The sequence below is a fragment of the Populus nigra genome, chromosome 11 (genome assembly GCF_951802175.1).
Source record: "Populus nigra chromosome 11, ddPopNigr1.1, whole genome shotgun sequence".
In the NCBI taxonomy this organism is placed as follows: domain Eukaryota; kingdom Viridiplantae; phylum Streptophyta; class Magnoliopsida; order Malpighiales; family Salicaceae; genus Populus; species Populus nigra.
In genome coordinates, this window is record NC_084862.1 from 5,424,779 (window position 1) to 5,496,117 (window position 71,339).

The 71,339-nt window shown below is 34.6% G+C and overlaps 7 protein-coding genes and 1 pseudogene across 13 annotated transcripts; 3 read left to right on the forward strand and 5 right to left on the reverse strand.

Annotated features, from left to right (window-relative positions):
• Positions 1-2,703: 2,703 nt before the first annotated feature.
• LOC133668769 (protein BEARSKIN2-like) lies at positions 2,704-5,452 on the forward strand. The gene is made up of 3 exons (XM_062088763.1): positions 2,704-3,004; positions 4,248-4,525; positions 4,639-5,452. Exons 1-3 carry the CDS (start codon positions 2,836-2,838, stop codon positions 5,293-5,295), a joined length of 1,104 nt encoding a protein of 367 aa, XP_061944747.1. The 5' UTR covers positions 2,704-2,835; the 3' UTR covers positions 5,296-5,452.
• A 13,005-nt stretch (positions 5,453-18,457) lies between these two features.
• On the reverse strand, positions 18,458-21,708 carry LOC133668770 (uncharacterized). Of its 2 annotated transcripts, XR_009833794.1 has the most exons (7): positions 21,272-21,708; positions 21,068-21,176; positions 20,848-20,939; positions 20,431-20,689; positions 19,579-19,722; positions 19,161-19,316; positions 18,594-18,793 (listed from the first exon to the last, which is right to left on the reverse strand). XR_009833794.1 is itself a non-coding variant. In XM_062088764.1 (6 exons), exons 1-6 carry the CDS (start codon positions 21,628-21,630, stop codon positions 18,698-18,700), a joined length of 1,059 nt encoding a protein of 352 aa, XP_061944748.1. In that variant the 5' UTR covers positions 21,631-21,706; the 3' UTR covers positions 18,458-18,697. The 2 variants fall into 2 exon arrangements, 1 of the variants encoding a protein (XP_061944748.1); XM_062088764.1 differs by lacking the exon at positions 19,161-19,316 and having other exon boundaries at positions 18,458-18,793; positions 21,272-21,706.
• A 2,874-nt stretch (positions 21,709-24,582) lies between these two features.
• LOC133668680 (uncharacterized) lies at positions 24,583-25,885 on the forward strand (annotated as a pseudogene).
• Positions 25,886-26,279: 394 nt separating this feature from the next.
• LOC133668583 (uncharacterized) lies at positions 26,280-27,706 on the reverse strand. Its single transcript, XM_062088527.1, has 2 exons — positions 27,060-27,706; positions 26,280-26,851 (listed from the first exon to the last, which is right to left on the reverse strand). The coding sequence occupies exons 1-2, from the start codon at positions 27,508-27,510 to the stop codon at positions 26,358-26,360; spliced, it is 945 nt and encodes a 314-aa protein (XP_061944511.1). The 5' UTR covers positions 27,511-27,706; the 3' UTR covers positions 26,280-26,357.
• A 108-nt stretch (positions 27,707-27,814) lies between these two features.
• LOC133668584 (GCN5-related N-acetyltransferase 3, chloroplastic) lies at positions 27,815-30,336 on the reverse strand. Of its 6 annotated transcripts, none has more exons than XM_062088529.1 (4): positions 29,703-30,336; positions 29,209-29,267; positions 28,670-28,726; positions 27,815-28,236 (listed from the first exon to the last, which is right to left on the reverse strand). In XM_062088529.1, exons 1-4 carry the CDS (start codon positions 30,234-30,236, stop codon positions 28,143-28,145), a joined length of 744 nt encoding a protein of 247 aa, XP_061944513.1. In that variant the 5' UTR covers positions 30,237-30,336; the 3' UTR covers positions 27,815-28,142. The 6 variants fall into 6 exon arrangements, with proteins under 6 accessions (XP_061944513.1, XP_061944514.1, XP_061944512.1 ...); XM_062088530.1 differs by having other exon boundaries at positions 27,815-28,171; positions 29,703-30,335; XM_062088528.1 differs by having other exon boundaries at positions 27,815-28,175; positions 29,703-30,335.
• A 1,478-nt stretch (positions 30,337-31,814) lies between these two features.
• LOC133667857 (DEAD-box ATP-dependent RNA helicase 57) lies at positions 31,815-37,125 on the forward strand. Its single transcript, XM_062087538.1, has 12 exons — positions 31,815-32,038; positions 32,128-32,251; positions 32,359-32,471; positions 32,607-32,698; positions 33,167-33,263; positions 33,467-33,547; positions 33,618-33,856; positions 34,713-34,907; positions 34,986-35,076; positions 35,681-35,803; positions 36,022-36,172; positions 36,648-37,125. The coding sequence occupies exons 1-12, from the start codon at positions 31,958-31,960 to the stop codon at positions 36,854-36,856; spliced, it is 1,596 nt and encodes a 531-aa protein (XP_061943522.1). The 5' UTR covers positions 31,815-31,957; the 3' UTR covers positions 36,857-37,125.
• A 2,497-nt stretch (positions 37,126-39,622) lies between these two features.
• On the reverse strand, positions 39,623-41,157 carry LOC133706198 (probable aspartic proteinase GIP1). Its single transcript, XM_062131674.1, has one exon. It carries the CDS (start codon positions 41,101-41,103, stop codon positions 39,766-39,768), a length of 1,338 nt encoding a protein of 445 aa, XP_061987658.1. The 5' UTR covers positions 41,104-41,157; the 3' UTR covers positions 39,623-39,765.
• Positions 41,158-49,588: 8,431 nt separating this feature from the next.
• LOC133668346 (probable aspartic proteinase GIP1) lies at positions 49,589-51,305 on the reverse strand. Its single transcript, XM_062088124.1, has one exon. It carries the CDS (start codon positions 51,073-51,075, stop codon positions 49,741-49,743), a length of 1,335 nt encoding a protein of 444 aa, XP_061944108.1. The 5' UTR covers positions 51,076-51,305; the 3' UTR covers positions 49,589-49,740.
• Between the last annotated feature and the right edge of the window lie 20,034 nt (positions 51,306-71,339).

The window sequence follows — 71,339 nt, forward strand, 5'->3', positions numbered from 1 at the left end:
ATCAAAACGCGAGAATTCCAAGAAGGTTTAGTAGCTGTTTCCCCAATCCTTTGCTTTGATAACAATCAAATATCCCATAATTTATCATTTTATTATTTTCTCGGGATCATTTTTGCTTTAATTAATTCCATTCAACTAGAAAACCAGGTAGCATGCAGGAAGCCAAGTGCCACCTATACGCTTAGCGCGTGGAATGTAATGCTAAACAATAGCTGTCTATGTGCTTGTTCATTCTTGAGAAGTATTGTATATTTGATCAATGGATGCATTTACATTTTAATTAAATTGTTAATACAAAATCATTACGATAATTTCAGTATTTGATATGATATAAGCGTATTAATAAATTAATAAATAATCATGGTGGTGTGTTATAATGTTATATATCTTGTTCAAAATTACCAGGAGACGAATTAGACAAGAGTATATGTGTTTAGTTTATAATTATTCAATATAACAAAAATCTATCATGCTTACTAAACAAATATATATATATATATATATATAAACAAACTTGTATAAAAATTAAAATACAATCCCAGTTGTATACTAATCATACATGAAATTACATATAAGAGAATGAAACTACCTCAATTTTGTTGTTATTTTCAAATGTCTTTATCCTTAAAATTTTATTACTTTTTATTTGGTCCAAAAAAACTAATTTCAATAAATCTCACAAGATTCCAACACCATTATCTTATTAATGTACTCATAAGCAAGGTCCAACAAATTCAAAGAAATTTGTACTTAATATCTTTACAAAGATCGAATATAAGCTCAAGATTATGAAAAAAAATAAAAAATGGAGCTTAACATTGAAGACAACAAGGTGGAAAATTGGGTAAAATAAGAGTGTAAGTTTTTACAGAAATTCTATCCAAAACAATGCAGAAAAATCAACATGAAACACTCGTTTTCAGCTCCCTTTTATAGAGATTCTTAGGAACAAAAACTGATAAAATCTCTAATACTATCAGCTTTGATTAGCCTTCATGGAATATGAATTAAATTGAATGTTTTGACTTTAAATTATATATCTTTAAATTATTTAGGTTTAGAGAAAACTCTTCTAGAAAAACACTTATCAAGTTTTATCATTTATGGGTTGAATTGAACAAAACAATGGGCTGAAAAAAATTAATGCTAAACATATATTGAAAATATACTTAAGCAAAACCAATTTAAGATACTTGTTGAAATACTAAGCATATAACCAATAAGAAATTTATTGTTATTATTAAGGATCAATTATTTTTCCTTATGATTTTATTTCCCCTCACTTAGAGCAAAAAGATTAATTTCAATAAGTTTTTTAGAATTTCAACAACATCATCTTATTTATATCTTATTTATATACACTCCTAAGCAAGGTTTACTAAATTCAAATGAATTTGTACTTAATATCTTTCTATAAATATCTAACCTAAACTCTAGATTATGAGGGGAGGGGGGGTGGAGTTTAAATTGAAGAGAATAAGATGGAAATTGGGTAAAACAAAAGTCTAAATTTTTGCATAAATTATGTTCAAAATAGTGCAAAAAAACCAACCCAAAATACTCTTTGGCAACTTTCTTTTATTGGGAATTTTAGAAATTAGACTAAATATTGGAGTGGTTGGATTTGTGATGATGAAAGTTTCATTTGTGATAAAATAGAGAGAGTTGCTATTATTTATAGAAAAAAATAAAGAAAGAAGAAGAAGAAATGAGGGAGAAGAAAGGAAAGGGTCGCTTCCCATGTCATAACTTAAATATTACCAACAAATTTATTTCGTCAGTAATACCGTCTATAACAATAACATGTTCTTTTGTTTCTAATTATAATTCTCTTGATATATATTGACATAAATTTTTTGTTGATATATACTAAGGGGAATAGTAATGTAATATTTTATCAATAGTTCTATTTATATTTTCCAATTTTAAGTGTAAATATATATAGTTCATCATTCAGTTATGTAAATGTAGTAAATTTTGAAGTATATTATGGGTGAAGGAAAGGGAGAAGAAACCGTGCTTGATGAAAAGGAAGAAAAACAATCTATACCTGGCAACACAAGTTCCCGTGGTTTTCTACCCGCATACCTTTGATCCAACTAAGGAAGATGACAGCAGAATCAATTAAGCGGATTTACCAAGAGAGAGATCTAGGGATTTTAATATTAAGTGGCCCATTTTGCGAACATATGCTAAGAAAGTTTCTCTAGGCCCTGTAATATTTCTTTTGCGGAGCATATCAATTTCAGACAAAACAAGTGGTTCATGTCAGTGCTAGATGTATGGTCTTTCAGTTCGTCAGGAAAATACAACGTATGACCTTATCACTCCGAATCCTTCCTAAGCCTTCCATCTTAGGATTTCATCAGTATTATTAACTTTGTATTTTTCACAGAAAAGAAACACTATGGCCTCATTAATTTGGCAATGCATGTACGTAGTAAATCTGCATATAAAATTAAGGAAAGGTGTGACCACGCTCCACAAAAGCATGTGGAGATATGAAACCATCCTAGAGTAAAACCACAGCAAAAAAAAAAAAAACTTGGTTAAATATAAGCTATGGTCTAAGTCCTCATGCTTGCCTTTCACGATATCTTTAGCCATGCCCGCCGGCGTAGTAATTGGCCGTCAACTTTTCTCACATCACCATACAAGTAGTTCCCCGTTGACAATCATCGTCGTATTTAAGCCCCAAGGCCGAAGAAAATGATTGCTATTTACACATTTATACACCCTAACATTTAAAGAGTTAGTGTCATCTATAAAACTGCTAGTTAAAAGTAACGATTGGTATTTTTTTCAGCTCATCATCCAAACTGTTGTGCTAGTTGCATGGTGATGGCTACGTCTTCTGGTGGTGTGCCTCCAGGGTTCCGGTTCCACCCGACTGATGAAGAACTGCTCCATTACTACTTGAAAAAGAAGGTTTCGTTTCAGAAGTTTGATATGGAGGTCATTAGAGAGGTGGACTTGAACAAGATGGAGCCTTGGGAGTTGCAAGGTAAATATTATTTGAACCATAATCTAAGTTCATTGTGTGGTGTGCATATACTTGAGTTTATGGATTTCACGGGACTACGTAAGGATTTTAATTGAAGCTCTCTTCAAGATGATATGTTTTGGTTGAAACAATTCCACCCTCTTTATGCTGATTTTTGTTTTCATTCATAATGCTTCAATCTTAAAATTATTTGAAAATTACCATTTTCATTATGAAGGTTTTATTCATCCCACCAGGGAGTAAAATTTCATCTTTTTTTTATATATATTATTATTTTGCTTGACAGTTTTGTACTTAAATGGGAATTACATAAGTAAAAACCTGGAATTATTAGTTCATACCAACCGGTTACAAACAATGAGATCCACTATACCAACCAATTAAAACATTACTTTTATTTTCATCTAAGAAGTTGTAAAAATAAGTAAACATTAGAACCCGTTTAGTTGTAGAGAATATTTTTTTCTACTTTCTTTCCTTTTGTATAAAAAATGTGTTTATTTAGTGAATGTGTAAGACTGTTTTCTCACTTTGGAAATTGAAAAGAAGGTTCAAAAACATTTTTTGTCTAAATAATTTTCTAAGCTTTTTCTTTTTTTTTATATATATATATATAACTTGGATGAAAAGTTTTATTTACCCTAATCGATTTTAATATATTTTCATGTAATATATTACATGGGATGAGCAAGTGATTGTCTTGTTCATAACCTTTCAATTATTTTTTCATCAACAACATTAAAAAAATAGGTGGAAATTAATGTTTTCCACGCCATAAAATTCTCCGCTAGATAGAAGTTGGAGAATCAGAAAAACGTCCAAGGCTAAAAAAAAAAAAAAAACCGTATTTCAACATAGAGTGTTATTATTTTCTATTTTTTATGTAGATATTTTAAAAAATATAAAGTAGTTTCTGGTGTTTAATTAGCTTTTCATCATCCATCCTCAATTGTATTAATGATTCTATATGCCACTCATCTGATTATTAGTCCGTCATCTGCACGGGGATGTTGCGGCTGCAATATTATATATGTGATGCGCTATGCCTTGTAGATTTGGTTATCTGTTCCTATATATATATATATATATATATATATATATATATATATATATATATATATATATATAGTTTCTAAAATTGTATTTTACATCAAGCACATGTGCGTATAAGTTAAAGATTTATACTATCTATGATGAATTTGATGATTTTACTATATATAGTCATGCATGGATGTGTGTGCAGAGCGATGTAAAATTGGGTCAGCGCCTCAAAACGAGTGGTATTTATTCTGTCACAAGGACAGGAAATACCCGACTGGGTCACGAACCAATAGAGCAACGAATGCAGGGTTTTGGAAGGCAACAGGGAGGGATAAGTGCATCAGGAACAGCTACAAGAAGATTGGTATGAGGAAAACACTTGTTTTCTATGGAGGAAGAGCTCCTCATGGACAGAAGACTGACTGGATCATGCATGAGTATAGGCTTGAAGATGGCGATGATGCTCAAGGAAACCTTGGTGTAAGTACTCTCTCTATGATCACCTCAGCATTACAACTCAGTGAATCAACTTCATGACATGTTGATTAAGGCATGGCTTCTTGTTAAGATATTTGTTTTGTATGCATGTGCAGGAAGATGGCTGGGTGGTATGCAGGGTGTTCAAAAAGAAGAATCTATTCAAGGTCAGTGGTGAAGGAGGAACTACAAGCATGAACTCATCTGACCAGCAACTCCACTCGTCAAGCACCAATCAATCTCGAACTTTCATGCACAGAGACAGCCAATACTCCCTCCGTCAAAACCATAACCATGGAAATATTCAACAACCCTTTGTACTAAGCAAGGCTGAGCTAGAGCTTCACTATCCTCACATGGCAGCACCTCATCAATACTCTCTCTTCCAATCCCAAACCCTAATGCCAACTAATAAGTCCTTAGGTTATGACTACTCGGGTCTCCCTAAGGAATCACCGGTCATGGTTAAGCAGCTAATGTCAAGCTCTAGGGATTGCGAGAGTGGCAGTGAAAGTCTGAGGTACCACGCTTGTGAGCCAGGACTAGAGGTGTGCACCTGTGAAGCACCTCAGCAAATGGTTGCCGGAAGAGAAGATCACCAGGGCTTGAATGAATGGGCTATGCTTGATAGGATTGTCACTTCTCATTTAGGAAATGAAGATTCTGCTAAAGGGGTGAGGTTTGATGATGCAAGTAACGCACCATCTGCGCACGCAATTAATCAGCTCCCGTTACGTGGGGAGATGATGGATTTTTGGGGCTATGGAAAATAGTGTTTTGTTTTTAGTTCCTTCCATATCTCTTTTTGAATGACTACTATGAACATGGACTGAAACCGGTTCGGAAAAAATGGCTCTCCTTTATATTTATTTTTAATTGTAATTGATGATTGTTTGTGGGACATATATATAAATATATAGTTTGACTCAATTCAATTTGTTAGATTATAATGATCTCTGGTTAAGTTTAAAACAGGAAAAAAAAAACTAAGTTTAAATCAAGTTTTCCAACTTTTCCATGTTACTTTCACAAACAAAATCACCCAAAAGGTAACCAATTCTACATTTATACACACATAACAACTATTAATTAATATTCACACCACCAACCAATTAAGATGTAACCATTGAATCTTTAAACATCCAAAATCCCATTAATATCCAAACACATTATAAATATCAATTAATATTGCAATCCATAAATCAATATTCATGCCATCACATTAAATCCTTTCATTTCAATTTAATTCCCAATATATCACAAACCAATAATTAATATTCACATTATTAATTTAGGATTTTAACATAGAGATTTGAGATTTCCACAACTTCGATCCAATGCCCAACACCCAATTCCTTACATTCATACCGACAAACACAAAACAATTTGACCTAGATTTTCTCCAATTTGCTTTCTAGTTAAGCAAATTTCAACTCCATTAATTTAAATATTTATTACAAACAACTAATTATATTCAACATTCAGATTTCCCACACTTACAAATTTATGAAAGGGGTGGCTAAATTTGCTAATTACTCTGGGGGATAGAGGCCTTTGTTTTGAAAGAGAAGAAAGAAAGAAAAATGGTCGGGATAAGAGAAATTTTCATGTTTTAATTCATTTTAAATGGTCGATGAAATTTTCATTGTTGTTGCTAACAAAAATTTTAATGATTTTTTATTTTTCTATTTTGCCACCAGTTTTGTCAGAAATTACTGAAGAAAATGTTGTCATCATTTTTGTTGTAAAATTATTGATGAAATATATTTTATCAGTTCAATTGCTTTTTCCTAACTTTCTAGTTGTGAAATGCAATAAGTTTCATAACTAGTTTCTCGATGTTTGATTGAGTGAGACTGGATAGTTGTAAAATAATTGATGAAATATATTTTTATCAGTGTTTTAGTTGCTTTTTCCTAACTTTCTATTTGTGAGATGCAATAAGCTTCATAACTGGTTTATCCATGTTTGATAGGTTGAGTGAGACTGGATAGTATTAGGTGAAGCACAATAACATGAAGCATTGTAAGATCACAAATCAAAATAAGATGAAAATTAGAGCAAAAGTTTTGGATTTTGGAAAAATAGTTGAAACGAAATCTTTTTAAATTTAGAAGATAGTGGGGATTACTAAATGTATTGATTAAGTCATGCATGGGGTCTGTATTTGTTGGGGGTCATTGGAATAAATAGGTGGAGAATTAAGAAAAAAATCAATTTGATTGGTTAGATTATCTTAGTATGTGTTTAGGTCAAATGAGATTAGCCATTAGAAGTTAAAGTATATAAATTTATTTTCTATTTACTTTCAGATTCTCATTTCTATTTTTAATATTACACAACATTTTATGATTGTTTATTAAATAATTAAACCATAAGTATGGATGGTTGTTTTTTCATTTGTTTTTCCCTTCTTATCATGTTAATAGGAGAGCAATTAATTTAACCATTCATTGATGGACTCCTTGAGAGCTAGTAGAGCAAGAAAGTTACTTAAAACGAAGGAAGAATAAAACATTGTTGGTATTGATTTTCATGGTGATTATTCAGATGATTATTCTATGGTAAAGTGCAAACTAATCTAATTATGACTTGTTAAGTCTTACACTATCAAAAAATTATCAAATACAAATGAAAATACCAATAAAAAAAATATCATCAATAAATAATGGGTACGTTTCATATTTTGTCAAGTTTATTGTTAAGTTGAGAATTTAGGTAAATTTGAAAGAATTTGATTTTTTTAGAGAAAATTGATAATCATTAAAATGTACTATTAAAATATATTGAATAATTTTAAATTCAACCAATGATAGCTAATTAACTAGGTACTGATAATTTGTTTAGTTCACATTATTAATTAATATATATTGTCAGTAATATTCTATATAGATTTCATATAAGTAATGGATAATCATTCTTAGATATATTGAGTTTCACCCAATAGGTCGTATGATGAATTATTGTAATGGGGTTGGGGATTTTATTAATTATACATTATCTAATCCAAAAATATTAGTGGAGGTGGTATTATATGTTCATATAAGAGGTGTAAAAATAAAAAATTTCTCTATCCAGATGTTGTTAATATGCTTCTTCTACAAAAAAAAAGTTCATAGAAAAATATTTGTGTTGATTTGCACATAGAGAACCCTATGTTCTGTATGAGACTATGGTAGAAAGGATAATTGAATCAATTTCTAATTTTAGCAACGTGTATGGAGTTGTAGATGATAATAGTAATTGTTATAAGAGTATAGTGATGGATGCAATAAGAATGAATTAGGATTATGCAGATGAATGTTCAATTGTAGATGAAAAACCAAATACAGATATAGCTAGGTTTTTTGAAGTTTTGAAAGATTTTGATGAACCATTATGGGATGAGGGCATAAATCACAGTAAATTATTAGTCATTGTACAAGTATTCACTATCAAGTCAGAACATGAGCTGAGTAAGGCTAGTTACAATAGAATTATTGAATGACCGAGAAGCATTTTACCTGAAAGGGATAAATTGAGGCTAGTAAATCAATCTTTTGGTTGTTTTTACAACTTTATGGTAAATTGTTAATTGTGATGAATTTAATTGTTATGGTTTGGGTTATTTGATTGGAACTTGTGTTTGATAAATTTTGGATATGTTTGGAACTTTGGATGAAACAAGTGTATAAAAACATGTGTTTGGAACTTTGGATGAATTTTCTTCTAGTGTGGGGGATGACTTCTTGTGTTTTATGCGATTGAATAATTTGATATACCTCGGTAACTGACCTTTAAAAACAAAAACAAATATTGAACTGATGTCTACGAGCTGTTATTTTTTTAATTTCATGCATCTTTTGTTATTTAAGGTTCATATAGTAGTTTTATTTTTAAATTGATTTTAGCTATTTGAGAAGGGGGTTTGATGTATTAGTTGTGAAATTAGTGATGTTATTGTTGTTAATTGAGTTTCATAAGTTCTTGTTTAATTTTAATAATTTAAATATTGAAGTTACATGGGAAAAAACATTATTGGTATCATAACTCATTTCTGAGTTATTCCCTAAATGGATCTTCTTTATTTTCAAAATAAAAAATCAAAAAAATAAAATAATGATAGCAAGAGGGATAATATTTTGGCAAAACTAAATTGGGAGGATTTCACATGTAGAAAAAATCATACTGCAATTTTGAATGGAATTGAGAGTTTAATTATACCCTATTTTCCTCAAAATTAAAGAGATAATATAGATTCAAAATCAAATTAAATTATTTTGGATGAATCTGTATAAAAATTAAACCTAGGGACATAATTATATTTTTAATAGGCCAATTTGATTTAATCATGGGCAAAATTAAAGTTTTATTATGTTTAAAAATTAATTTAGGTCAAATTGAAGGATTTAATTAGGAGCAAGGACTTAATTATACTTTAAAAAGGTCAAATTAATTTTATTATGGGCTTAATTAGTGAAACATTAAATTTAGGAGCCCAATTTGAGCTTAATTAAGAAAATTAGAATTTTAGGAGACTATATTTAATTTTTATGAAGTCAATTAATTGAAATTAGGGGTAAGCCTATAAGAAAATCAAAGTCTTGGGGTCAATTAAGAGCTAAATTAAAAAAATTTACAGTCAAATACCATTTTACAAAAGTCGACAAACTATAGGAACCCAATTGATTGAAATTAGGGGTGAATTTAAAGATAATTAAAAGTTTAATGGTCAATTGAGGGTCAAATTGTATAAATCCAAGACCAAGAACTAACATGAAAAATACACTAAAATCTGGGGCTGAAATTGAAGTTTTTCAAGGGAAAAGTTGAACGAAATTGAAAGTTTGAAACCAATCAGGGGTGGAATTGAGAGAAATAAAAAAAATCAAAGGACTAAAATGAAATTTAACCAAAACAGTGTTGTTTTGACGTTGACTATTCATCTTCTTCTCTAGAGAAACTACTCGAGTGGCCTCCTTCCTGAGATGTTTTATGCTTCATCTCTCCCTCAAATTAGACACAACTTACATGAAAATGATCATCTGATACTTGGCTACACGCCAGTGTGATTTGTTCTGGTTGATTGACACCACAGTGGTTATGGCACCGCACCAAAATGGCTAACCCTACCAGCCTTTTTCCTACAACAAATTTGACGGCTCATGATAGCTATTTTGAGCTAATGGTTGAGATGTTTTTGTGTCGAATCAGGGGTCAAGATTTGGCACTAGTTGAGACGAAACGTCCCTTTTTCCACCTCCTAGTCAGGCCACCAATTGCACCGCCCCCATGCCTAGTAATCTTCCCTTCCCTCTCTTCTTTTCATCCTCCACCTACGGTGGAGTCACTGCGTCTAAAAGGATAATTTGTTCTGTATGCAATGTGAATTATAATTCACATGGTCACTGGGATGGGCTAGCAACCACGTGGACCTTAAATTGGACCTGTTTCAGCCCAGTCTAGATAGTTGGGTCGGGTTCAACTTAGCAAAAAAAAAAAAAAACAAGAGAGCTAGGTCTGTCGGGGAGCCAGTCAACCCAACTAGACCCGGTTGGGTTTGACCTAAATGACTGGACTGGGCCGAGGCTCATATATTTAATAATAATGATAATAATAATTCAAAAGTCCTTTAAAAAAAAGCAAAATTTGTGATTTTAGCACATGTTTTCTACCAGTTTTGCATAATATTAAGGTATATTTTTAAACTATAAGATATAGATCCAGTATTGAAATAGCTGGTTTTCTCTGAAACACTTCTTAAAAAGAATTTTAAAATTCAAAAAAAATCTATAAACTTTTAAATTAATATCTCCTTAAAAAAACAAAAAATTGTTTTGTTATCATCCATATGACTAGATCCTAAAAAGTTTTTCAAGCATATTTTCATTAAAAAAAATGCATCTTTCTTATGTTTTAAAAAAGCAAAAAAAAAATTAAATATCATAACCAGTTAATGATTATCTATTAGGATTTGACCAAAATATCAAAAATCCTTCACCAATCATTTTGTTCATTTTATATTAGGGTTTAGACGTAGATTTTAATATTTTAGGATGTAAAACTATACAATAGAGTACACCCTCGGGTATTAAAGATATAAAGTACAAAATAAATGTGATGCTAAAAATTGAACTTTAGAACACTTAGAATTGAAACCAATAAGGTAGATACTCTCTCAAGAAATGAGATTTGTCTTAGACCTTGAAAAAAGATCAACGGATAAGAACTTGACCTAGAAAAATAATCAAACATCAATACAGCTTATCTTAGATAGGATGCACTAGGGGTGATATGTCTTCCCCTTGCATATTCAGTCCCTTACTCAGACTCTCGTAGAGCATAGTTTTCCTAATAACCATAATATTAGGTGGCGACTCCTGAACCTTAATCATAATTTTATGATTAAACCCAAAACTCTTTCTCGTCCAATAACATACCTCTTAGGAGGCTCACACATTAAGCGCGTCAGTGCCTGACGTCGCCCCTCCTATGACATTTGGAATGTTTTTTTTTTAATTTTGATTTGCAATTTGCAATTGTCAACATAGATTTCAAAATAAATAAATTAGAAATTATAAATAAAATCAACTGGTTTTTTGCTTCATTTATTTATGTGTATATGCGGGTTTTAAAATTTTAGATAGTCTCTCATATAGAGAAGCTGATTATTTTTTTTTTATTTCATTCATATTTTGTTATTTAAGGTTCATATAATAGTTTTATTTTTACATTGATTTTAGCAATTTGAGAGGAGGGTTTGATGTATTAGTTGTGAAATTAGTGATGTTATTGTTGTTAATATGAGGTTGTGAAATTGATTTGTAGGAGTTTATAGGTTTAGGTTAAATGAGAGTATATTTTAAGGTTTCTATTGTTTTGATGGTTTAGTTGTAAAACATAGGATGTTAACATATTAATTGAGTTTCATAGGTTCTTATTTAATTTTTGTAATTTAAATATTTAGGTTACATGGGAAAAAAAAAACATTTTTGGAATGCTTTTTTTTATTTTTATTTGCAACTTGTAATTGTCAACATAGATTTCAAAATAAATTAATTAAAAATTAGTCATAAATAAAATCAACTAGTTTGTAGCTTCATTTATTGATGAGTATTTGTAGGTTTTAAAATTTTGGATTATCTCTCATACAAAGGTGTTGTCAATGTTTTTAAAAATAGAATATAGTGATAATGTTATTATTTTTTTGTCAGATTTGTTTAGATGACAAAGAGAATGTCATTAGAGAGTAATACAGATAGGAGCGCTACTGATTTATCAAGCTACGCTTCTTATGAGCATGAGTTGTTAGGTGTCGACCATGACCAAACACCTTAGGCATAGACACCCTCTCTCGACGCAAACTCGTGGAGTACAAGGGCGACTTGCAAAGAGAGTTTCCTTTCTAAGCAAGATGTATAGACTAAGAAGTATATTCCTTAGAGGAAGCCCGACCACAGCATGTAAGTTTATTTTCCTTTCTTGCATAATAAAAAAAATAAACAACAATGGATAATTTTTTAATAATTAATTTCAATGAATAAATGGAATTTTAAGTTTACAAATATAGAGACTACTCATATGATAACATCATCGATGAAAGTGTCTTTGTTTCAGTGGAGTCAAGTCTCCAAAAATCTTGAATGAAAACCTATGATTGATATTTGATTCATGAAGTTCAAGGTTAGTACATACATAAAAAAATTAATATTTAATTCGGTTAGTTTTTGATAATTAATAAATTAGTTGTTTTATGAAATTGACGTGTAAGGAAAAATTTTATTGTGAGGAGGCTAACCACGATGTTGCTAGAAGAATGTAAGAGAATCACAACACTATTTGAAGATAATGTTCAAATTGTGATATTTGAAAAAAAATGTTAAAATTTTATTTTTTATTATCTTAACCAATTTTTTTTCTTCTAACTAGGTTACGTGATTTCTGATAAGAGGCCCGGAAAAGATTAAAGAAATATGCAAAAGATAAAGGTTTTTCAAGCTAGGAAGATGTAGCCATATTGATGGATTTTAGACCTTTGCATGTCTCAGGGTATTTGGGACACTTATATCCAGTACGTGATGTTCAAGTGTTTCTTACGGCAGTTACAATCTGATTCGAAGAACCAAACCAAGAAGATTCATGGTTTCATTACCACACATATCAGTAGATTCATTTTGTTTATTTTGCATGTAAAATAAATGGTAAGATTTTGTTTTATAAGATAATTTTCTTTAAAAAACTATTGTATTATATAAAATATTTAACTAATAGTAGCTTCCTTTTGTATGCTACAGTGTTTGACATTGATCCAAGACCGATGGAGCTTTTTGTTGAAACTCACGCATGGAATGAGGGTTGTCGAAAAGGGATGCAATAGCTCGTGAATAGTCAAGCTCATAAGTTCATGGTAAGTTGGATTTCAATAAAAATAAATTAAGTTATTTTTTTTATTTGCAAACTTTTTTTTTTCAGGAAACATATAACACCTGATTGCATAGGAGATATAGGAACGATTCTTCAACCCATCCGAAACTCGATTCGGATTTGTGGTTGGAGGTTGAATTTACTGGTGGACTTGATAGAAATCAGGTTAATAATATCTCCAATACTATGGTCGAGGATATGCAAGTGGGTTGATCATAGGGACCTCGTAATCAAGATCGAGCAAGCAATCTACAGTTATCCAGACAATTGTACAAGAATAGATCAAGCTGAGATGATCTGACTTAGTGTTGAAACGAATAACTTAGGGTTGAGACATCCAAACTAAGGGATAAAATGAATATGCTCGAGTAGCTGTTGGAAACCCTTACTGGTATCTATGGTTAATTTTTGGAGAGTTAGAAAAAAATTATAGGACTTGCCACTGTTAAATTCTTCAATGGTTTAATTTTGTCAGTAACATGCATATCATCATAGATTGACTCACTAATGATCTTATAGGACTTGCCACTGTTAAATTCTTCAATGATTTAATTTTGTCAGTAACATGCATATTATCATAGATTGACTTACTAATGGTTTATTTTATTAGTAATATGTCATAATCACCTATGGATTTACAGAAGGAATTAGTATTGTTATTTTTTTGTTTGGCGTGATATTTTTGTCTGTAAATCTATCGGTGATTATATTATCAAAGGATTGACCCAAAAAATTAAAATCACTGATGATACATGTTTAAAGGACCCAAATTCATCGGGGTTTTTGATAACATGATCCCTTATGTAATTCTATTGATAAATTTATTTTGGACTAAATCAGTATTTAAACACTGAAAGAATTTTTTGTTGATGATATGCAATATTTTGTTAGTGTTAGTTCTTTAATTTACTTGCAAGTTCTTGCCACTTGGGCCTGACCTAACATTTACTTTTCTTTTTGGAGGTTACAGCGAGAAATCAGAGTTCCTCCCCTGACCTAAAATATATTCAGATGTTTGTATTTTCTTTTCCCCTTTATTTTTATTCATCAATACTTTACTTTTAATTCTTGCATTCTTTTACTTTCTGATAGTTTGCTGTCTTTTGGTAGGGTTCGTAGATGTGCAAGGCATTGCAATCGTCGCAAAGATATTCTGAAGCTATGGAGATTATTAATCTCTCCCAGAGATTGGTTTCTGATAAGCTACCTGGTGATAAGGAGGAGGAACTTCAGTCTCTCTCAGCTCGGAAGTCCTAGGCCTAGAAGACGCTCATCATGCCTTTCGACCTGTTCCCTTATACATACACCCCTCCAATTCACTCTTCATAGTTTTCTTTTTCTTTTTTCCTCTCATCCATGGTTTCTTTTCTTGGGTACCATCATGGAAATCTTATATGATTACGTTTTCATCTTGTTATTCATTCCTGGGTTTCATATCATATCATAGATTGGGAAAGAGCTACTCGAAGCATGCGAGATTTTCTACGTTATATGCGACGAAAACACAAAAAATGTGTCCAGCCTATTGTAATTTCTGCTCATCATTCTACCATGCTGATCAGCCATCATCAAGACGCTGCAAGATATTACCTGAAAGCTTATATATTGATGCAAGAATGTCGCCTAATTAATCTGTGTGTGGGTAATATTGATGCCTTCCTCTATAATAATTTACCGCTGGCAGATAACAGCCAGGTTGGGTTCGTTGTCATACGTGCTTGATTTTAGTTGCTTTATGCGATTCATGCTTCTTGTGTCTGTCAGGCACTGTTCTTGTAAGCACAATACAATAGAGTTCCTTTAACATGATCATCGCAAAATGATTAGTGTGCACATGCAACTAAACTTAATCAGTTCGATCAAATAATGGTTGGTTTTTCAAAGCTGCAGACTTTGAGTGGTTTCCAATTAAAATCATTGACAACCAAAATATAAAAGCTTTAGTCATTCGATCCCGATGCTATTTCTAATTTGACCGCCTAGAAGTTGATGGATTTCTGGCATCAGTTCCAATGTTGTCTGATGCTCATTGATTCAATTATGTATGTATTTGCATTCATTATCTTATGCTTACTGAGACATAATGATGATAGTTTTAAGTTTCCGTGCTACTTGAGGAAAGTAATTTGATGTTGGTTCCCAGTTTCCGTGCTATTTGTGGAAAGACCTGAACTTTTTAGGAAATTTGAGTTTGGAACTCTATAAATAGGACTAGTGGGAAAGAGAAAATTGATGTGCTGCTGTTTACTTTGTATTTGCTGATAATGGGTGATTTAGACAAGAAGTCATCCGAAATCTCTTCCGAGAGTAATTCTATGGCTGTTCCAAACAATGGCACTGAACAAGGCCTTGAGGAAGTCATGTCTAAGGAGAGGAATCTCAACAGAGAAGGAGGGTATGGTTCTTTTGGTTCAATGCTAGACTCTCGACCAACCCAGAGAAGAGGATTGGCAATGTCTTATAATGGGAAATGCAAGTCCTTCGCAGACCTGTCGGAAGCGAGAACAGTGAAAGATTTGGAGAAAAAAGAGCACCCATTTAACCAGAGGAGGGCATTATTGAAGGCAAGAAAGATGTGTAAGAGGTCAAAGGCACAAATTGCTTCAGCTGAAGTAGTGGGTAAGGGGAACCAGTAAGAACAATCAAAAGAAGCAGAGAACAACCTCTGTTGATGGGTCTTTTTAGATGATTCTTGTATTCTTAGCCCTTGTCTATAATCACTGTTTTGTTCAATTAAATGACGGATTTCTTCTTTATTTATATGTTGATATTCTATCAACTTATAATGCTTGCTTGATTCTAAAGTTAGCCATTTGACATGTTTCTTTGGTAATTCTTCTTTGAAGATAAAACCACCTCACACAAAACTTGAAAGAAACAAGAAAGACCTGCAAAAAGCCATGGTATTTTCTAAGAAAAGAGAAGGGCAAGGGATTAAGAAAAAGCCCTGTAAACTAATTGCCTATAGGTGGCTTATTTTCCCTTTAAACAAGCAAGACTTTACCAATAAGGGGTAAGGTAGCATCTTTTCTTTAAATGTTTTATTCATCACTGCAGAGTAGATGAGAAGCTCAGTAAAAGAATTGAATATGATTTCTGTATCCTTTTCAAAAGATTACTTGCACTTATGTGGATCATGCTTCTTTTTTTAATTTTTGCCTTGCCATATGCAATTCCTGCGATCCTTAAGTTCCCAAACTGCCACGTGAGATAATCTCAAGTCCCTACCATGCACAAATTCCCACATGGAGGAGTTGAATTTCGAACATGCGGTGTCCAATCAGAATAAGCAATAAGTCTTCAATATGCAGGATGAGTAATGGTTTGAAACATTTCGTTTCCAATATTAAACGCGAAAATAAAAACGTTACTGCGGTCAATCTTCCAGTAAGATTGAGCACCTGATTCTATTGGTAATTCCTTCGTGCCCGAAAAGGAAGTCAGACTAACCGACAGAGTATATAGTTACTGATGATTCCTTAGAACTTTTGACAAAAGGAGCAATGGGGGAATTTCTTGAAGAAGTCCTGGTGAAAGCATACGTGCCATTTAGTTTGAGTTTATTAGCACTCAAGAGATCTCACGGTGATCGCCGACGAGAGAAGTGGCGTCCGCTTACCATAAGACATAGTTTCAGTGTACTAAAAATATATCTAAATAGAAGTCTCTCATTTAGTACTTCTTTGATATAATAAGGGGTTGACTACTGCTTATGACCTTAAAAGATCTTCCAATAGGAGACCGAAGGGATGAAATCACTCGAGGAAGGAAGAAGGTGATGTACGGATAAGCTCAAAATGGAGAAATTCATTTGCGAAGGCCGGAGGACTAAACCTTTCCACTGGATGTTGGAAATCTTCCATGAATGTCCTGTTTCCCAACCGAGCACTCTGTTCTGTTTTTTGGGTGTGTTGTAGATATCGGAGAAGGAGAACCAACTGGACTCTTATGAGTCTAGCTTTCCTGTCCCGAATCCTGCAATTTTACTTCCACATACTGGCAATTCAAAAAGCTGATGAGTGCTAGGATTACACACATGAATTTGTGTTTCTGTAGCTAAGCAAAGCAAAGCAACCTGGCAATATGAGTTTAATAGGGGCATGCACCTTAAGATCAATAAAATCGTGCTTATTCCCCCTCTGTATCCACTGAAACAAATTTATAAACACATGATCTGTCTGTGGGATTTGAATGGAGCTGAAAATCAAATTCATAAAATCGAAGAAATCGAGGATTACTGCACGATCTATTGTGATGCAAGGCTTGGAAACCAGGGCTGGGAATCACGCATTATTATAACTTGCAGACCGACTTGAATCTGACGAGGGTCTTGACACTTAGTCTTGATAGATTGTCTGACACGATGCTATATAGGAATCTAGAAGCCACACCTTGTTGTATCCTTCTTCGATCTTGAGCCCTTTCAACGTTTGATGAATCCATAGAAGGGCACAAGACAGGATGTTTGCTGCGAAAGGGGAACAGCAAAACCAATACTAAAACTAAAGGAAAAGAAAAAACAGTAGCACAGAAACAGCTCACGCAACAGCATGGGGTTTATTTATATAAGAAAAGAAAGAATATTTCATGGTAGTACAATTCTATAAGACCTTCGAAAGATGTGAGTACCATGGAGGGACCTTACAATTGTAATACAATCCAACAACCAGTTGCAGTGTTCTCCATTATCAATTTTGGTTTCCATGCCTGGTGTTTCCAACTAATTTTTCTTACTTTGTTGTATAATTGGGAAGTTATTTGATGAATTCAACATGAAATCTAATAAACTATTAAGATTTCACATACAAATAACATGGTAAAAATTATTCGGGTTTATTCATATCCTAGCAATTACTTCGTTTAATTTTCCGAGCTTAGGCTTTACAGATTTTTTGTCATTGCATTCCTACTGGTGTTTCTCAAGCAAAAAGTTATAGCTATTTGCTGTTGTATGACAAAAGAAAAACAAAATCATTACTTATTTCTGATAATTATAACTCCTCATTGTGCAGCTATAAACTGGTGATCACATGTTTGCCAGTGCCTTGTAACAACCAAAGAAAAAGGAAATATACATCCTTTTCGAAACTTCAACGTTTTATCCTTTTTTGTTAGACAAGAAACAATTATTCATTCACAATAGCATTGTGATGGCCCCATGGGTACAGCAAGCAGTACAGGGAACTGCAATAGGATCGATCCAGTTGTGATTATTTCCAGCGGACTGCGTCAAAAAAGATGAATGGTCTTTACAGTTTTTGGGTTTAAAACTTCATCCGTTTTAGAAGTGTTTGATATGAAAAAACATTCAATTTTAATAATTTTTTAATGTTTTCTAATGATTATATGCTAGTACCAAAAATGAAAAAAAAATGAAAAAAAAATCATTTTAATACATTTTCGAACAAAAAATACTTTTAAAAAATACCTCACATCACATTATCAAACCCACACTTATCCTATCAAACACACACTTATCCTATGATGTGAAACACTGGATATAGTGAATATGCAGGAACAAAGCTTATGCAATTTCACCAATATTCATCTGCAATTTTTATTTTATTTTTCTTTCGGTATAATAGTTCTCTTATTTGGCATTTTTCAACGACTACTACATGATAATTACCTTATTGACAACAAGTAACATCCTCGTGGTTGCTAGCAATTGTATCAAACAGAAATGAGAAAATTGCTTGAAGGGTAACTTAAAAGGAGAGTCTGCAAAAAGGAATATATTCTGCATTCCATCCCATCTGAGTCCTGATTGACTTAAAGCTTAGATTTCACACTTCTTTCATCATCAATAGCAATCATCACCTTCCCAATTGCCTTCCTATCTTTAATAGCAGCAAACGCGAGACTGGCCTGTCAAAGGCAAAACACCAACATTGTCACTGAATACACCATTGTTTGCATGGTGGAAAATCCATGATTTATGAAGACAAGAAACCAAAACGTCTGTCCATATAATGCACATACCAAGTCTACCAATAAACTTGCCGCATTTTCAAAGCAAAGTGGAATAATAAGCTTGAACTCCTTGTTTTTATCATTTATGATTTACCCAAATAAAAGGAAAAAAGAACTTATTGCAGTGAAATAGTTCTGCTCGGTGCTTCAGAGGGTTGATTAATTTCTTTTCATCAGATCCCAAACAGGAAAAGAAGTCAAACAAGTTGTGAATTGAACCTGACAATGCATGAATCTAACACCTGCTAGACTACCAACTCACTGTTGGGTTAGACAGATGTCATCAAAGGATCTGTCCATCCATGCTTTGATTGGTAGATGACTTCTTGTTGGTAGATTCATATGTTCGACCAAACGAAGATATTATCACAAACCTAGTCCTTCATTCAGGAAATGCTGTTACATGACCATGAGTGACCTATGTACAGCAGTAGAAATTTGGTATGTAAATCCATTAGAGTTTGGCATTGATTACATGGGATATGATCAGGCGTATAGGATTTACTTGGTTCTTGGAATGCTGCTTAACCATAAGGAACTTTGGTTTGCCTTTACCAGCTCAATTTGTAGGAGAATTGAGCTCAGAATGTTTAATTTAGTTCAGTGAATCATAATGGTAAACCATCTTCAAGCTAAAATTTTGCTCAGTTAATTAGAGAGAGAAAGAGGGAGTTCTGGACCTCTGATAAACTGTAAGTATGAGAAATGTGGATGGTAATCCGGCCCTTTGCCACCCAGGAAAGCAGCTCCCGGATTGAATCTTCGAGCACAACAGGTCGATGTATTTTATAGCTGCCCCAATAAAGTCCATGCACAGTCCAGTTCTGGGAAAAAAAAGAAGAGGAGGACATTTAAAAACTCGATAATATCATCATGAATAATTTGTATTGTGCAATCATATAAACAATGGTAGAATAAAGACCTGCTGAATGGAAAATAGCCCAATTCGGAGTGCTTCAGTAGTAAAACTGCTAATTTTATTAAAATTGGTATTCAACATAGTTCTGCACCAACTAATGTCCTCCAAGCTTCTCAAATACTTTTATTTATTTTGTAAACAGTTGAGGATTTAAAGCAGGTGCTACTTGAATACATGCAACACCATTCCCTCTGTCCTCATACACCACCAATACTCCTTGAAACTAGACCTGAGTCTTATCTAGATAATACCTAGAATGATATTCTTCATGTTCAAAGAGATTCTAGAGTAAGAGGATGTAGCATACTCACAAGAAAAGAAAAGGAAAAAGAGGAATATGCGGTCAATCTTGTGACTCATGGCCATGTCTCTTGACCCACTTGAAGTGCAAAACCATGACACATTGTAAATAAACACAAGTTGGATAGTTCTTCTGAACTGTTTGGTCATGAACCAACTCTCCTTTATTGTTATCTAATCTTGTTCCTTTCTTTCAATATTAATTTTGAATCTCACAGAGCATCTTTATAGGTGATTTGGTTTACCATAAGGAGCGAAAAATTGCAAGAATTGATATTAGGTAATCCAAGTATTAGGAAAATGAAACAAGTACCTTGACAAGAGCAATATTTGCAGGGATGACAGGTACATCCCCACTAGCAAAACCAATAACCAAAATCTGAGCACCCCAATTCAACAACTTCATGCTTTCTTTAGTAAGTTTGCCTCCAACAGGATCATACAAAACATCAACCCCTTTGAGCTTCCTTGCTTTAAGGAAGTCCTTGACACTTGCAATGACACTCTCTTTGCTCGAGTCCACTACATGGTCCACTCCCAATGACTTCAAAAACTGCACCTTTTCATCTCCCCTGCCATAGTCAAAACCAGGGATGCAACCCCAAAATGGTTCTACTTCTTAAAATTAAAATATAATACTAAAAACTAAAGGCATCACCAGAACAACAACAATCAAAAGAAATGATTGTCATAAATGATATCTGAAGGAGTACAAAAGCAATGTAAGTACCTTGCAACTGCAATAACAACAGCCCCGCAAACCTTGCCAATTTGAACAGCAGAAATACCAACCCCTCCAGCTGCACCAAGAACCAACAACACCTACAAAAAATCCCATACATCGCCTTAGAAAACACTTCCAGATTGAGTACGCTAGCAATCATCGTTATAAACTCAAAACACATAGACATGGATGGAAATGAACAAAAAACAAATTGTGGAGTACCCACCTGACCAGAAGTCAATTGAGCTCGATGAACAAGTGCAACATGCGAGGTGCCAAAAGCCACAGGTAATGCACCAGCAGCAACCAAATCACACCCATCTGGCACTTTAAACCTTACAAATATCAAAATCAAACAAAACACACCTCCATTAACAACTATCAAACACAAAAATCAAAGAAATGAATGTTCAATCACTTTATAACTCACAATTCAGCCTGGTCAGCAACAATGAATTCAGCAAAGGAACCAAGCGCAGCAAAGGAACAAACACGGTCACCGACCTTTAAAAGTGAGACATCAGAACCCACAGCATCAACGATGCCAGAATAATCAGAGCCAGGAATGAAAGGAAGAGGAGGTTTCTCTTGATACTTGCCTAAAATTTGCAGGTAATTTGCATAGTTCAAGCTTGTAGCTTTAACTCTAACTCTAACTGATGTGGGTGACTTAAGTTGTGGGATAGGATGGGTTTTGCTTAGAATTATTGGGGAATCATTATCTGCCTCTGATATTGATGATTTCAATGCTGTTGGATCACCTACTTTCTTGCACACCAAAGCCTCCATTTTTTTTTTTTTCCTCTTTTAATCTTTCATCTTCGTTCTTGCTTCTCCACTCCTACCTAACTATAAGGTAAGTTTTGAATGAGTTAAACGACTTGTCGTCTGTCGAAGGTACTATTTTATGTCTTTTTGTGATGTTTTATTTGCTCACCTACAAGTCTTTTTCCCTCTTGCAAACTTATAGTAAACTAAATAATAATACTTTTTATTCGCTTGCAATATTTACACATCAATATTTATCATGTATGCAGATAATATTCACATAACAATATTTCTCATGTCTATAAATAAAATTAACATAAACATATTTTTTATGATATACAATAATACAATATATATATATATATATATATATGTATGTATTACATTCGAGCATTAAAAGAATTTAAACAATTAAAAAATTAGGGTGGTACTACCTTGAGCTCTTGTTATACAAGATCCAGAGAAGTTAGTCCCTATTTTAACCTCTTCTCCTACAATCTTCCCAAACAATAATAATGAACACTTGCAATGCTAATGTAAGTTTAATTATAGAAATCTACATATATCTCAAATTATCAATTAATATCCATACATAATGATCATCAATTTATATTACAATCATTAGGATAATTTCATGCCATCAATTTAAGCCTTTTCTTAGGACTCTTACACTTTCATATCTCAATTTCATGTTTAATGCATCACAAATCAACAACTAATATTTATCTTATCTATTTATTTAGTATTTTATGAAAGAAATTTCCATTATTTCCATAACTTCAATCAAATGCTCAAAAACACTTTTTTATTTATATTATCCCTTGTCTTTATCATTTCCTCTTTCAAAACAAGAATAGAATGTAAAGTTGATAGAAGATGAATTATTCATCTTAGCTAACACTACTCAATTTAATGAGTTCATGGTAATTTTCCTGGAATTCTCCTCTTTCTTCTTCAAACTCAAAGCTTTTTCTTTCTATTATTTTTTCCTCTCAAACCCATTTCCTCTCAAGGATTTCCATATTGAATTGGCCTTCTTTCATAGAAATCACTCTTACATATTTTCTAAGCCTAACATTTTAGAAGATTAGACACTAATTTGAAAAAGAAAATGAGCAAAGTCAAATCCCCTATGCTCTCTTAAGGATCATCTACTGAAACAATAGGGAAGATTTGGATTTAGACAAAATTATAAAAATTCCATTAACGAGTACATGTGTTATTTTATGTGTTTTTATCCGACCATCATCAATATTGCAAGGTCTTCCAAAAATCTAATTGCATTAAAATTATAACCCAAGATAAAACAATAAGTCAAAAAACTACTCGAAAAATCTCAACCTGATCCAACGGTTGGATTAAAATATATTATTAATATTGTAAAACTAAATAATAAATAATTTTACATCAAAAATTCAAATTTTATATACCATTTTATTTACTTACATTGTCATTATTTTTAAAGTAATTTATTGATGACTCTCATCCATAATCATCATCAAATGCTTTATAAAGTTTTCACTACTTTTGATCAAAATAGTGCTATTTTACAAAGAACTTATACCGGCAATCAATATTTTTTGCGTGTAAAAATCATATATTATTTTTTTTAGAATGCCACTCTATTATTAGTAGTAGTACTACTACTACTATTACCACTACTAACTTTCAGTCAAAATAATGTTATTTTACAAAGAGCTTATATTGGTGATCAATATTTTTCAATCATAAAAATCATACATTATTTCTTAGAATGTCATTCTATTATTATTACTACTACTACTATTATTACTACTACTATTATTCTATTATTATTATTATTATTACGACTATTACCGCTACCACCACCACCATTATCACCACCACCATTATTATTATTATTATTATTATTATTATTATTATTATTATTATTATTATTATATCGATGTTTTTCTATCGAATTTATATATAAAAAAATTCCTTAGATAATTATTATATCTAATTTAGGAATTTACGCGATTCATCATTGTTTTGAGATTTTACATATCAATTTATTATTTTATTTCCTCTAAAACTTAAGTTAAATTATCAAAAGTTTTCATCCCCATCATTAACAATTTTTCTTCTATTTTGAGCATTGATTTACTTGTTTTAAGCCAAGGGGTTACAACATAAATCAATGTTTTTTAGTTAAACATATTTCATGTACTCTTTTCACTCAACCCTAACTTACCAATAATATCATTATTGTTATTATTTATGTTATAATTAAACATTATAATCATCATTAAAATAAAAAATCATAATTAATTCCAATCTAAAAAGAACTAGAATTATCAAAAATTTTAATTTTACATCAGATCCATCCTCACAGAAGACTAGCTCCTTACTCTCTCTAAAACACATTTTCAAAGTTAGTTATAGGCTCATAATCACTCCCTTCACAAATCCCCAAGTTCCTCACCTCTATGAACTAACATGGTTAATTTTAAATATATCTCTATATATCATCAATTCTTAAATGTTTTTTTTTTCAAAGGAACTTCTTATTCCCAAATCCATAATGTCTTGTTTTATGTTCTTTTCCATAACATTAACTATTATGAATCATATCATTGTCATTATGTCAGCACATAATATTAAACATTGAGAATTTTTAGACTTTGATACTAATTAATATAGAAAACAGCATAATAACAATAACAAACACAAGAAATATAAAATTTTTCTAAATAGTATCACTATATAAAAATTTTAATTCATAATTTTATTAATGAATATTTTTTTCAATTAATTTAACGAAATACAAGCTAAGTACTAAGGAATTAGAAATTTCTAAGTTAAATAGAAAAAATAAAACTATCAAAATTTATTAAATTAAATAAATAATAAAAACATTGTTCCTAAATTAAATAAAAATAATTACAAAAACAAATGATTTTTCTTAGAATCATTTTGTCAGCTATGTTCCAGGAATTCAATTCGTTTAGAAATATGGTTACGGTTGCTTTTTAAAGTGTTTTTCATTCGGAAATATATTAAAATGATTTTTTTTATTTTTTAAAAATTATTTTTGATATCAGTGCATCAAAATGATCTGAAAATACCAAAAAATATTAATTTAAAATAAAAAACTTTAAAATTTTTTAAAAATACTTTTAAAATAAAAAACAAAAATCACCTCGTACCTTAGAATTTCTGCCTCTTCCTCTTGCACACCTCACAACACAACTCTTGTTTTTTGAGATGTTCGGCTAGTTGTGAGTCATCTTTTCTTTTTTTCATTCGGTATCCAGAGCAGTGTTTGAATGCTAGAACAAAGCAGAAAAAGGAGAAAATATCTGGTATAGATCAAGATGAATTATTATACCCTTCAATTTTAGCTGATCCAGATAGTTGTTTCTGTGAGTTTAGACTTTAAAGGGTTGCAGATACACCATAAGATATATGATGCAGAATCACAGGCAAATGATTCATCACAAAGCCACACTCTTTCTCAAGTTCCTCATAATAATTCTTGGAAGCTTGGTCTTCCTATGATCTTGTTACATGGATTTGGAGCTTCTGTCTACTCTTGGAGTCGGGTTATGAAGCCTTTGGCTGAGGTCACTGGTTCCAAAGTTAATGCCTTCGACAGACCAGCTTTTGGATTGACGTCAAGGGTGGATGTTTCCACACATTTATCAACTCATGTCCCGGTACTTGCACTAATTTTACGTCTATCCTTCCAAAGCTGTGTAACTTTGGGTAACTGCATATCTTGAAAAATATATATTAAGAAGAAATGAGTGAGAAATGAAGACAGTGAGATGAAAGGCAATTGGATGGATTGGCCATTTTTTGGTTCACAGCATCCCTACTAGTCAAACTAGCGAGGCTCCTTCATCTCTAATCTGAATTGCTTAGGAAGAGCTGGCCGAGGGATGGAGCATGGAAGATTAATAAATGGGTCTATGGGGGACTTTTTCTCAATGAGGATCTCTCTACTTAAAATTTCTTGGTGTCTTCTTGTTGATTGCCATTGAGTCCAGTTGTATAGCATCATTTTTTGAGTCGTGAAAGTACTTTCAGCTTTGTCACATTAATTATTGATTTTAAAACGTTGAATGAAATGCTGATCCTTGTGTCTTTGCTGACGGATAATGGACTCCCAGTTTTGATCATCACGGGTAACAATGATCGAATTGTTCCATCCTGGAACGCCAAGGGACTTTCACGAGCTATACCTGGTTCTTGTCTCGAAGTAATTAAGAATTGTGGCATTCTTCTCATAGCTTGTATGTATTTGAGAAGCTGAAGGTAGATTCAGATGAGAACACCTTGTGAGCTAGGTAAAAGTAGCATTCAGATTCGACTTGGACAAAATATTCAATTCCTCAACTCAGAGAAACAATTAAGAGTGATATTCTTACCACAACCTGGTCATTCCATGCTTTTATTCTTTTTGCCTCTCTTGGTGACTTGAAATTCTTGCTTGGATTTCTTTTCAATGATATTCAGGAGCATGTTATTTACACTGGATAACTGCAGCTATTGTCTCATGAGGCGCATTTAATCAAAAGTGGGAACGTATCAGAAGATTTTAGTGATGTGGATGGCTAGAACAGGCTATCATCATTAGTTCTCCTAGAATTGAATGAAAACTTTTTTGTTCTCTGTATCAGGATCAAAATGAAATGAACACTCACAAATAAAGCAGAAAATAAGGGACAACCAATTCAAATTCGATAGCATTGTAGCACAATTACAGGAAACTGGAACCCCTTTTATCAAAAAGGAGGATTTGTTGTTATTGTAAGACTAGGATCATGTAAGCCAGTCAGAATATCAAATCCTGACATAAAGTCATCACCAAATATGACAGCACCAGCGGCCAAAGCTCCAGCACCAACTCCCATCGCCAAACCAGGTCGTGGACCTCGGGGTCCAGCTGCTGCTACTGAAGATGGCATATTTATATAATCTGTATTTGGAAGAAAAGTTGGCATGTAACCAACATTAGATGGTGGAGGTGGTGGTGGAGGAGTTCGAGATGGTTGATAGCTTGGACCAGCTGCTGGTGGGTAACTTGGGCCACCTACTGATGGATTGGAATAATTTGCAGGGTATGGCAGTGGATGATTGTATGCAACACTTGATGAATGGTTTTCCGGTTGTCGGAGTGGACCTAGAGGCAGTTCTGAAGGGAAGGCTTTCCCTGACCCTTCAGTAGGTAGTGTAATCTTGTTGTTGTGGTCCATGAGCATAATCCCTCCTTCGTTGCCTGTAACGCAATTTAATTCAACAAGTGCATGCCAAAATTCAATCACAAGATTGTAGACGATAATCCAAGCTCTATATCAATATTCAGGTTGTAATATGCTCCCTCAAAATAAAAATGTAAAAAAGACAGACATTGGGCCTTAGAGCACAATCTGAAGTTAGCAATTCAGTTGGGTGAGTTTAAGAAAGACTTCTCCCAAGAGTATTACCTGGGTATGAACTTGGCTGTTCCGTTTCCTCGGAGATAAGAATTGAAACGTCAACAAATCCTTGAGGTTTACTGGAATTTCTTTTGCGTAGCTGATAGCTCCCTACTTCTTCAGTTCCTGGCCTTGAGGCCTCATTGCTGTTGCTATACTTTGCCAGGAATTCTTTGAGGACTACAGTCGCCGTCCCTTCAAGTCTTTCTCTCAGAAAAATGGGCTCCCTGCTGTATACCTCAACGTGCAGTGCCATATCTTGAAAGTCTGAATCATCATGCAAGGTAGCAAACTTGGTTTTCCATGTGGGATTCGCATTTCCAGAGGCATCGATCTTGGTACAATATTTGTTCTTAGGATCAATCCAGCCAACAGCAAACCATTGAAGCTTCCAAAGTGAGGAAGTGCGCCGGAGTCCCCGAGCAGAGATCAAGCAAACTTCAACCCAAATTTTACCCATGCCAAGCAAGTGCAGAAGACGACTAACGGTTAGAGAACTTTTCCTGTATCAAGGCCTTATTTCGATAAAGTTGCTTTCGAAAGGAGAAAGGGAAACCGTTGGGCATTATCTTTTAGGCTACTTTACTTTGCAAGAGAGAATTCTTATCCCTAAGCATAATTAAGGGGTAATCTTTTGCACCTTTTTCTCCTACAAAGTGCAACACAGCTAAGCGAGAATCTGAGTCTGACAAGAAACCGCATGCAAAGTGGTCCCGGGGGGTGAAAATCAACAAGTCTCATGACTGAAATATGCTCATAGTCAATGAATCAACAGTGCCTCATTAAATAAATAATAGCATACATGAACGGCTGGAGTAAAGGTTCTCGTTTGTACACAGTACAGACATCATCGACTGAACGATATTGGCACATCGCCATTCTTTCAATGAAATCACTCGGGTCCAAACCCTCTTGACACTTGGTCCGCCTGACTGTTTGATGCTCGAGAATTTGGCCTTCTTCAAGGACTAGGAAGACTGACGTAGCGGCGGAACCAGCAAAAGTTTTCGACCAGCATATTTAACCATCTGATCACCTTCAATGTGAGTTGAAAGAGTCCTTGTATACATCATTGTAGTTGACCCCATTATGTCATCTCCAAATCCACAGGCTTTGAAGAACTGCCTGACAATGGTTAGGTAAACCATTGTTAATGGCTAAGTTTTCATGCACATGTTCAAAGTATCTGAACACAATAGAAGGAAAATAATAAATCATGCTTTTATCCTCAAACAGGAATTCTACAAGTTCATATATATCCACTGTGCCAAAAGAACTGACTGCATAAATTGAGTCTGGGATTATTTTTTCTCCCAATTCCATTTCTCAAAACCACATTTGAGCCGTGGGTAACTAGTTGGATTTGCCTATGACCTTCAAGGGCTTAATCTTGTCATGGTGAGTGAGTGAATCCTATCTCTGTCTCTGCAACCCATTTCCCTTCTCCATTTGCTGATTTTTTATTTGACGTCAAAAGGAAAATAATTGGACATTTTTTAAAATATATTTGTAGATACACGAGCCTTTGAGAGATAATTTATATGAACACGCAGTACCATAAAGATCTTTCTCACACTCATTGCAAGTATGTGGCTAATATGGGACTTCCATGCAATTACCTCTCATTGGCCGAGCAAAGGGCTGCAATGTCATAAATATCTCTACTTGTGAGTATTCTGGAAGACAAAAAGGTAAATGTTAGGCTCCAGATCGAGGGAAAACATGATAGAAAAGCTGCTACATTTAAGTTTTAAAGCTGAGGTGCTTTTGATGTTCCAGAGAACTGATATGCAGGTAATTGCATCAACAGGTCTTTTCCACTCTAAAGAGAATAATTTCTCGATTCCTGAATCTGAAACTCTTGTTATCGAACATTAAGGGCCAACAAAAAAAAATCAGATTATCCTGGAGAGGCCAATAGAACTTGATGCCAGAGACTAGAATATTGTCATTTCAACAGGAGCAGTGTATTGCTAAATGTAACAAACAAGCAACATTGCCACTGATGGAAGCAGCACATCAACAAACTTTCAAGCAGCAGCCCCTTATAGATTTCCTTGAGATTGGTAAGAATTAATGAACTGGCTAATCTTTATGGAAGTGCAGATCAATCATTGAAACTTTATACGTAAATATGGAGAGAAAGTTTTAGACTAACCTAATGATCCTTTTAACTATCATCGTCCCAATTCCCATCCCCCGTAATGAAGGAATAACCTGGGAGGCAATGAAACTCAATTATATGAATACAAGTGAAGTTAACTATCCGGCTTTCGCCGATGATATTTATGCAAACTGGAATAATTTATGGACTATGATATAATGTATATTTAATTTGTCGATATTCCCTTATAAATTGGTTTCTAGGCACCAAGTTGAATGACTATATATTTGCAAAACAAATGGAGACTTCACAAGGCTTCAAGATTTCAATCCAGCAATAAATAGTTCAAAGATTGTGGAAAGATAATTATCAAGAACAGGAATTCAGCTTTGGACCAGAATTACCCAAATTCAGACATAACAGACAAATTACTGGACCACGGCCCTTGGAAACAATGGATTGCGTCCTCTACCATAAATAGCAACTTAAAAAGAATCTCAATTGGGATTGATAAACAGTGAGGAAAAAGTGTAATCACACACACATACCATGACATCAAAGATGGAAGCAGTCAATCCATGATCAGAAACAGCACGGCCAAATCCCACTAACATGCCAGTGGAAGGTGAAAACACAGGCAAAGGCACCACCCTGTGCAACAAATCTCCCAAACCCAGCACGGGAGGAGTCTCTCCTTTACTGGGTTCACGCTCATTTCCACAATCATCATCACTAGCCAAAACATCTTCTTTATTGCAAAAGACAGAGACGAGGAGAGCACTGTGAGAAAGAGCAACGCTTAGTCTCTTGATGTCAACAGGCTCAACTAGTTTTCCCATCTTGTCCATCTTTGGAAACCTGTGGCAGGAGTGGTTACAGCTGCCGTAGAGGTCTCTCAGTTCTTGAGGGTTTATGTGCGAAGGGTTTGTGGATATGAAAATGGGTATTCTTGGTTTTAACGTCGTTGAAACTTTGTTGCTGTATTCCTTCCTAGTTGCCCATCTTATTTCCATGGCCATGATGCCACCATAACCACAACAAGCCTTCATCTTTATGGTCATTGGAGCAGCAGCAGCATCCATCCTCCACCACTCTCACTCTAAACCACGATAAACACATCCATCAAGGTATTCAGAGTATGAGGATCGGGAATTTTGGATGGGGGGCTGACATTTCCAGTAGGTCAAGCGTTTAATCTTTTATTTCGTTCCTTCTCATGGTCCCTTTTTCCTACGTGTCTTTTATATATAATATAAAAAAAATTAAAGTAAAGAAAAACATTTTTTTAAAATCACTTATAAAACACAAAACAAATAAGTTATTAGTCTCTAGATATGAAGGAAGTTGAGCACACTTTCTCTTTGCATGTTTTGAATTTTTCTCTAATTTCTAGACATGGTATTTAATCAATGGATATAAAATTTGTTAATTGTTTTTCTAACTCTAGAATTCCATTATGATTTTCAATACTTTGAAGATAAAGATAAAAAATAATATAAATTTATTTATTTTTTATTTAAAATTTATTAATTTACTAAAAGATCACTTTCAAGCGTACGAGTCACCTATTTAGTTCTAAGTATTAAAGTTGAAAAATTAATAAGTTAATTACATGATAAATTGATACTTTTATTTTAGGGATATTTTAGATATTCCAAATAGTTTGAACACTTTAGCCCTTGTACTTCTTTTTTGTTTCATTTTATTCCCTAGATCTAGTAACAAAAACAAAAATAGAAGAACTAGTGAGGAGAAAGAAAAACACTAAAATTTTTGTCAACATGGTAAAATTGAGCTTTTCTTGATAATGCTCTGTTTATTTTTGCGTTTTAAAAACGTTTTTGAAAAAAATTAAATTTATTTTATTTTTTTCTTTGTTTTAAATTAATTTTTTTAAAAAAATTTCAAATCATTTTGATGCTCTGATATCAAAAGAAATTTTAAGAAATAAAAAAACATCATTTTAATATATTTTCAAGTGAAAAATATTTTGAAAAGCAATCATACCTAACAAGCCAATCTAGAATTAGATTGATAATTTATATTTGTATTTTGATTTGATAGTTTTAAGCTTTCAAGTGAACTAAAATGGATTTTACAATTTCAATTAGGTTTTTAAGGTTTTTAGGACATGTTTAAGGTTTTTTTAAGGAAAATATCCAAAAACTTGAATTTAGGGAAGCCAAAACCGGCAGTGATAAATGACACATCACCTCCCAAGACCACATATTATCTGCTCTTATTTCTATTTTTTTTAATTTTAAAGTTTGACCTATAGTTTAAGCAAAAATAATTAATTAGTCCTCATGGTTTAAAAAATTATTATTTAGTCTCTATATTTTTATATTTATTTGTGACTTAATCATTCTGTCTATTTCATGTTCTTTTTAAGTTTATTTTGGGTTTTTTTTAATTATTATTAGCAATGGTAAGAAAATAAATAGTTATGATGGAAATTTGATGAGAAAAATACTATTAAATGAAGCATGATCAACACTTATAAAAGGACTATTTAATCATTTTTGATACTACAGGGATGGATTTATTTATTTTGATAAACTATAAGGATTAAATTATAATTAACTCAATAAAAATTAATTTGATACATATTTTAAGACAAAAAAAACTTAGGGTTTTTAAACAACGTTGCCGTTTAAGGCGATTACAAAATAGCCATAGCCACAGCCACAGGTACAGTCTGAGAAATAAACCCTAAACCCCTAAAACTAGCAAAAACCTCTCTCCGCTGCTATTTGCCTGCTCTTTCTCAATCTTAAAATTCAGCGTAATAAAGGTTGAAAAAATGGAGAAAGACACCTCCTTTTTACTCACTGGCATCAAATTCAATAAGAAGAGGTTTGCCGGTGATTTTTCCCGCTTCAAGGTAACACCTTTATTTATTTTTATTCTGCTTTTGGTTTTGGGGATTTAACCTTTAATGTTTCTTTTGTGATCCAATTTTAATTTATTTAGAAGAGAAAACAAAGAAATGATGATGGTCCAGTGGATGATTTGAGCTACTTCAAAAGAGAAGATACTGAAGCAGAGAAAGTGGTAGTTTCTGTCAATAAGAAGAGGAAGAGGAAAACTAAAGCAGGTTATTGATTTTTCTTTGTGGGTTTCGGATTGTGAATTGAAAGGGAAAGGTTTTGACTTTTTCTGATTTTGGGCTTTGTTGGTTGTTTATTGATTTGGTGGATATAGAAAGGGTGGAGGGGTTCAGTGTGTTTAAGGGTTCAGATTCGGTGCCGGTGGTGACCGATGAAGGAAGTGAGCAGGAGGAAAATAATCAGAAGGAATTAAATAGGCAAAATGAGGTTGGTTTGTCCTTTTTTTTTAAAAAAAAATTATAGTTCTTGTCATTGTATGTCATTATTACTAGTATTATAATTATGTTTATTATGAAATCTGTGTTTGTGATTTTCCTTTTCTTTAATTCTTGTTGAGGTTAGCGGGATTTACGTTTAAGGAAGAAGTATGGCATCCATGTCTCTGGAAACAACGTTCCATCCCCTCTGCAAAGTTTTGCAGAGTTAAGCACAAGGTGGTATTGTAGCTTTATTTTGTACTCATAATGTAGATAGATGTATAAACAATGATTTTGATTTCATGTTGCCACGGATTAGCTACTTTGGTAAATTACACTGGTGTAGTGTATTTTGTGTTCCACTACACCTTTTTTTTTTTTGGAATTTATTCGTAAAAGCAATTCTTTTCTTCTTCAATTGTTGCCTTCCAATATCTGACGTGAGATAATAGTGCTATTGGTAGACTGAATATTGTCATCGTTGTAGTTGTTAATGACATTCTAGGGTGTTGTGTTTATCATACATTTGTTGTGTGGTCCATCATCTTAGACGTCTTATTGTCTCTCAGAGGACACCTTGCTCCCCTTTATTAGCTCTCAATAGTACCACGAACATGTCTGCCTCTCTGCCCTTTTTGTCACTTTTGAATATATTTGTTGCTATTCTCTAACTGTAGATGAAAATTTACTTTGATTCACTTGCAGATATGGATGTGAGTCATATTTATTGCACAATTTGGTAAAACTTGGATTCAAGGAGCCAACACCAATTCAAAGGCAGGCTATTCCAGTCCTCCTATCTGTATGGACTTCTGTTTGACTATCTTATGGTGACCAATGATTTTTTCATTTATGTTTTTTCCCATTTGAATTTAGTTAAAATGAATATGACAGGTGTCTGTTAGAACTGTGCTAATTTCCTTTAGAACTTTGAAATGTGTTCTTGAGAGATCTTTTAGTATCATTGCCTATCCTTTTGACTGTTTTCTCATCACTATTTTCCAGGGTCGGGAATGCTTTGCAAAAGCACCAACTGGATCTGGGAAAACTTTGGCTTTTGTGTATCCCATGCTCATGAAATTGAAGGTGCTACTTATTTCTTTTTACTGGGAGAAATCTGATCCTTGAGCTTTTCTGATCAAAGTTCTTTATGCAGCAACCATCAAAGGATGGGATCAGAACTGTTATCTTGTGTCATACACGAGAGTTAGCAGCTCAGACAACCAGGGAGTGCAAGAAAATGGCTAAAGGAAGTAAATTCCGTATTAAGCTAATGACCAAAGAGCTTTTGAGAAATACTGATTTCACAAAGCTACCTTGTGATATCCTTATATCAACACCTCGGCGTTTACAGTTATGTATCTGCAAGAAGAAGAAGAAGATAGACTTAAGCAGGTGACTGCTCTTTCTTTTCACATTTCTCGAAGAAATATTTCTCTTAGCAATATTAATACTATCTAAGAATCTTAGTTTATTTTTTGAAATTAGAATATTAAGATTACTTACTTAATGCTCTTAGCATTGACTGTTCTTTCTTTCCACATTTCTCTAAGCAATATTTTCTCTCTCGCTACGATGATATTGGTTACTATTCAATGGCTACAGTACATATTATAATTGCTTCCGAAATCCCTATTTATTCAAACCTAGCTTGCTGCAATCCTCCACGGAACACAAATCTAAAGTTGGCCTGCATCACTATTACTTTTATTGTATAGATAAATAGCTGTTCAGTATGTTGGACAAGAGATTGTCCAACGTAGAAGGACCTTGATAGGAATAAGAAATAACCCCTCCATTCCATGAGCAAGTCTGATTGGCACACCCCTGCAAGATGTATTACTCCATATAGAGCCTCAAAGCACTTCTATCGTATACTAATTGGTTGGGGAGAGTATAGCTTACATGGTTATAGATTCTTGCATTTTTACGTTTTCTTTTAAGAAATTAGTGTGGACTTTTGTTTTTGGTGGGTAAGGTTGGTCCAGATGGATTGGGATGCTGAGAACATGCTCCGGATATTTGAACTGGGTTTAAGAAACAAAGATGAGCTTTTCTTTTGTTTTCATTGGAATTGCACATCTATGATTGTGTCAACCAGATATAAATGTTACTCAGATTCTAGGTTATTTTAAGAAAGAAAGATGTATTGGCAACTTTAACCTTAATTTGTAAGCACTGTCAATTCTAGCAACATCTTAACAAATATGTTAGCATCGAGGCACTTTACCACATAAATGTTGCTTTGCAGGGTTGAGTATCTTGTTCTCGATGAATCTGATAAGCTATTTGAGCGCAGCTTGTTAGAGCAGACTGATTCTGTGGTGAAAGCATGCTCTAACCCAGCGATAATACGTTCTCTGTTTAGTGCTACCCTACCTGGTTTTGTCGAGGATGTTGCACGCACTGTTATGCATGATGCTGTTAGAGTTATTGTTGGTGACAAGTAAGTATGATGATTTCCTCTTATTAAAGAGTAAATCAAATTCCTTTGACAAGCATCGTGTATTTGAAATTTGAATAGGAATGCAGCTTCTGAATCTATCAAACAAAAATTGATCTTCGCTGGAAGTGAAGAAGGAAAACTTCTTGCACTCCGTCAAAGCTTCGCAGAGGTATGCTATGCTGCTGATATCCATGCGGTTGAATTTTCCCCCCTTGGTATTGAATTTGTTGAGTCAATATTAGGATGGAGCTATGGAGTCAGAGCTAACACCATCTAGTCATAAAAGTGGGAGGGATTGCATTTGTTTGTGTATTCTGGAGTTATTCATTACATAATCCAAGTTTCGTTGTGTGTTTGTTTCTGTCTTCAGAGGGGATTTCCTATTTGGGTTCAAAATTTGAACTGAATCTAGCATACTATCTCACATATTATTGAGATGGACATTATCTCTGTTCTTTTGTTTGATAAAAGATGAGAAATGTCTTTAAGTTTTGGTTAATTGTGAACTAAATATTAATGAGTTTGAGATTGTTTAGATTTGTAAGCATATTGCTTGTCAGAAAAATGCAGGTTTTACTGTATCTCATGTAGTTTGAATTTTCAGTGAAAAATGCCATATAGTATTTAAACCTAGCATTGTACCTGGCCAGATTATTGTTGAGTATTTTATACTGTGCCTTATCTTTATTAAGCTATTTCTTCCAAGTGTTATAATAGATTTTTATTTTCTTGATCAATTCATCATTTTTGCTGCATCTCATGCTTGGCAGTAGAGTCTGAATCCACCAATGTTGATCTTTGTTCAAAGCATTGAGCGAGCAGAAGAACTATATGGAGAGCTGAAATTTGACAGCATTAGAGTTGGTGTTATTCATTCGAATCTATCACAGGAGCAGGTAGGAGTTCCATTTATATGGTCAAGCTTGCATTCTTTGGTAATCAATAATGTGAAGAAGGAAAACCAAGGAAGATCCTGGTGCCCACTCTTGCAGGGCCTTCCAGAACTCTGCTGAATCTGTTTCATTGTTTGTGGCATTTAATATTATAGATTCCTGTTACTTAGATATCCTAGCAGCTATAGTACTTTACACTAGTCTTTTTCACTTGAACTCAGCGAGAGAGTGTAATCGATGACTTCAGAGCTGGAAAGACATGGGTTTTGATTGCAACTGATGTGCTTGGTCGGGGTATGGATTTCAAAGGTGTCAAGTGTGTGATTAATTATGATTTCCCAGATTGTGCTGCTTCATACATTCACAGGATTGGTATGTTTCTGAACCTCTGGATACACTCCTATGTCTATATGTGAGGTGATTGCATATAATTTCATTAAAGTCTGACAAAAATGGAAGAAGCCATAACCATGTTGTGAGCACCAATAATAGTGGAAGACATTTCGATCCAATTTATCAATCTGTTAGCCTTAGGCATTGAACTGTCATTTATTTTAAGAAGATTCCTTAATTTCCTCGCTTCACTGTGCCTTGAGTGTCTTTAATTCTGATTTTGTATGATTTTCAGCTGATAGTCCCTTACATCTGTTTCAAGTAATTGTTTTTAATTATAGTATGGAATTAAATTGCCTCTGATTTCTGAGTCCTGTGGATTTCTGGCATTCAAAGAGTTCTCAACACATAATTGTAGAAAAGCAATAATAATTGTTGATTCATTTACAAGGATTGTGTTTTTGTTGACAAATAGAAAACTAATGCTGCTAAACTTTCTTGATTTATCGAATAGGTCGGTCGGGCAGAGCAGGGAGGATTGGTGAAGCTATTACTTTCTACACGGAACATGATATTCCATATTTGCGAAACATAGCTAATGTGATGACTGCTTCAGGCTGTGAGGTTCCATCTTGGCTCACGGATATGCCCAAAAAGAAGTGGAAGAAGCACTGTCCACGAAGAGAATCAATCTCAACAAAACCAAAAGATGAGGAAGAATGAAACAGTATTGAAGCAAACTTAAGAGAATTTTGTGTTTTGTTTTTCGGAGACAGGGTAGCAATCAGCTGCTTTGAATCTCTGCCTCCCATGGTTCGCACCTATAGCTTGTTGTCAATCTTAAAGAATTAAAAGTTGTGTTTACTTTCAGAAAATAGTATTTCAATTTACATCTCTAGTTTTTCTATTTATTCTAAACATGTTTTTCCTTGGAGAATTAAGGAAACATGTTTATTAAATACATTTTTAATATCCTAGATGGTGTTTTTCAAGTTGAGACCCCCCCAGTAACTTGAACTAGTTCAAGGGAAGTTTGATGAATGGGTTGATTTAATAAATAAATGTGTACGTGTGGCAAATGAAAGTTGTACCATCAATCATGTTTATATCTAATTGCATGTTATCATTGTGACATGTTGACTTTGAGGAATTTATGGAATTTTTATTTTCCAACACTTGTTATAAAAATTCATATGGTTTTTATTGTAAATGTTTTTTTGTATTATAATTAAATGTATTAAAATTAAAAATAGTATTGTTTGTGTAATAAATATTATTATTTTTAATTAAAAGTATTAATATAAAAAATAGTATTATTAATATCATAAATATTATTATTATTATTATTAAAAAGCAATAATAGATTTGATTTAAAGGGTAGAATTACAAATTATTATTATTATTATTACCATAAAAAAACCATAATTTTTTTTTTAAATAATTAAAAGATATAAGAACTTAGACAGACAAGTTAAATATTACTATTAATATTAAGTTAAATATTAATATTAATATTATAAATATTTATGCTTGGTTCATCATTGTGCAAGATCCAAAATAACAGGTCCTGTCCAGATAAGACTCAAAATAGCCTTGTGTCTCGGCCTCTGCAGGACCCAAATTAACATTGGATCCTACCGGAGTCAATACCCAATTTTTTTATGAACATAAAAAGTAAGCTTGCAGCATAGCGCGAACCTCCTTACTAGTTTAAATAAACAATGTCACTCTAAAAAATATCCACAATCTTAAGACTAAATGAGTTTGCATGCATTCATTATATGCTTGTTTGCCAAATCTAATTATATTATCTAATTATTTAGTTTATTTAAATTTTTGATAACATTGTTTATAAAAACTAAATTATAAACTTGATACTTGTTACATTTTTTATGCTAAATATTGTTTATTAATTTGTATGTTGAAATTTTAATTTGTCTACTATATTTTTTTGTGTTTTGAAAGTTTGTAGCTAATTTTTAATTATAAATATTTGAATGTTATCTTAGAAAATTATCATGACTTCAATACAAAAGAAGGTTAATGTAACCAATCTTACTTCGATAAATACTACTTTAGTAGAGAGGATTTCATCATTATTTTTTATGGTGTATAGTAAGAAACTTGAAAAATTCAAAAGATTAAACTTTAAGAGATAGAAAAAAAAGATGTAATTTTATATGACCACCTTGAATTTGATAAAATTCTTCTATGTAGAAGCACCAAATCTTTCAAATAATGAATCTCTAATCTCACCATTTTGACAGCTTGGATGCATGGAATCTTAGAGATTACATCTTGAATAGATTGAAAAACATACTGTATAATATGTATAGTTCAATAAAAAATATAAAAATATTCTGAAAAGTTTTGAAAAAAAAATATAAAGTTGAAGATGTTGGTATGAAAGAATTCATAATTGATAAATTTCCAGTTAAACAATGTCCATTTATAGGGAAAATTGTTAAGAATTTGTTTATAAACTTTTGAGATTAAATTTAAGGTGCAGTCCATTCACTTCTACAATTAAGATTCTATTGAAAATTATTCTTTATCAAAAATACTTTAATATATAATATTAACTTATTTAAAATAAATTACGAGTGAATTCATATTGATTTTAAAGAATCAATCCTTGGTTGACATATTTTATAAACTTAAAAGCTATTAATCCAACATTAAAAGATTATAAGATTTTCTAGTAATTAAAGATTCAAAATGAGACCCATAGAGCACCACAACGTTCATGGTCACTTGAAATAACATGGCATGGAAAGGGTACGAGCTGAGGCTCAAACCCGAGGTTGGGGTTTAAGATTTAGCTTTGGTTTGGGTTTGAGTTTAATATAAAGTAACTTTTTAGTTTACAAGAAATTCTTTTTTTTTCTAGCTAATGAATAAATAGTTTGAACAGTAACCTTCCTCTTCCTATATAATTTATTTTTAAAGGAAAAACATCTGATTTTTTAAGATAAAAAACCATCATGTTTTTTTTTTTTTACAATTTTTATGAAAAAATAATTAAGGGAAAACAGCGAGAACAACAAGAATTTACTCAATAGTAATTACCATAATTTATTTCTCAATAGTAATTGTTCCAAAAATCAGTATAAAAAAGGTTGAACAGGAGATGTTCCATACATTTTTGTCTTTTAATTTTTAAAACATAGATGATTTTCACCAATTAAGACATGGAAAAGATATGAAGGAGAAGACAATTTGTCTGTAATTTACATTTGTTTCCTCCTTCGCTACCATCTATCTAAAATTATTGAAATAACTCTTAATTATCAGAAACATGAATATTTTAGAATCGACAGCCAAATATTTGAATTTTTAGGAATTCTCTCTAGAAATTCTAAGAATTGTGTGCTAAAGTTGTAACTTATACATCATCTATAAGCTACGCACACCTTGTACATCTATATTGATGCTGGTGTAGCTATATACAAACTTTTTTTTCCCTCTAATTTCTTTTAATATATGCATCCTTTTATTCATTTATTTGAGAGCACGAACTCTTATTACAAAGCTAGATAGGCCTGTCTTTGCCCCTTAGCTTAACGAAGGTAGAAAAACTCAACGAAAGCATGCATACAGTACATGATGGATGGTATAAATACATCATCTTTTTATACTTTTCTCGTAGGAAATTTGTAGTCGGCGCAATTGGTCCCCTTGGACAAAATTGATGAACTGAAACCCAGTTTCTTTGACTGTAGATCGAATTGTAGCAAATTGTCCTCCAACTGGAGACCACCAATCATAATCGATGGGCCATCAATGGCCCCACCATCCACAACACCCAAGCACCAAAGATCAACACTCTTCTTTGTAACCCTCACCATAGAGTTCGATCCAAACATCTTCCAAACCACATCTTGTCTATCCAACACAAGTTCGATTATTGGTACAGCCGGTCCCATTTGTGTAGTCTTCACAGCACTCGCAGGGTAGCAGACACTGAATGGCTTAACAGGCTTTGTTGTAGTAAGATTGAAAGCAGAGGAAGCTGCTTCCCTCAAGAAAGCCAGAGTAAAAGCCTTGTAAATAGAACTCTGTAACTTTGTGTATGGCACAACAGTGCTGATCCTGGTCCCCCCAGAACCAGACTGACCATCAATGGCCAACAGTGTTTTGTTAAAAGCCACCATCTTTCCGTTCACTTTTATGGCAGTCAGCCCCAAATAATACTCAGGAGAGAGAGTGTGGGTATTTGGAACAGCATCCCTTCCAAGCGGGTTAAAAATAAGAGGAGTGTAAAGAAGTGATTTTGAGAGGTCAATTCCATGCAAGAAATTATAAGGCCCTTTGCTACCGAAAAGAGCCACACCAGGTTGAGAGATGGATCCTGACAGGCACATAGCAAAACAATTTGGAGAGGAAGAGAAGGCTTTATTGATCTGTACTGGGATTGAGAGGTTTGAGTTGCCCAGGGAGGCTAAGCCAGTTACACCCTTAGCCAGGCCTTTCAGAAAACCAGCTCGGGCACAGGAAAAGATGAAATTATCGATCGAGGAAAGAGAGCCTAGGTTATTGAGCAAGGCGAGATAGTCAACAAGGGCATCGTTGAGGCCATTAACTTTTTTGTAGTCAACAGGTTTGATGGGGTTATCGGGGAGGAAGAGGAAAGAGTTGTTTGCACAATTTGGACCCGGTGGACCGTCGCAAATGTCCACGCAACCATAAGAACCAAGAGAATTAGCGATGGAACTGTTACAGGGGACATGTTGGTAAGTAGAGGAAATGTAGTCGTCGCAATTTACCCAGCTGTATGTAGCACCAAGATCCAAGAGCAATTTGGTGGGCATGAGAGGGGTTTTTAGGTATGCAGTGATGATATATTGGCTGGTTGAATGGTCCTTCTGGATTGGCGTTTGGAGGGGCGTTTGGAGGGGAGGAGCTGCTTGAGAAAGGATACACGATAAGAGGAAGAAAAAAATCAGAAGAGGGACTGCTAGCTTTGCCATTGATAATTGTTTCGAGTGTTGTTGAGAGCAGGATTAATTATGATCTAGATAATGATGTGAGAGTCATTTATAGTGTTCGCATAGAGTCCTGTGTTCCATGGGAAGTACGTGCATGTTCTGTTCTGCCGGCGATGAATCTCAAGATCTCTCTGTGTGCTGCACATGACGGCATGCCGCTTAGGAATTTTGCCAACTGTAATTGATTTGACTCGGATAAAGAAGCAACTTGTAGCATTCTGTGAGTGCGTGTCTTCATGGATAACAAAACATGGTTTCCTAAAAGTTGATATAAATGATTAATAAAAAATATATATTGGAGAAACGTATTTGACTTTTCGTCAATGCATATATATTCCCTAATTTTGCAAATTTGTATTTTTTTGGTAATTTATATATTCTTTAATTAAAACTAGGTTTGCATATAAAAAAATAACTGTTCATGCCATGGTGGTGTATTTATTAGTTTAACCCACTAATCTACCTATACGAAGGTGAACAACAAAATCATTGAGATTTAGTTAGTGTTTCGCAAAGTTGCTGGTTGCATGTTTGTCAATTTTTTTTTTAATTATATTTGGTGTAATGCTGACAAAATCATGAGTTGACTCATAAAATCGTACAAGATAAAGCTTCAACATACACTTTGTTTTTAATATTTTTTTTAAGGTTGAATAAGTACTTGCATGAAATTAAATAAATATTTTTAATTAACAATAAACAATGAAATACATTTTTAATTACAATGCATGTATAATCTCTAACATTTCGAATGGATACATTCATCTATGTTGGACTAAACCTCTAAATTTTGCCTCATATAGTAAATGTATGGGTATATGCTCCATTGAGTTAAAAAACGATGGAGGGAATATCATCTCAAGTTTTCAATTGTTTATAATAGGAATGCTACATGTTCTGCACTTGGTCAGCTTAACATTTTCAAGGGAGTACAATATACAGAAGTTTAGACACATGTTAATTTTCTAGTAGCTTAAACCGAGGGGTTTCATTATGGACTTAATAACATAGAAGTTTTCTTTCAGTCCATTCAACAATTCTGTCATAACCGGCCTCACTTAATCCATAATCTGACTTGATGGTAGAGCACCTGTGCAACGACTGATAATTTACTATAATTTGTGTAGCCATCCCATAATGGTTCATCAGAATCTTTCAAAAGATAAAAAAAACCTAGCCATGTCTGTATTAGGTTCTTCATTTCTGATTGGACATTAAGTGACATGACTTTGATTTATTCTCATCGCATCCATAACCATAGTCCTATAAGGATTACTGTCGTCATTTACAACTCCATGCATGTTGTTAACATTAGGGATGTTCACGGTTCGGTTCTGTTCGGTTTAGACTAAAAAACCAACCGAACCGAATTACATTAATTTTGTGAAATATTAACCGAACTGGACTGAAAACTGGTTCAAACTGAACCGGTCCAGTTCGGTTAAATCCGGTTTTTTTGGCAAAAAACCGGGAAACCTAATCCCATCATTTAGACTCATTTGTTTAGCAGAGTGAAGAAGATCTGTTTCGATTTCAATTCCTTGATCGAAACTGCCAAAAAGACACGATACGGGGAGCCATACTCTACGATCTGGTCTAACTGATGTTCCCCAACACTTCAGCAAGATAAAGAAATATAATAGCTAGTAGATGAGTGAGGCATTAGTTCTGTTAGCTTGAAGTTTGCTATGGCCCCCTCACTGAACTAATTCATGTAGCGAATCCAAAAAATTGATGATGTCAGCCTATTCTTGCTTTACTGACTAGATCACTGTTTCTTGAGCTTGTAGAAGCATTTGATGAGGAGGTAGATGTTCCGCTTCCATCACGACTATCGGCTGATTTAGACGACTTTTGTGGGAGCCTATTGACTCAAGTCCATAGAATGCTTTGAGAGGAAACTGAGAAAGGAAGATTGGGAATTAATTGAGAGGAAGATTGAGAATTTCTCTGGGCAAGCGGCGGCTTTTTGTGAGAGACATGAAGAGGAAGGTTATGTTAATTGTTAGGGTTAGCCGGTTAGGTTACAATTTAACTATTTAACCAATAAAACCTCAAAGAAAAATAACAATTTAACTATTTTTTAAATAATTTTATCACATTTATCATATTTTTTAATCTTTAATCATATATAAAATGTCAAGACCTTGTTTTAATTTTTTTTTTAAAACATGCTTTTAAGACCATGATGAATTTTTATTTAAAAGGTAGTGTTTGCAATTTACAAAGCGTCCCGGCACTTGGAGTTCCATTTATATGGTCAAGCTTGCATTCTTTGGTAATCAATAATGTGAAGAAGGAAAATCAAGGAAGATCCTGGTGCCCACTCTTGCAGGGCCTTCCAGAACTCTGCTGAATCTGTTTCATTGTTTGTGGCATTTAATATTATAGATTCCTGTTACTTAGATATCCTAGCAGTTATAGTACTTTACACTAGTCTTTTTCACTTGAACTCAGCGAGAGAGTGTAATCGATGACTTCAGAGCTGGAAAGACATGGGTTTTGATTGCAACTGATGTGCTTGGTTGGGGTATGGATTTCAAAGGTGTCAAGTGTGTGATTAATTATGATTTCCCAGATTGTGCTGCTTCATGCATTCACAGGATAGGTATGTTTCTGAACCTCTGGATACACTCCTATGTCTATATGTGAGGTGATTGCATATAAGGTCATTAAAGTCTGACAAAAATGGAAGAAGCCATAACCATGTTATGAGCACCAATAATAGTGAAAGACATTTTGATCCAATTTATCGATCTGTCAGCCTTAGGCATTGAACTGTCATTTATTTTAAGAAGATCCCTTAATTTCCTTACTTTCACTGTGCCTTGAGTGTCTTTAATTCTGATTTTGTACGATTTTCATCTGATAGTTCCTTACATCTGTTTCAAGCAATTGTTTTTAATTATAGTATGGAATTGAATTGCCACGTTGTGAGTATCATTTACAAACGTAGTAGAGAAATATGAAAGCAGTGTGTTGTGGAGCTTGTGTGGATTAATAATGGAGTTGCCAAAGAAAAAAAAGAGAAACAGTTATGGGAACCCATCTCCTCTTCCTTCCATTGTTGCGCAAGTTGTTGATTTTGGCCACTAAAAATGACCCCAAAATCAGAATTGGAGGAGCTACGATTATTATTATTATTCTCTTGAAGACCAATACTGGTGGTGACGCTAGGAGAAAAGGACTTGTAAGAATCTTGCAATTGTTGTTTCTTGGCTTAGCAGCAAGATTTGGAAAATTAAATGGGTTGAATTCTTCATCATCGTCATCAAAAGTCAAGCACTCAAAAGGGCTTTCATAATTCTCAACGATGTTGATACTGACAAAATTAGCTGTATTATTTCATTAATCTGAGTACAAGATATAGAGATACAAGGGACTATTCAAGGAAGCTAATTAATGCCTATACAATATTTTCGGCTACAATCATGTTGTCCCTTAAGGGAAGGGATTCCTAAGTCTAAGCTGGCTAATTGCGTAACTCACGCCAACACTCCCCCTCAAGTTGGTGAGTAAATGTTCCTAACACCTAACTTGTTGAGTGAGTTGTAAAAGTCTCTACTGGAAACCGCTTTAGTAAGAATGTCAACCAGCTGATTTTCAGATTTAACAAAAGGGAACTGAATAATCCTTTCTTCCAAGTTCTGCTTGATGAAATGTCGGTCTACCTCCACGTGCTTGGTGCGATCATGTTGAATTGGGTTGTGAGATATGTCAATGGTAGCTTTGTTATCACATAATAAATTCATTGCAGAGTCAGGAGGGAAACCGATCTCTGTTAGCAAACTTCTAAGCCAAATAAGCTCACACAATCCTTTCGCCATGCCTCGGAATTCAGCTTCAGCGTTGGACCGTGCCACTACCTTCTGCTTTTTACTCCTCCATGTAACTAAGTTTCCTCCCATGAATGTAAAGTAGCCTGAGGTAGATTTTCTATCCAAGATATTCCCTGCCCAGTCCGCGTCCGTGTACCCCTCAATTTTTAGATGGGCATTCTTAGAGAACATTAGTCCTTTTCCAGGTAATGACTTCAAATAGTGAAGTATTCGAATTACAACACTCATGTGGTCTTCACTCGGATTATGCATAAATTGGCTTAAAATACTAATTGCGTAGGCAATGTCTAGATGAGTGTGAGATAAGTAAATGAGTTTCCCTACTAGTCTCTGATATCTCACCTTATTTGCTGGCACCTGGTCCAAATATTCTCCAAGTTTATGGTTCTGCACAATCGGTGTATCCACAGGTTTACACTCGAGTAATCCTGCTTCTATCAATAAGTCTAGTACATACTTTCATTAAGAGAGAAATATGCCCTCTTTTGACTTTACCACCTCTATTCCTAAAAAATACTTAAGTCCTCCCAAGTTCTTCATTTCAAATTCAGTAGACAATTGCTCTTGTAGCCTTGAGATTTCCTCGGCGTCATCTCCTGTAATTATCATAGCATCCACATAGACTATTAATGCTGTCACCTTGCTTTGTCGATGCTTCAAGAAGAGAGTATGGTCTGAGTTGCTTTGATGATAACCATACTTCCTCATAGCTGAACTAAATCGGCCAAACCATGCTCGCGGTGACTGTTTTAGTCCATACAATGCCCTTTCCAGTTTACAAACAATTTTGATCTCAACAAATCCTGGAATCCTGGCTGAATATCGATGTATACCTCCTCGTCGAGGTCACCATGAAGGAAAGCATTTTTTACGCCTAGTTGATGTAGTGGCCAGTCCAAATTTGCTGCAAGAGACAGTAATACTCGAACGGTATTCAGTTTAGCTACTGGTGAGAAGGTTTCTATGTAGTCTGTGCCATACGTCTGAGTAAAACCTTTCGCCACCAGTCTCGCCTTGTGTCGGTCAATTGATCCATCTGCTTTGTATTTTATAGAGAAAACCCACTTGCATCCCACTAATTTTTTTCCTTCCGGTAATGGAACCAACTTCTAGGTATTATTTTTCTTCAAGGCTTCTAGCTCTTCTTTCATTGCTTTTGCCCACTTTGGATCAGATAACGCCTCCTCAACACTGCTAGGAATATGGCAAGAGGATAGTGTTTGAGTAAAGGTCTTGAGCAGCTTGGAGAGACCTTGAGTGGATACATAGTTTGCAATTGGATATTTGGACTTTCTTTCTTCTTCCTCTGGGGAGTATCTGTTTGGTGGTTTCCCATGATTGTGTCTAAAAGGCAACACATAACTAGTAGAAGAGTTCAGAATATTAGCATGTAAAGTTGCAGTAGGGGTACTCACCTCAATGACATTCTCAGTAAGAGGAGTGTTTTTGAGTACTGAGGAGTGAGGGGACTGCAAGTCATTTCCAGGTTCTTCATTTCTCAATTCGACATGCTCAATTTCCAGTTGCAGTTCATCCTCTCTATTTTCAGTTCCATGCTTAGTATTGCGGCCCGTTGGTTGTTCAACCTCTCTGTTTCCAGTTCCATGTTCAGTGCTGCTATTCACGGTTCTATGCTCAGTGTCATGTTCTGGTTGTACCTCGTGCAGTTCATCCTCTTTGTTTCCAGTTTCATGTTTAGTGCTGCTATTTTCAATTCTATGCTCAGTGTCCTGCTCACAACTATGTTCACCCATAGGGGTCATCAACCAATTCGACTATTTTACTTGAGTAATCTCCCCTTGAAGTGAAGAATTGGGTACAGGTGAAGGGAAAAAATTTTCGGACTCAAGGAACGTAACATCCATGGTGGTATAGGTTCGATTTGTTTTGGGGTCATAACACCGGAAGCCTTTTTTATGCAAACCATACCCCAAAAACAAGCACCTAACGACACATGGTTCCAGTTTTGTACGTTGGTTCTTGTGGAGGTGGATAAAAACAACACACCTGAAGATTTTAGGAGGAAGCATCAATATTGAAGGAAGGGATATATGAGTAGAGAGGGTTTGTAAAGGGGTTTTAAAGTGTAAGATTTTAGATGGTATACGGTTGATTAAGTATACGGTAGTAGCCACAGCATCCCCCTAATAGCAACTTGGCACCATTGCTCCAATGAGCAGAGCACAGGCTGTTTCAAGTATATGCTGATTTTTCCTTTCGGCGATACCATTTTGCTGTGGTGTTTGGGAGCATGAGGTCTCATGAAGGAGGCCATGTTGCTAGAAATAGGCCTGAAATCTTTGGTTGATGAATTCACCACCATTATCGGAACGAAGAATTTTTATCTTAGAAGAGAATTGAGTTTGAACCATGGCATGAAATGCTTAAAAAATAGCAAAAACTTCATCTTTGGTTTTAAGTTGATAGAGCCACGTCATTCGAGTGCAGTCATTGACAAAAATTACAAACCAGTGGTGACCAGAGGAAGTAGTTATCGGGGATGGTCCCCACACATTTGAGTGTATCAACACAAATGGAGTATTAGTTTTATTCAAGCTAACTGGATAAGAAACTCGGTGGCTTTTAGCCTTGATACATGTATCACATGTGAGGTTGGCATGCTGCAACCGTGAAAACAAAGATGGAAGTAGATGCTGGAGATAGCCAAAGGATGGGTACCCCAAACACCTATGCCAAAGCCAAATCTGTTCATGACTACTAGTTTGATGGTGCATGTGATTTGCTTTGCCTAGGCTGAAGTCATCCAGGTAATATAGTCCCCTCCCTCTTAGTACCACGACCAATAATCTCCTTGCTGAAAACATCCTGAAGGAGGCAAAAAGTAGAGTATATCAGTACAACACAATTAAGTTCTTCAGTAACTTGACTCACAAACATCAACTTATTGGAGAGTGAGGGAACAAGAAGTGTGTGAGACAAGGAGAGGGAGGGAGACAGGGGCACAGTTCCAGTCCCTGTGACTGGGTATATTGCCCCATTGGCATTGGCAATGCAAGTCCTCCTTGGCTGAGTTATGTTGGAGAAGTCATGTGGATCATATGTCATATGATCCGTTGCTCCGGAGTCGATAATCCAAGCATTATCATGTTGAGTACTGGAGCTGGAAAAAACATAACCATAATTACCTTGATCTGGGATTGAGGTAGAAGATTTAGCTAATGGAATAAGGGATAGGTAAGAGTCAGTTGTGGCTATCGCCTTTGATGGCCATAATAGCCCCACTAGTCACTACTTCTGCTCCCAACACCATCACATATTGTCTAAGATCTTCCCTTCGAATGTGAGCATATGCCTGCTCAATTGAAGGGAAGGGTTTCATGCGAAGAACATCGCTTTGAACATGATCAAGTTGATCATCTAATCCATCGAGAAACATGTACACTCGCTCCTCCTGTAGGATGAAGTTATATCTTTGTATGTTAGTAGTGCATTCCATTGGATTTGGTCGACGAAAGTCAATCTCTAGCCACAAACCCTGTAGGTTGTTATAGTATTTCTCTATAGATCCGCCTGCTTGTTTCAATCGAGATACACGACGTCTGAGTTCGTATACTTGCGAGGTGTCCATTCCATCAAAGTATGTTGTGGCAACAGAGTCCCATACTTGCTTAACTGTTAGATAACGAATAAAGTTCACAACCAAGGACTGGTCCATGGAGTTGATTAACCAACCTTTCACCATGGCATTCTCAGTGCGCCACTTACGAAAGAAGGGGTCTGTTTCTGGTGGTTGGGGGTAGTCTCTATGGATGTATCCAAGTTTGTCTTTTCCAGAGATGTACATCTTGACAACCTGGGACCATAACCCATAGTTTGATCCATTCAACCTGATGTTGCTTGGAACCATCAAGGAATCATTGGGAGAGGTCTGGACCCTTGTCAAGACCTTTGTCATTTTTTATGTCAGATTACCAAGGATAGTTTTAGTGGAGTCAGCCATGGAGGCCATGCAAAAAGAAAAAAAAAAAACTTGACCCCTGCTTGATCAAAAAACAGGAAACCCAAGATCCTGCTCTGATACCATAACAAAATTAGCTTTCTTCCTGTATTATTTCATTAATCTGAGTGCAAGATATAGAGATACAAGGGACTATTTTAGGAAGCTAATTAATGCATATAAAATATCTTCGGCTACAATCATGTTGTCCCTTAAGGGAAGGGATTCCTAAGTCTAAGCTGGCTAATTGTGTAACTCACGCCAACAGATACTGCTGTTTCATATTTTTTTTAAAATTAATATTTGTATCGGATTAGTTTGTATGTATCTCGATTAATTTTACAGGCCTATAGTTAATAATTATGTACGTTTCCAGTAGTTTTAAGAAAACTCAAACTTTTAATTATTAAAAAATTAATTTAAAACTTAACTACTTAAATTATTTATATAGATTTGCTACTGCTGTTTCTGTTTGTAGTGGTAGTAGCAGAGTTGCAATTGCTTACTGTTGCATACAAATCTCTGTCCATTTTTATAAAATTAGGGGGGCCATATAAGTGGGAACTAATGTAGTAAAATAAAAGTGGCTGCATGAGTGGAGCCTATTTTGATGACTTAAGTTGGTCGCAACAATTGTTTTAAATTTAAGTTGACCACAACGACACGATAATTATGTGAAATTTAAATTCATTTATTTGAGAACACGAACTTTTATTACAAAGCTAGATAGGCCTGTCTTTGCCCCTTAGCTTAACGAAGGTAGAAAAACTCAACGAAAGCAGGCAGACAGTACATGATGGATGGTATAAATACATCATCTTTTTATACTTTTCTCGTAGGAAATTTGTAGTCGGCGCAATTGGTCCCCTTGGACAAAATTGATGAACTGAAACCCAGTTTCTTTGACTGTAGATCGAATTGTAGCAAATTGTCCTCCAACTGCAGACCACCAATCATGATCGATGGGCCATCAATCCCACCATCCACAAAACCCAAGCACCAAAGATCAACACTCTTCTTTGTAACCCTCACCATAGAGTTCGATCCAAACATCTTCCAAACCACATCTTGTCTATCCAACACAAGTTCGATTATTGGTACAGCCGGTCCCATTTGTGTAGTCTTCACAGCACCCGCAGGGTAGCAGACTCTGAATGGCTTGACAGGCTTAGTTGTAGTAAGATTGAAAGCAGAGGAAGCTGCTTCCTTCAAGAAAGCCAGAGAAAAAGCCTTGTAAATAGAACTCTGTAACTTCGTGTATGGCACAAGAGTGCTGATCCTGGTCCCCCCAGAACCAGACTGATCATCAATGGCCAACAGCGCTTTGTTAAAGGCCACCATCTTTCCGTTCACTTTTATGGAAGTCAGCCCTACATAATATTCAGGAGAGAGTCTGTGGGTATTTGGATCAGAATCTCTTCCAAGCGGGTTAAAAATAAGAGGAGTGTAAAGAAGTGATTTTGAGAGGTCAATTCCATGCAAGAAATTATAAGGCCCCTTACTACCGAAAAGAGCCACACCAGGTTGAGAGATGGATCCTGACAAGCACATAGCAAAACAATTTGGAGAGGAAGAGAAGGCTTTATTGATCTGTACTGGGATTGAGAGGTTTGAGTTGCCCAGGGAGGCTAAGCCAGTTACACCCTTAGCCAGGCCTTTCAGAAAACCAGTTCGGGAACAGGAAAAGATGAAATTATCGATCGAGGAAAGAGAGCCTAGGTTATTGAGCAAGGCGAGATAGTCAACAAGGGCGTCGTTGAGGCTATTAACTTTTTTGTAGTCAACAGTTTCGAGGGGTTTGTCAAGGAGGAAGAGGAAAGAGTTGTTTGCACAATTTGGACCCGGTGGACCGTCGCAAATGTCCTCGCAACCATAAGCACTAAGAGAATTAGCGATGGAACTGTTACAGGGGACATGTTGGTAAGTGGAGGAAATGTAGTCGTCGCAATTTACCCAGCTGTATGTAGCACCAAGATCCAAGACCAATTTGGTGGGCATGAGAGGGGTTTTTAGGTATGCAGTGATGATATATTGGCCGGTTGAATGGTCCTTCTGGATTGGCGTTTGGAGGGGCGTTTGGAGGGGAGGAGCTGCTTGAGAAGGGATACACGATAAGAGGAAGAAAAAAATCAGAAGAGGGACTGCTAGCTTTGCCATTGATAATTGTTTCGAGTGCTGTTGAGAGCAGGACTAATTATGATCTAGATAATCATGCGAGAGTCATTTATAGAGTTGGCATGGAGTCCTGTGTTACATGGGAAGTACGTGCATGTTCTGTTCTGCCGGCGATGAATCTCAAGATCTCTCTGTGTGCTGCCCATGACGACACACCGCTTAGGAATTTTGCCTACTGTAATTGACTTGACTCGATAAAGAAGCAACTTGTAGCATTCTGTGAGTGTGTGTCTTGTCTTCTTGGATAACACTACAGTTTCCTAAAAGTTGATTGATATAAATGATTCTTTAAAAAAAATATATTGGAGAAACGTGTTTTGACTTTTGGTCAACGCATATATATTCCCTAATTTTGTAAATTTCAATTTTTTTTGTAATTTATATATCTTGAGATTTTAGTTAGTGTTTGGCAAAGTTGCTGGCTGCACGTTTCTCAATCTTTTTTTTAATTATACTGGGCTTTCCTTCTTTAACTGGCACTGTTTTTTATTTATTTAGTTATTATTTTTTATATATATAAATAATATAATTGTATTATACTTATAAACAAACTCAAATATTAGGATTTTTTTAGATGATTAGCTATATTTTTAACTTATGTCCATTCTTTTTATTTTTATCTTTAATTTTTTTTCTTTTGATTGAATCCTTTTATAGCCTAATTAGATTAGATTAAGTTTGAAATTATGGTAAAAAAATTAAATTAAAAAATAGAGGATTGAAATGTAAAAATCAAAGAAAATATATGGTTAATCCCAAGTTCATGATTTCTTTTGTCTAAAAATTTATTTTATTTATTTTTCAATCCATTGGTTTAAGAGAGTAGCGAGAAACTCACTAGATAACAGCGTAGGAAAGAAAAACTTGTCGGTTGGTCATATTCTAGCAAAAAAAAAAAAAATCAATCTTGGTCTCAATGATTCCATTCGATAAGAGAAGTTCCATTGAAATGCTTTAAGATTTTAAACTTGCCTAAAAAAGTAGATTGAGGTCGAGAGAATTTTTTTTCGATTTAAATTTTTGTTTATGGACAAATTTAGAGGTATTTTGAATTGAAAGATTGATTTACTAAGGTTTCTAGGGTGTTTCTTATGTTTTTTTTAGGTGAAATAGGTTAAAAAATACAATTTTAAACCCCCAAACACCCCATCCTGATTTTTCTAGCGCCCCTAAGTGGTCGAAATCTGGGCTAGCAGATGACGCGTTGTCTGCACTTTTTTTTTTCAAAGAAGAAATGGCGAAAAACATTAAAAAAAGAAATATAATATAGGGGTAGCCGCATGCACTACTATATTTAACAATTTTACTAATGACATTTTATGTCGGTATGTACTCTACCATTCCATCGGCGTGAATTTTATAGACTAATTCATGGATGAAAAATGTTTGTCGATAAACCTCTCGTTGGTAATTTCTTTTCTGCCAGCATTTTTGTCAGTAAAAAAAAACTCGATAGAGCGTTTGTGGGCTTCGGTTCCCCATACTGAATCGTGAATTTACCAGCTCCGGTTCCCCTCATCGGATTGTGAGCGTTGTGTGAAATGTTCGGACGTCACGTGATGAATATTTTCCGCTCATATATTCTTCGAGATGTATGGTAGCCTGAAATCCTTCCAAACCATCATGTCATTCTAGCCTGGTAGAGCGTTTTCTCTAGCATATTTTTATAAAAAAATCATGCAACCTACATGATACAAACGTATTCTATATGAGTTAATGACAAATGAAATTTTAATATTTTAAATAAAAACAATTATCATATTGTTTTCGATATTCCCTAGTTACAACGTGATTCTTTCAAATCCTCCTCGCAACATTATCATTTGCTCTATCCCACTTAAGTTTAACCTTGCATTAAAAATTTATAAAAACTAAATCAACAATTCCAATAAAGTAAAGGAATTAACATAAAAAATAGTTAAACTTTGAAGTTAACACTAACCTTAAATCTTGTAAACCATGCATCGACATGAGGTTTCTGATAGGATGTTTGGAAACTTGGATCCATTGAAACAATGAAATTTCTATTAGTATTTTGCATAATGAACGACACCAGATTGTATCTGTATTCCCTATCTATCCATCATGCAAATACTTAAATTGAAAGCTGCACGCACAACACAATAACACAAGTTCACATAACAATTATAAAATAAATAATAAATACTTCTTTGTTGAGAATTTTATCAATAACTATTATATTATAGTTTATGGCATTACACTTTCGTGTTTTGATAGTTAGTCAGAATTGTATTCTTCTTCTTCAATTGACTCGTCGTCAACTCCATCGCAATCTTCTACGTACGTTGATAACATTGCTATCATCATCTTCATCAACTTGTACTTGTCCAATGGAGCTTAGAATACTATTCAACTCCTCAACGTCAATATCAACAAAAATATTATCAAAGACGTAAAAATTTAAATTTTCTTCTAAGTCAATTGATAAAGCAACTCAATATGGTTCAACCAACTCACTAACTTGAACGACATCATCTCCCAAAAATTTGAATAAAATGACTCTATTATGCTCGTTATGATATTGTAATACAATTTACCTCTTATAATTTTCCATAATAGTCAACTTTAAACTCACTAGAAGTCGATCCCTTAACACAAACACTATTATTATATATCTTTCTACTTGGCTCATAATCTTCATTATGAAACATGTATCTATTGAAAAAATACCCGTTGCAGCACTTCACCTTTCTTTTAAGACTTAGACTTAGTAAAGACAATGTAGCACTAACATTCCTTTCTAGTTGATGAACCTTGTACATCAAGTATAAAACTTCTCTTTCAACCTGTTCCCTTCAGATAAAATGCTTTTCACCTATTCAATAATTTTATCATAACCGGTCTCACTCAACCCATAATCCAACTTTATGGTGAACACATGTGCAATGATCGATAATTTACTGTGATTTGTGCAGCAATCCTATAATGGTTTGTCAAAATCTTTCAAAAGATCAAGAAACCTAGCCGTGTCTGTATTAGGTTTTTCATCTATGATTGGACATTAAGTGACATGACTCTGATTTATTCTCATCGCATCCATAACCATAGTCATATAAGGATTACTGTTGTCATTTACAATTCTATGCATGTTATTAACACTATAAGTTGACCTAACCATCATTTCTAGCATGGTCTCCTGAGGACCAAATGGTTCTCCATATATATACCAACACATGTATTCCTCTACGAATCCTTTATGTAGAAGATGCATCGTTACAACATCTGGATCGATAAATTTTTTATTTTTACATATTTTACATGGACACTTAATACCGCATCCACTACTAATATTTCTCAGATTAGATGTTGTGTAATTAATAAAACCCTAAACTCCATTATAATAATCCATTTTCCACAATTCTTGGGGTGAATCTCGATACATCCATGATCGACTATGACTTCTATTGAACCTATATCAAATAATGGTGACAACATGTATTAATTAACTACGTTAACTAAATAAATTTATAAAAATACAGCTTTAGCTCAAAATTATCTAACCTACTTTAATACTTTTCTTAATTCGTGGAAGCCAAATGCACTGGTGGGTGCTGGGTGGGTGGCACTTGAGAATATATAGGGCCATCAAGGCACATGATATAAGGTTTATTGTGTGCTGGTCATTAGTTAGATACTATAGACCTCTTTGGCCAAGTCAATCAACTTTCTTGGCTTTGTGGGGTTATCTATCATTTTATCCTCCACTATTTCCTCATCTCTTCCCATCATATCCCTTAAATATCCACTTAGGAATTCATTTCTACTACTATATGTTATAATTTATTATCTTTTTATTTTTATTTTATTTTACTGTATAGTGGTGCGTCTCATATTTATTTTCACACATTATTTCAAGTCTACTTTCCTCTCTTTTTTTTCGCACATTATTTTAACCTACTTTAACATTTTGTCCCATGATTCGCACCTATAGTTTGTTGTCAATCTTAAAGAATTAAAAGTTTTGTTTGTTTCAGAAAATAGTATTTCTCATCCATGCATGGTTCGCGAGGCAAAAGAACACAGTAAGAAAAACAAAGATGTAACAAAAGCCAGCAAGTTAACAAATTTCTCATCCATAAAAAATTGAAAAACCTATAGAAGGCAGCTAAGACGATTAATTAGAGCTAGTTCAATGTCTCATCTGTCTTCTTCCAGTCTCCAGTCCAAACCAGTACAACTTGCACAGATGCAAGGCAACAGGGAAAAATGGCAGTGCAAACCAAGGGGAACAACAATGGCAGGCATAATGGAGTCCAACACCAGGAAGCTAGCTTCTAAGTTCATTCAGAAGCAAATGTAAAAACACCTAAAAAGGCCTAGTGCTCTTTCAGCAAACACAAAAGCGTAGGTATACAAACGAAGCCTGCAACTTTATCTCAAAATAAAGAATATAATTAGAAAAAGAACAATTGCTTGTAAACCAGCAACCCAATAACAGTCAAATCACTATCCCCTGTAAAAATTATAGCAAAAAACAGTTAAGCATGAAAAATATTGAGGCGTGTGTGGACTAAAAATAGTTTCATGTTGACTGAATGGAAAGATTTGAGCAGAGAAGTGAATGTCCAGCATGTGGAAGCTATTTCCGAGGAAACAAAATGTGAGCGAAAAGGAAAAAATGGTGGAGGGTTAGGGCAAGCCAAGGCGCTGCAGCTGAAGGAGTTGTTTTGAAATTGATTTCCAACTCACAGCATAGGAAAAGGAGAATAAGTTACAAAAAAGAGCAGGGAGCTCAACAAATTGAATAACGAACGTAAAAAAACAATCAACCAACAAATGGAAGAGGTAAGACATGCTTAATCCATGAAAACAGAAATGACAATGTTGTATCAAGTAGACAACTATTTCTGTAGCAACAGGCGCAAAGACAGAGCAAAAGAAGATAATTGAAGGTTAGGGAAGTTATCTCTGAGTTGGTTGAACTTGAGGCGTGCTGTTCTTTTATTGGCAGAGGCTACCCATCAAATGTCTGAGACGGAGGAAAGCTGACAGCACCATGCTTTCTGGAACCTCTACGAAGATGTAGGAAAACAAAAACAAACGGAAGTTAGTCTGAGTTGAAGTTAAGGGAGAAGGAGTATTGGAAAATATTATGGAGCGTATGCAACACTACCCTTATGTAATATATATATATAGATGTAGGGTTGTACATGATACTAACCATGTAGTATACTATACATGATCAGAAACCTATATAAGCTAAATACAAGATAAATATATATACATAATAACATTCCATAATATGCCCCCTCAAGCTGAAGGAGGAGAATCCACATGAAGCTTGGACCAAAAATAAGTGAAAGACACGTGAGGAAGAGGTTTGGTAAGCACATCAGCAAGTTGATTCTGGGAGGAGATGAACTGAACCACAATTTCTTTTTTAGCAACGCGATCACGAACAAAGTGATAATCGACTTCAACATGCTTAGTGTGAGCATGGAAGATAGGATTAACAGACAAGTAGGTAGCACCCAAATTATCACACCAAAGGATAGTCATAGGATCAGAGGAAAAATGAAGATCTAACAACAAAGCCCGAATCCATAAAATCTCAGTAGTACCATCCGCAAGAGCCTTATATTCTGCTTCAGTCGATGAACGAGCCACTGTGCCTTGTTTTCTAGACTTCCAAGAAATAGGTGTGCTGCCGATATATACCAAGTAGCCACTAGTGGATTTTTTGTCATCAAGACTACCAGCCTAATTAGCATCTGTAAAACCATGTAAGGAAAAAGATGACCCCCGAGTGATGTGTAGACCATAAGATGCCGTTCCTTGAAGGTACCTGACAATTCTTTTAACAAGAGACCAATGGCCTTCGGTAGGCAAGTGCATAAACTGACAGACTTTATTTACAACATAACAGATATCTGGGCGAGTAAAAGTGAGATACTGCAAGGCACCAACAATCTGTCAGTAACGGGTAGGATCAGAGTACAAAGTATCCGAGGTCAACAACAGCTTAGACGAGGATAAAACAGGCGTGTCGGTAGCTTTACATGAAGCCATACCGGCTCGCTGAATGATATTGAGAGTATATTTATGCTGTGAAAGCATAAGTCCCATGGCAGTTTTGGTGACTTCAATCCCTTAGAAATAATGCACAGAGCCTAAATCCCTGATTTTGAATTCGGAATTCAGTAAGGTAATCAAGTGGCTTGGCAGAGCTGAATTGTTCCCAATAAGTAGAATGTCATCCATATAGACAAGCAAGTAAATGAGATCATGGCCATTAGAGTAAATAAATAGAGAGCAGTCAGCAGTAAAGGCACGAAAACCAAGAGAAATGAGACAATCACTGAGTCTGGTATACCATGCCCGGGGAGCCTGTTTTAAACCATAGATAGATTTATGCAGGTGACAAACATGAGATGATAGAGTAGGGTGAGAAAAACCAGGTGGTTGCTCCATATACACCTCTTCTTGAGGAATCCCATTCAAGAAAGCATTGTGAACATCAAGCTGATGAACAAACCACCCACGGGTCACAGCAATAGTAAGTACTAACCTCACAGTTGCAAGCTTAACAACCGGACTGAAAGTCTCGAGGTAGTCTATTCCTTCTTGTTGAGTGAACCCTCTAGCCACAAGACGCGTTTTATACTTGTCAATACTACCATCTACTTGCCGCTTGATTTTATAGATCCAACAACTGCCAATAACATTCATAGAGGAACAATAAGGAACGAGAGTCCACGTACCATTTGATTGCAAAGCCCGTATCTCATCTTGCATAGCTTGCTGTCATGCCGAATGTTGAGAGGCATCTTTGAACGTGAGAGGTTTATGTTCAGGAGAAGAACTCACGGTAGCAGGGGACTGAACAAGACACATGATAGCAAAGGACTGAGACACACTAAGATGCGCCTATTTGGGCTAGCGAGGATGAAGTGTCATGTGGTGGCTGCGAGAGGAGTTAGCTGGCAGAGTTGAGGAACTATGAGAAACCTGCTGAAGATCAAAATTAGATAAATCAACTACCAGACACAAGGTAGGAGGAGAGCTAGAGGAAGATCTCAATGTGGGACTGCCAGGAGGCCGAGAGGAAGCCACAATAGGAGAGGAGGCCGCTGACAATAGGATCATCGTACCTGGAGAAACAGAGACCATACTTGGAGAGTGATCATTAGTAGAGTAAAGTGGAGATGAAGTAAAGGGACAGTTACTCGCGGGACAAGGTGAAGGAGAGGAGGCAACAACCATCAGGCGTTGGAGAAGGTGGCAGAAATGTGGTAGATGGAGAAGGCATGAGAGTAGGAAAAACGGTGAAGACGAGGAGAGCTGTTTGTAGAGATGGAGAAGGCAAGGCAGTTGTCTATTTAGAACATGCAAAAGGAAATGTATTTTCATGAAATTTAACATGCTGTGCAATATACATATGAGATGATGACAAATCAAAACAACAATAACCCAAATGAGAGGAACTATAGCCAAGAAACATGCACGAGGAAGAGCGAAAATATAGTTTATGTCGGTTATAAGGACGAAGTAAAGGAAAACATAAACACCCAAAAATACAAAGAAAACTGTAATCATGGGAAGATTTAAACAAACGTTCAAAAGGTGTACAACCATTTAAAACAACAATAGGCATATGATTTATGAGATAGATAGCAGTTTCAAAAGCATAACTCCAAAATTTTAACGGAGCCTTACACTGACCAAGAAGCGTAAGACCAGTTTCAAGAATATGACGATGACAACGCCCAACAGTATCATTTTATTCATGCATGTGAGGACAAATTAGACGGTGATGAATGCCAATGGTTTTAAAATATGTGTTTAACTTTCTATATTCACCACCCCAATTTGTTTGGACATAATTAATTTTGGTGGCGAATTGTCATTCAATAAGAGCTTGAAATTGAAGAAAAATTTTAAACACATCAAACTTAGTGGCTAAAAGAAAAAACCAGATATACTTAGTATAGGCATCCATAAAATAACAAAATACCGATAACCATTAGTAGATAACATTGTAGAAGGTCCCAGAACATCACTGAAAACAAGCTCAAGAGGAGCACAAGTTTTATGACCAGTAAGGCCTAACGACAGACACGATGCTTTTCCTAAAGGACAAGATGAACAATTAAAATTAAAAACTCTGGAAGTACATGCAACTTTATTATTTGAAACTAGAGACCCTAAAATACGAGAGCTAGGATGCCCAAGAAGACGATGCCAAACATCAGCAATGAAGGACACAGACGTTGATAGGAAAGCTTGAGGTACGGACGTTGTAAAAGACTCATATAAGACATACAGACCATCATTACTTTGACTAGAAAGGAGCACCTCCTTGGTTATTAGATTCTTAACATAAAACAAACATGAATGAAATTCAAAAAATACATTATTCTCAATGCAAAATTTCTGAATAGACAATAGTGGTTTTTTAATATGTGGTACATATAGAACATTTGATAGGATAAAAGTGTGTTTAGGAGTATAGAGTTTAGATTGAGTAATATGTGATATAACAAGTCCCCTACCATCACCGACATGTAATTGATCAGATAGGGCTCTGAACTCGTCATACCGGCGAGGTCCGGTGTCACATGCTGATTAGCACCCGTATCAGGAAACCAACCTGCAGAGAAGAGCTAAGGATTCTGAAATGCCAATGCCAAGTTAGCAGTAGCCTGCAAATGCTGTGAGGTAAATTGAGAATAATATTTTGCTGAATGCCTAAACCATAACACAATTGACATTTAACATTTTGAAAATTTTGGTTGGAGTTAGAAACTCCATGGGAATTCTGCTGCCAACTAGTCCCAGACTCATGGGAAATTTGCTGCCAACCAAATCTAGAGGTGCCATGGTTACCACCACGGTAGCCTTTCCATTCACCTTGGTGTCGCCCACGCCCACAGTAAGAATGGCCAGAAGGACCACCAAAAGCACCACGTTGAACTGAGAATGTTGAAGTTGTGGAATGTGAAGGTGTGGGCAGCAGAGGTGCTGTCATAGGAGAGCCAAGAGTGGATTGAAGCGAGCTCTTATTCAAGTATTCATGAGTGAGCAGGTAATTGTGAAGATCAGAGTATGATAAGGGTTCTGCCCGTGTAGACAAACTGGTCACTAAGTCTTTCAAATCACTACGCAAGCCCCGAAATACATAAACATTAAAATCCTCTAAGGAGAGAGGCCGACCAGCAGCAGCCAACTCATCAAAGAGGACCTTAGCTCACTGCAGATGAGTGCTAACTGAATCATCTCCCTGACGCAAATCCTGAAAGGAACCATGTAACTGCATAATCCTTGAATGTGATGGTGAAGCAAAGGATTTTTCAAATGTCTGCCATATGCTATGAGATGTCTCACAGTCAACCACAAGAAGTAGAATTTCAGTAGATAAAGAAAAGAGGAGTGCACTCATAATTAATTGATCTTGTTGCTTCCATAAGAGAAAGAATGGGTTTATACCAGGGGCTGCTGTATCGGTGGCAGTAATATAGAATGCAAGACAAGGATAGGATCCATCCACTAAAGCATACACACCCTGACCCAACAAATATGGTTTTATTTGTATTCTCTAGTATAAATAGTTATTGGTGGTCAGTTTCAAGGAGATAACCTGATGAGTATTTGAGAGAGGGACTACGACAACATCATAAAGGTGTGTGTTGGGAATAATTGATGCTGCAGAGGGGAGTCCAAGTAGTACCGAAACAATCAGTGCAGAGGAAGGTATTGCTGCCATTGCTAGAGGAAAGCTGCATCCAATAGAAGGAATAGGCGCCGACGTAAAAAATCCAGGTGGAGGAGCCATTGAAAAACCTGATGCAGGTTGCCTAAGTGAAGAATTAATAGGGAGAACAAGAAGTGCTGTAGCTGGCATGTTTGTTGTAAGAAGAGAGGAAGATTGGGCTGCAGTAGAATCCATGAGAAGAAGAGGAAGGTGTTGATGGAAGCTCTTTTGAATATAATGCTCTGATACTAAGTTGAAGTTAAGGGAGAAGGAGTATTGGAAAATATTATGGAGGCTGTAATACAACGTATGCAACACTCCCCTTATGATATATATATATATATATATAGTGTTGTATATGATACTAACCATGTAGTATACTACACATGATCAGAAACCTATATAAGCTAAATACAATATAAATATATATACATAATAACATTCCATAATAGGCTGAATAAATGACAATTGAGTTTTCTTTGATATAGTGTAGCTCTCACCAAGAAGAAAATTGATTGTGAACTTATTTGTGCAGGAAAAAAAGAGCAAATTTGTTAAAACAAAGGATTCTGTGAGGGGTGAAGAGACGAAAAAAAGATTTGAGATGATAGATACAAAGCTAGGAGCAACCTGACAAAACAACTAACCATTTTACTCTGCAACTTAAGCTATCAGGTTTTAGCTTTAAAATATAATTTTTTGGGCTTGAAATTTTTATATGTCAATACTACCGTGTGTTTAATTTTTATCAAATAAAATGAAGATGGTGAGATTTGAACTCGTGACCGCCTAATCAAGAAGGCTCTGATATCATGTCAAAGAACCATTTCAACTCAAAAGTTTAAACTATTTGGAGAGGCCTAAGATATGATTTATACAATTCTCAAACACACTCCTTCAAGTGAAAGTTATTTGGGTTCAAAACTTACACAAGCTCATACTATATTGTGCTTAATTTTCTATCAAATAGAATGAGGGTAGTAAGATTCGAACCCGTAACTATTAGGTCAACAAAACTTTGATACCATGTCAAATAACCATCTCAATTAAAAAATTTAAGCTATTTAATAAGCTCCATAATATAATTTATATAATTCTCTAACAATACATGAGAACCTCCTACAAGCCTCTATTAGAGAAAGGAAAAATTTCATAAATACATAAAATGCAAATGGCAGCAAAGAAGAATAGAACCTTATCATTTGCATGACCAATTATAGCAAGCTCTAATAACCACCATGATCAATGTATTTATTTCTATCAATGTCCTCTATGTGAGCACCCTTGACAGTTGGTGATGCAATCACAACAAGTTGTCCACCAATAGATTCAAAAGCATGTACCTTAAAAACAATTACATCAGCCAATAATTAGAGAATTCCAAAACACATTTCTTGATAAGATAATTTTCAGCCACAACTCTCCAAAATCAACAATTTTCTCTCTCAAATAACACAAACCTGGCAAAACACATAACTCAGCAGAAGGCAAAAAAGATCCTACCCCTCCTCCTCAATAAAAAAACTCATAAAATAGAAAAAAGCTGAAGTGCAACAAACAAAAGAATCCTAAAATATGATATTTTTAACAAACAAAAAAAGAAAACAACGTAATGTTCACAAAGAAAAAGGACCCCACCATATATGAGATCATTTTCAATTTCTGGTAAAATCATTGATAGTGATAATAATATCATTTATCATGGAGGAAGTATCAAATTATATAACTTGAGATTAGATAATTCATTTCATGAATTTAAAACTTTAGTGTGTCGAGGAATTAGACTGGATTTGATGTGGAATTTGGCTGAATTTGATGTTGATATTACTTGGAGGATGTTGGGCGATGACCATCCAAATTGTTATGTTGGGGTGCTCATTACTAGTGATATGAGTTTTAATATAATGGTTGGGTTGATTACCGCCAATACATTGCAAATATTAGAGCTCTACTTTAGTAAAAAACCTAAAGTAGGAAACTCTTTGAGTTTGGAGTTGACTCGGGTCCCAAGTTACAGTCAAAAGACTATAAAATTATCACATGTAGCAAGTCCGTCTAGGACAGTTGGTGATGCAATAAACCTAACATCGATTCAAGAAATGGTAACAACTCTATATTGTTATGATAAATTTGAACCAAGTGATGAGAAAGATGATTTTCATGTCAATGATGTAGTTGAGGAAGATGAGCACGATGAACGAATAAATCAAACAATAAGACCCTCTATTTCTAAATTTAAAGATGCTAGTGAGTCGTCTGCTCATATGATGAGATTTGATTGGGCTTTGAGTTGTAGGAATTCAGGCTTGAATACGATGAATGAATAAATCAAACAATGAGACCCTTTATTTCTAAATTTAAAGATGCTAGTGGGTCGTCTGCTCATATGATGAGATTTGATTGGGCTTTGAGTTGTAGGAATTTAGGCTTGAATATTGAGTTAGAGGTTGGATAAATGTTCCAAACCAAGATTGATTTAATCAATGCAGTTAAGTGGTGGCATATAAAAAATTCACTTCAATACAAAGTGTAATGTTCAACCTTAATTTATGTGTAGTTATAGTGTAAGCATGAACCATCATGTCAATGGTATTTGCATAGCGGATATCACAAGAATTTTGATTTATTTGAGAATTCAAAATTGAAAAAGCCCTACACATGTCACAATCCAATGGTTATGCATGCCCACCATCAAATTGACTCTGATTTTGTAGCTAATATGATGTTGACCATTAACAAAGCTAAAATAAGTATTAAAATTGCAACCATTCAAACAACTATCCATATAGATTTTTTTGTATGATATATTGTATAAAAAGCTTGGTTAGCTATATATAAAATATTAGAGAGGTTATTTGGATCACATAAGGAGTCTTTTCAAATGCTGCCTAGAATGTTATTAGCTCTGAAAAAATAAAATCCTAGTATAGTTTCTAAGTGGGATCATAAGATAGTTGATGATGATACAACAATATTTTAGAGAATATTTTGGGCATTTGAACTTTTAATTTAGGGATTTCAATATTGTCATCCATTGTTAAGTATTGTTGGCACTCACTTATATGGAAAGTATAAGGCAATAATCTTGATTGGAGTTGCTTATGAAGTAAATAATAGGGTTTTTTGTGTATTATGCTTTGGTTGAAGAAGAAAAAAAAAGTAACTAAACATGATTTTTAGATTTAATTCGCTAACATGTCACAAGTAGATGTACAAGATTGTGTGTGTGTGTGTTTGTCTATATATATATGACAATTAAAAATGCTATGTCATGGATATGGGTTGACCCAGATGGGTATCATAGTTATTATTCTCGCCACTTTATGAGCAACTTCAATAAAAGATTCAAAGATATGCATTGAAAAAACTATTAGATAAGATGTGCCAAAAGCATTTAAGACATAAATTTGAAAATATGTATGATGATATGGTTAATAGGAATAATCAAATCAAATAATAGCTTGCGATTGAACTGGAAGAGAAATGAACACTCATATGATGGTGGTTATCGTTATGGAATATGACCACTAATGTGCATATTACCTTTTTTTAAGACTAATAAATATTTTTTTGTTCGAAAAGTTGGAGTTAGAGTCCTGGTGTATTGTCGCCTTCACAAGTGTTTATTAAAGTTATTGTTCATACATCAAAATCAAGATCACATGTAGCGTGGATACTGTAGGATGCGAGTGCTTTCACTGACTGGTGGGGGCATGGTGAGGCTGCAACCTGCGGCCCCAAGCGCCAGGCTGGAGGCACGCCCCCTGGGGCTGCGGACACTTGGCATCTGGGCTGCCAGGCTTGGGCGTTGGGCAGACCACAAAAACCTGCCCGCGCCCCAAGCTGCAACCACTTAGCGTTGGGGTTGGTCGAGGCCCTAGCAAGTAAACACTTGGCGCGGGGTCTGCCTAGCATTGGGCACTGGGGGCAAACCTGCGCGCCTGGCTGCAGGCCCAAGGCAAGCAGGTTTGTAGCCCCGCGAGCCTGAGGTCTGCAGACATGTGAGCCTAGGGTGTGCACACCTACGAGGTAGAGTCTGCAACCTTGAGCACCTGGCCAGTAGACCCGCGTGCTGGGTGCAGACTCGACCGCAGAGGTTTGTTCTCACAACCCTTGGGTTTAGAGACCCGCGCAGCTGGACCAGCAGACCCTGCAAAGAAGAAAAATGAAAAAAATAATAACAATTATCCTTATTATTATTGTTAATAAAGTTTTCACAAAACAATTATTACTGTTGAAACTTTAGCTAGACAAGTTTGATATTATTATTAATATAATAAATATTATTATTTTTATTATAAATATTATTATTGTTGTTGTAATGAAAAGTATTAATATTAAGAATAGAAGAAAATTGAAAAAAAAATATAATAACAATTATCATTATTATTATTGTTAAAAAGTTTTTTTGAAAAAAAATATTACTGTATAAACTTTGGTCAGACAAGTTTAATATTATTATTAATATGATAAAATATTATTATTTGTATTATAAATATTGTAATCTTTATTGTACTTAAAAGTATCAATTAATTTTAATTAGTTAGCTCAGGTAGGCGACACTTGGCGCTAGGGCTGCCAAGCCAGGGCGTTGGGACCAGCCACGCACGCTTGGCCAAGGCCCTAGGAAGCAGACACCTTGTGCTGGGTATGCCTAGCCTTGGGCACTGGGGGAAGACCCGCGTGCCTGGCTGTAGCCCCAGGGTGAGCAGGTTTGCAGCCCCGCGAACCTAGGGTGTGCAGACCCGTGAGGCAGGATTTGCAACCTTGAGTGCCTTGCCAACAAACCCGCGCGCTGGGTGCAGACCCGACTGGCAAGGTATGTTCTCACAACCCTTGGGTTTAGAGATCCATGTGGCTGGATCGACAGACCCTACAAAGAAGAAAAATGAAAAATAAATAATAACAATTATTATTATTGTTAATAATTTTTTCAAAAACAAATTGTTATTGTAGAAACTTTGGCCATACAAGTTTGATATTATTATTAATATGATAAATATTATTATTTGTATTCTAAATATTATTATCATTATTGTAATTAAAAGTATTAATATTAAGAATAGAATAAATTGAAAAAAATATAATAACAATTATCATTATTATTATTGTTAATAATTATTTCACAAAAAAATTATTACTATAGAAACTTTGGCCAAACAAGTTTGATATTATTATTAAAATGATAAAAATTGTTATTTGTATTCTAAATATCATTATCATTATTGTAATTAAAAGTATCAATATTAAGAATAAAAGAAAATTGAAAAGAAAAGATAATAACAATTATCATTATTATTATTACTATAGAAACTTTGGCCATGCAAGTTTGATATTATTATTAATATGATAAATATTATTATTTGTATTCTTAATATTATTATCATTATTGTAATTAAAATTATTAATATTAAGAGTAGAAGAAAATTGAAAAAAAAAATATAATAACAATTATCATTATTATTATTGTTAAAAATGTATTTTTGAAAAAAATATTACTATATAAACTTTGATAAGACAAGTTTAATATTATTATTAATATGACAAAATATTATTATCTATCTTATAAATATTTTTTTATTAAAATTAAAAGTATTAATATTATAAAATATTATTTTTTTATTATAATTAAATGTATTAAAATTAAAAATAGTATTGTTTATGTTATAAATGTTATTATTTTGACTATAATTAAAAGTATTAATATAACAAATAGTATTATTAATATTACAAATATTATTATTATTAAAAAGCAATAGTAGATTTGATTTAAAGGGTAGAGTTACAAATTATTATTATTATTATTATTATTATTATCATTAGTAAATTGAAAAAAAATATTATTACCGTAGAAGAAAAACCATATATTTTTTTAAAAAATAATTAAAAGATATAAGAATTTGGCCAAAAAAATTAAATATTATTATTATTATTATTATAAATATATATGTTTGGTCCTGCATTGTGCAGGATCCAAAATAGCCTTGGGTCTCGGCCAGGACAGGATCCAAAATAGCCTTGGGCCCGACCGTGTGCAAGACCCAAATATCCTTGGGTCTCGCCGGTGTAGAACCCAAAATAGCCTTTTGTCCTGGCCAAAATACCCTTTGGTCCCGGCTGGGTTGGAGCCTTATAGCCTTGAGTCCTACTGGAGTCAGGACCCAAATTTTTTATGGACATAAAAGGTGAGTCTGCGGTGTAGCGCGGACCACCTAACTAGTTTAAACTAAACAATTTCACTCTAAAAATATCCTACAATCTTAAGACTAAATGAGTTTGCATGTATTCATTAAATGCTTGTTTGCCAAATCTAATTATATTATCTAATTATTTAGTTTATTTAAATTTGTGATAACATTGTTTATAAAAACTAAATTATAAACTTGATACTTATATTTTTTATGCTAAATATTGTTTAGTTAATTTGTATGTTGAAATTTTAATTTGTCTACTATATTTTTTTGTGTTTTGAAAGTTTATAACTAAATTTTAATTATAGATATTTGAATGTTATCTTAGAAAATTATCATGACTTCATATGTTTTGTAGACCTTCATCTCAAATATTTGAAAATGGTGATGAACATCTGGAATTGAGTTGTATCGCTTCCTTTGCAGCACACAATAAATCAATGTTCGGTTTTATTGCCGGATTTTGTATTCTCGGTAACCTAGTATCTACAAACACATTAATTTCCCACGAGGTCAATAGTTCAAAAAGGGATCCAAAATTCTAATTATCATGTGCAATACATCCAAAATATTTCAAAATCAAGCTTGAATAGTGGAAAATATACATGCTAAAAATTCACTTATCAAATACCCCTAAACTTGAATGTTTGCTTGTCCTCAAGCAAAAAAGAAACCATGAAAGCATGGCTAAAAGTTCATGATAAGTTCAACTTTCACATTTAAATGGCTCCCTCGTGCAACATTCACTTATTGACTTAGCTTATAGACAATATTAGATAATGGAAAACTAAGCATTCCTACTCTCTATGGAGACCGTTGTACAAACTTCCAACTCATCCATGTGTTTCATGTGTTTAGCAAACTTCCAACTCATTCATGTGTTTCATGTGTTTAGCATCCTTGAACCTTGCACAGTCATTTTGCATTACTTTTTTTCACTCATACAAACAAGGTAGCCAACTTTGGGAGCAACAACACACTTTCACTTGTTTTTTAACAAGGGTGATTTTTTTTTAATTTATCACTTGTCTTTTGACCCGAATACAAACATTTGTGATGAATGCACCCGGTTACTTAACAGGTCATAAACTTAAAATGCATTTACATACTCATATTTTAAGCTGTTGTTTGATGTAAAAGTAAACATTGGTGATGAATACTCTTAGTTACTAAGCAACTCAAAACATTGGAGTAGATACACATCATATACTTATTCATTCACTTTCATACTCATTATCACTCCTTGTTTTAATATTTTCATCAAAAGGTAATAACAAGAAAGAAATAACACACTTATCTCTTATGCATAACTACACAATTCATATGACTTTGCTAGATATTATTTGCTCAATAATTCCAAAGAAAATAATCATGCTTAATCCAACTTTATAAGATATTATTTGCTCTAAGCTAAGGAATATCATGGATACATCACGAAACACCTAAAAATGTCAAAGTTGGTCTTAAATGCATATCACTTTTCACTCTCTGTTTTCATAGTCCTAGTATGCAGTGTCTTTCATAGTTAAAGCATGCAATGTCTCCCCCAAACTTAAAAACTATATTGTCCTCAATGGAAAAATAAAGAATAGAAAGGCGTACGAATACTTTCTTTTGACTATGTGGGTGTGAGTTTGTCGTTGCTCTTGGTTATTTGCTTGTAAGATCCATCCCTGCACTTAATGAAATGAATAAGGTTTTTTTTTTATAGGTTGCCTCCCAATCAACATTTAGTTATAGTCATTAGCTTGACTTTTCCATTTTGCTAAGATGAAGTAAGAGGGATATCATCCCTTTTTTCAATTGACTCCCCATTCCTATAATGCTTCAGACGTTGCCCATTCACTGTGAATGTTCCCTTTTCATCATGAGTGACCTCTACTGCTCCATAAGAAAATACCTTCACAACTGTAAATGGTCCTGACCACCATGATTTAAGCTTACCAGGAAACAAGCAGAGTCGTGAATTGAAGAGTAATACATGTTGACCAGGGACAAACTCCTTGCGTACAAAGTGTTTGTCATGCCATGCCTTGGTTCTTTCCTTGTATATCTTGGCATTCTTATTGGACTCGTTGCGAAATTCATCCATCTTATTAAGCTGTAGATCTATGTAGATCCATGTTCAGTTGTTTCATTGCCCAATATGCCTTATGCTTTAATTCAACAAGAAGATGGCATGCTTTCCCAAAACTAATCAAAATGGAGACATTCCCAATGGTATTTTGAATGTTGTCCGATATGCCCACAATGCATCATCTAGCTTTCTTGCCTAATCTTTCTGAGAATTACTTACTATTTTCTCTAAGATTTGCTTCACCTCTCTTTTTGATACCTCTATTTGGCCATTTCTCTGAGGATGATAAGCCAATGCTCTTTTGTGTCTGACTCCATACTTAGATAGCAATGCTTCAAACTGCTTGTTGCAAAAATGAGTTCCTTCATCACTGATGATGGCTCTAAGAGTACCAAATCTAGGAAAGATGTTCTTCCGTAGAAAATTAAGTACCACCTTGCCATCATTTATAGGCGTTGCAATTGCCTCTATCCACTTTGATACATAATCCACTATTAAAAGAATGTATTTGTTGTTGCAGGATGAAGGAAAAGGTCCCATGGAATCAATGCCCCAAACGTCAAATAATTCAACTTCTAGGTTATTCTGCAGTGGCATTTCATTTCGTCGAGATATATTCCCAGTATGCTGACATCTATCACAAGCAGTAACAAAAGCATGAGCATCTTTACATATAGTGGGCCAATAAAAACCAGATTGCAAAACTTTGGATGCAGTGCGTTGCGCTCCAAAGTGCCCCTCATATTCAAGTGTGTGGCAGTGCTTCAGTATGTTTGCCATTTCCTCTTATGGAATGCACCTCCTGATGACTTGATTTGCACAATGTTGATAGAGTATCGGCTCCTCCCAGAAGTTGTGTTTGACTTCAGCAAGAAATTTCTTTTTTTTTTTGTTGGTAAGAAAAATCTGGCGGGATGACCTTACCTGCAAGAAAGTTGACATAATCTGCATACCAAGTAATGAAATTGTTAGTGGAAACCATTAAGATTCTTTCATCAGGAAAGCTTTCATTTATAACCGTGAATTTAGGCTCCATCTGCTATGTTAATTCTAGCTGTGAAAGATGATCTGCCACCACATTCTTAGTCCTTTTTTTATCTTTAATTTCTACATCAAATTCTTGCAGTAACAGGATCCAATGGATGAGTCTAGGCTTGGCATCTTTCTTAGGCACTAGGTGTCTAATTGTAGCATGATCAGTATACACCAGCACCTTGTTTCCTATCAGGTAAGGCCGAAACTTATCAAACACATAGACCACAACAAGCAACTCTTTCTTGGTTATGGCATAATTAAGCTAGGCATCATTGAGTGTCCTGTTGGCGTAGTATATGGTGTGAAACACATTATTTTTCCGCTGCCCCAGTATTGCTCCAATTGTATAATCACTTGCATCACACATCAGCTCAAATGGTTTCTCCCAATCTGGTGCAATTACAATAGGAGCTGTCTCTAACTTCTCTTTTAACAGCATAAAGGCTGTCTTGCATTCGTCATCAAACTGAAACTTTATGTCTTTTAGCAGCAGATTGCATAGCGGTTTGGATATTTTAAAGAAGTCTTTGATGAACCTCATATAAAATCTCGCATGACCATGGAAACTACTAACCCTTTTTACTATAGTTGGCGACAAAAGCTTGTCTATTGCCTTAATTAGCTCTGTCTATATCTATTCCTTTTTCTGAAATCCAGTGCCCTAACATTATACCTTCCTTTACCATGAAGTGACATTTTTCCCAGTTCAATATCAAGTTTGTCTTTTCACAACGCTCCAAAACCAACGCCAACTTTGCAAGGCAGTCATCAAAAGAAGTTCAAAATACAGAAAAGTCATCTATGAAGACATCAATGATCTGCTCCACCATAGTTGAAAAGATAGGCATTATGCACCTCTGAAAGGTAGGTAGTGTATTACACAACCTAAAAATTCTGAAAGCAAAAGTACCATAAGGGCAGGTGAAAGTGGTCTTCTCTTGGTCCTCAAGTGCGATGGCTATTTGGTTGTATTCTGAATAACCATCTAGAAAATAGTAGTATTTATACCCAGCTAACCTGTCCAGCATCTGATCAATGAATGGTAGGGAGAAATGATCTTTGCGAGTTGCCTTGTTGAGCTTTTGATAATCCATGCAAATCCTCCATTCAGTTACCGGTCTAGTAGGTATCAATTTGTTATCTGCATCCCTTACCACTGTCATTCCTCCTTTCTTTGGCACAACTTGAATTGGGCTCACCCATGAGCTGTCAGAGATTGGATAAATAACAC

Bases quoted from the DNA above. Each gene is read 5' to 3' on its own strand.
- LOC133667857 (XM_062087538.1), top strand. From the start codon at position 31,958: ATGGAGAAAGACACCTCCTTTTTACTCACTGGCATCAAATTCAATAAG. The intron at 33,548-33,617 runs GTGCTACTTATT...TTCTTTATGCAG, and splicing joins CCATGCTCATGAAATTGAAG to CAACCATCAAAGGATGGGAT. The intron at 35,804-36,021 runs GTAGGAGTTCCA...ACTTGAACTCAG, and splicing joins CGAATCTATCACAGGAGCAG to CGAGAGAGTGTAATCGATGA.
- LOC133668346 (XM_062088124.1), bottom strand. From the start codon at position 51,075: ATGGCAAAGCTAGCAGTCCCTCTTCTGATTTTTTTCTTCCTCTTATCG.
- LOC133668584 (XM_062088528.1), bottom strand. From the start codon at position 30,236: ATGGATGCTGCTGCTGCTCCAATGACCATAAAGATGAAGGCTTGTTGT. The intron at 28,727-29,208 runs GTTAGTCTAAAA...TTTGTCTTCCAG, and splicing joins ATAGTTAAAAGGATCATTAG to AATACTCACAAGTAGAGATA. The intron at 28,176-28,669 runs GTAATTGCATGG...AACCATTGTCAG, and splicing joins CTTTGCTCGGCCAATGAGAG to GCAGTTCTTCAAAGCCTGTG.
- LOC133668769 (XM_062088763.1), top strand. From the start codon at position 2,836: ATGGTGATGGCTACGTCTTCTGGTGGTGTGCCTCCAGGGTTCCGGTTC. The intron at 3,005-4,247 runs GTAAATATTATT...ATGTGTGTGCAG, and splicing joins GGAGCCTTGGGAGTTGCAAG to AGCGATGTAAAATTGGGTCA. The intron at 4,526-4,638 runs GTAAGTACTCTC...ATGCATGTGCAG, and splicing joins ATGCTCAAGGAAACCTTGGT to GAAGATGGCTGGGTGGTATG.
- LOC133668770 (XM_062088764.1), bottom strand. From the start codon at position 21,630: ATGGAGGCTTTGGTGTGCAAGAAAGTAGGTGATCCAACAGCATTGAAA. The intron at 19,723-20,430 runs GTACTTGTTTCA...TTTTTTTCCCAG, and splicing joins CAAATATTGCTCTTGTCAAG to AACTGGACTGTGCATGGACT. The intron at 18,794-19,578 runs GTCCAGAACTCC...TGCCTTTGACAG, and splicing joins ATACTTACAGTTTATCAGAG to GCCAGTCTCGCGTTTGCTGC.
- LOC133668583 (XM_062088527.1), bottom strand. From the start codon at position 27,510: ATGGGTAAAATTTGGGTTGAAGTTTGCTTGATCTCTGCTCGGGGACTC. The intron at 26,852-27,059 runs GTAATACTCTTG...ATTGCGTTACAG, and splicing joins ACAGCCAAGTTCATACCCAG to GCAACGAAGGAGGGATTATG.
- LOC133706198 (XM_062131674.1), bottom strand. From the start codon at position 41,103: ATGGCAAAGCTAGCAGTCCCTCTTCTGATTTTTTTCTTCCTCTTATCG.